Source organism: Saccostrea echinata, unplaced genomic scaffold (assembly GCF_033153115.1).
Source record: "Saccostrea echinata isolate AGI-Se365-2 ecotype Australia unplaced genomic scaffold, CSIRO_AGI_Sech_v1 ptg000046l, whole genome shotgun sequence".
Taxonomy (NCBI): Eukaryota; Metazoa; Mollusca; class Bivalvia; order Ostreida; family Ostreidae; genus Saccostrea; species Saccostrea echinata.
In genome coordinates this window covers 5,377,529-5,449,617 of record NW_026889795.1, presented here as the reverse complement: position 1 = coordinate 5,449,617, position 72,089 = coordinate 5,377,529, and the positions used below count along the sequence as shown (strand labels likewise).

The window sequence follows — 72,089 nt, the reverse complement described above, 5'->3', positions numbered from 1 at the left end:
TACACTCACATACCAAAAATCAGCTCAATATCTGAAAGCGTTTAGAAGAAAATTGCGGAAAACCCCTAAAAATTGAAAAGGCCATAATTCCGTCAAAAATCAATGAAGCAGAACGAAATGCAAACTTGATCTGTAACTCATCAAGATACACTCACATACCAAAAATCAGCTCAATATCTGCAAGCGTTTAGGAAAAAAGTGCGGAAAACCAAGTGGGACAGACTGACAGACAGACAGACAGACAGACAGACAGACGGACAGACAGACAGACAGACAGACAGACAGACGGACGGACAGACTCAGAGGAAACCTATAGTCCCCTCCGGTTTCACCGGTAGGGGACTAATAACCTAGCAGCCTATAATTTATAGCTGGTGTTCAATGCACTGAAAAGCTCTATATCGTCGAGTACAAAAGCATGAACTACATTAAATCCAGTGATATAGAAAGAATGAGATCCAAATATGACTGTGATTGCAAGGTAATTTTCATAGACCTTTTTTTATTTTTGAAAAAAAAAAATTGAATGCCTCGTGTTTAAAATATCCAGCTTTTAACGAACCTATCATTGTCGAAATTGATATACATGAACGTTTAAAAGCCTAACCCGGTGTATCTTGAATAGGTTAAAACAGTATTTTGATATTGGCATCCATTAATTTAAAGAATAGATGCGCTTATTTATTGAGAAAAAAAATTAGTTTCTGCTATTTGAGTTGGGTTAGCTCGAAAATAATTAGATCGGGATCGGAATATCTTACATTACTCCTCTTTGCCCTGGATCCAAAATCGAAAGGTACACAAAATTTATAGCAGACAGAATTTTGAAAAAATATACTTTCAATCACAGTTTTTCTTAGTGAATTTCATAAAATATCGTCGACAAATATCACGTTTGATGATTAAACGCATAGATAGATTATTCTTTTACGGGTAATGCACGATTGGCTTGGATTGAAAAGTTCCCATGTTGGCATGTTGCGTGATCTTTATTGAAACTTTGTTGTTTCACATACAAGCATATTTCAGGAATATTTCTGAATTCGTGTTTTCACATTTCTAGATCGTGCATTATATTTATATATTAAAAAAGTGATAAGGGGGGGGGGGGGGGTAGAGAGGCATCAGAACATTATAATGATCGTTTGTCATTTTTCACAGCATTAATAAAATTGAACATTCTTAGTTTATACAAGAGATTTTAAAATAAATTAATTTTTCACATTAGAGCATCTAGAAATGTTGAAAGGGGGAGGGGGGGGGGGCTTGCAAGCAAAGCTTTAATTTTCCAGCTTCAATGATTAACATGAAAAATTCAATATTGTAGGGATAATGTTTACCATAAATTGGGCTTATGTGTTATTCATGCATTGATGACGTGTGTTCAGGTCTTTAATATTGCCCTCCACATTAAACAACACAATCAACCAACAGGACATAGCCAATGCTTTATTTCTTGCGGGGGTGACCGAAACCTGTGGTTTTCAAAGGTTTCGGCCATGTGGCGTTTGCGCCGAGCCATTCAACTGATGCTACAATTCATTGCTCTGCTGCTGCTTAAAACAAACTTATTTACTTTGAAAATGTGTGCTGTTTTCAACAAATTCATGAACTGGTCTGCTTTGCTTCTCGGTAACTGTGCAAAAAGTGTGCTGCTTTCAACAAATTCATGCATTGGTTTGCTTGCTAAAATGTGCTGAATAACGTTCGCGGTTAACCCGGAACGATAACTCTACATACATGCTAAGTTTATGTAAAATACAAAAAATATAATTGTAAGGTTAATTACTGTTCGCGGTATACCCAGTACGGCCATATTTTACTTATTAATAGTATATGTATAATTATGCTTTCATGTTTGCTGCTGCTGCTGCTTGTTGTAATTGGGGACAGGGTGAAACGTATGGAAGGGAATTACCGCCAAAAGTCTATTTATCTTGCTTTTATTCTTATTCTGCCTACTTCTTTATTCTTTGTTATTATTGTAACCATATGTCACTTTATTGTTTTCATATTCGTCTTTATTACATTTCACTTTGAACTTTTTTCATTCTTCATTTTGTCCTTACTTCTATGTTGCTATATTCTTGTAAATTCGTTCTTCTTTCTTTTAAATTGATACAGTTTCTTTAATAAATAATTATGATCATAAACTAAATAATTATGATCATCTCTATTACAAATGTAAATTCAGTCACGCAAACCATGAAGCGCATTCAACGAAGACGAATACAAGTAGTGTGAATTTAGTGCGGCATTATAACGCTAGGTGGCAGGGTGTTCGCTGCGAGTGTTGGTAAACTTAGGTACGCAAACCTGGGCCGAGGTTATTCGAGATTTTTCAAATTTCTGCCTTAATACTTTATCAATCGAACCCAAATTTTCAAGTTATGTTAGTTATAGGTTTAATTGTATACGCGGTAAAATTGCCCCGAAATGCTCAATATTTTAGATTTTCTCGAAGAAAATTATTTGATTTCCAAGTTTTTGGAAGGCAGTATCAAGCTGACATTTTTAGTGGTTTTTTTTTGACAAAAAGCTAATAAATTTATAAATTATTCTGATGCTAAACATTATATTTTAACTATTTATAAGCATTTCTTCTTTCAAATGTGCTTTTGTTGCTTTAAATAACACGTTTTAAGAAAATCTGCATGGGTCATTAAAACCGAACCAATGATGAAAACTCCAAAATAATTGTGTATTTTCTGTCACCTGAAAAAAAAAGTAACTCTATTCAAGTTATTTGTTGGATGATTGAATTTCAGTTTTATTGATATAAAAAATATTAAATATTTTGATAATTACTAGTATACCCTTATAAATTGAGTTGTTTTTCAGGACCCCTATATATTCTTCCACTGAACTGACATTTCTTTATTTCAGGATAATAACTGTTCTTGCGCAGTCGCTTGATTCTGGGGACCGCGGGGCTAGTCTGGTTTCGGCCAACCCATAATGCTCTGCAAAGTAGTGCGGAACGTCATGGGTAGGCATGGCCGGAACCAGGCTAGACCGGGGCATACTAGAAATTTCCATCGGTTTTTATGAAAATATGTATAAATTTTTTTAATAGAAATAGCACTTTTCAATAAAGAAATAAATATCTTTAGTGAGCACACAGTGTTTGACATCAGAATAACTCAAAAAATTATTTTGTCAATGTCTCGTTTGGCAAAAAATACATATAATGTCGGCTTGATATTGCCTACCCATCTTAGCAAATTGGAAATAAAAAATCGCCAAAAATAATCTAAAATATTGAGATTTTCAAAATATAAATACATGAATATAAATATTGGCAATTTTTACAGCGAATACAAATAAAACTTAGAGACGTAGCATTGTTTTTGAAAGGGGCAGCCAGAGAAAAACAAATAACTTACCTAAAAATCTTGACAAGCAAAAAAAAAAAAAAAACAAAAAAAAAAAAAAAAAGCAAAAAAAAACAAAAAACAAAACAAACAAACAAACCAAAAAACAAAAACAAAACAAAAAAAGAGAAAAATTCTTCAAACTCGAAAATTCGATTTGGGGGGAGGGGGGTCCAACTTCTTTCAGTACCAAATTTTACTCATACGTCACTACGTACATGGCCCTTATTTGACTAAACTAAAACAAACAGTGGGAGGGGGTCAACCAGACTTTCATTGAACATTTTCTGTAGTAAAAAGCTATGGCTAGAAAAATGTTTGCATGGTGGACACCCCCCCCCCCCGCTACCGGTGTCATATAGCGAGACTTACCCCATAGTGAGTCTTCCCCCGGAAGTCTGGCTATATAGTGAGACTTCCCTTCCGGGGAGGGGGGGGGGCAATGACTATATAGTGAGCCTTCCGCCCTAAACGACCATAGTCGGACTTCCCCTTCCGTGTCTGGTCAGTTTCGATTTTATTCACATCGACGGTGTGTATATTGCATATTTAGGTAATGATCTTATATATAAAAAAAATATGAATAGTTTCAAATGAATCAATATAAAAGTGCGCATTAAAAAATTATCTTGCACAGCAGATTATAGTATTGTTCCGAGACGATTCTTATCAAAAGAAAAAAGACATAATTAGTTTAACAGTAAAGAGGTCATTACCCGTAGAAACGTGCAGTTTACCTATGTTTACCTGCATGGTTAAGAAGTTTTAATTATAAAATTCACTATTAAAATGTTTTAATTATTTATTCTTACATTTATTTATTCATTCATATAGGACGGATAACTTTTATCCAAACACTGGAAACGTTAGTATAAAAACATTGTTTTACAATAAAAAAAAAATATTCGGAAACTAAATTAAAGGGGGAAGTTTCGCTATGAAGGGGGAAGACCGACTATATAGTGATACTTTCCCCTGGAGAAGTCTCGCTATATAGCTAGTCTTCCGGGGGAAGTCTTACCATCTAAGCAGCCTTCAGGGGGAACGACACCGGGTACATGTCTGAACCTATACCATACATATTTGAAAATTTGGGCTCGATTAAAAAAGTATTAATTAAGGCAGAAATATGAAAAATCTCGAATAACCTCGGCCCGGGTTTGCGTACCTAATTTTACCAACACTCGCAGCGGACACCCTGCCACCTGGCGTTATAATGCCGCATTAAATTCACACTATTTGTATTCGTCTTCGTTGAATGCGCTTCATGGTTTGCGTTACTGAATTTACATTTGTAATAGAGATGATCATAATTATTTATTAAAGAAACTGTATCAATTTAAAAGAAAGAAGAACGAATTTACAAGAATATAGCAACATAGAAGTAAGGACAAAATGAAGAATGAAAAAAGTTCAAAGTGAAATGTAATAAAGACGAATATGAAAACAATAAAGTGACATATAGTTACAATAATAACAAAGAATAAAGAAGTAGGCAGAATAAGAATAAAAGCAAGATAAATAGACTTTTGGCGGTAATTCCCTTCCATAGAAACGTTTACTGAATTTTATAAACGTTTAAACGGACAGCAGTAAACGAAATGGTACGTTTAAAGCCTTTAATAAAGGGGAGAATATTTTGTGTTGAATCTTTATGGCTACTTACTCATGAAACCCTAATTTATTAAACAATTCTTTTAATTTAATGTAGGTATGAGTTGTTATTACAATTTATTTGCTGGTCCTTATGAGGATAGGCGCATTAAACTCATTCACTTTCTACATCGTCACCCAGTATTGCATTGGTTTGTTTGACTACATACCGGACGTAGAAAAGCCGTTGTAAACTTGAACTGCAAAGATAGATCTTTTAATCCCGAATTAAGTATAACAAGACCTGCTGACTGTTTTCAAAGACTGGTGAAACCGTATTATATTTATTCAATCAAAGATTATCAAGTTTTATATTTCAAAAGTCATAAAACATCGCTAGTATTCCCAACTCGGGAAACAGAATTAAATATGTTAGACCGTTTAGATATTTTTGTTTTAATTAATATGTTTCCAGTATCGATTAAAACAGAAAACAATTGCTTATTAAATGGTCAAAGACGGTGTTTCTTTGATAGATATGAAATAATACAACTTGTTTGTATTAAACTTTATTTCTGATAGATATTGATAATGACCTTCGTGTAAACGTTTACTCAATCACAAAACGTTTAGAACAATCGAAACGTCGCCGTTTACACATGTAATCGCTCGCCCTTATTTGTGTTGCCCTTTACGCTTGGCAGTCCCTTGCTGCTTTTAAAAATGCCACTACCAACAATCGCCAGTGTCATAATAAACGTGTTTAAAATCATGTTTGTATTGTTTTCCTCTATATAAATAAATAATTTAGTAGTGCTGTTACATCTTTTAAACTGCGTTGAAGTGATACCCATGAATAAATAATTGGTTTACAAGAAAGAGTAAAGAGGACAACTGGAACAATTTATGAGAAAAAAGAAATAATTATGAAAATCATTCAATCATTATAAACACAAACTATAAACTTTACAAATTGAATTTTTTTGTTTTGTTTTGTGCGTTGATTTTACAAAATATGATTTTGACAATTTTATGTCAGAGAAGTCAGCTGGACTCCCTCCGCCAAACTAAATACGAGTGTAATGTCCCCGAGAATTACTGCGGGAGTGCTTTCTGTCAGAGAAATCAGGCGGGAGTCTGCACGCGGGGAAACGAGGGAGAATGCCCCTAGATCCAGACTTGTTTATTTGTGATTTTGATTTATTATTTGGAATTAAATGTGTCCAAGCAATCGGATATTTTTTTTTTCTCGAAATTTTGATTTTGGTCTTACTTTTTCTTCTCCTTAAACATGTTTAAATAGATTATAATGGAGGCTACTAAGTAAACTCTGTTAATTACAATAAAAAGAGCTACGTTTTTTCCTCCAACAATAGAAATATGTGTTTTACATGTAATTGCTTAATTGTATACATTGTATATGTATGGTTTTAATTCGCTAATCCCCCCCCCCCCCGGTACCTAATTGATAAAATGAATTCGTTAATACTTGTATAATTGATATGAATACCAATACAGTAGTTAAAATGATAAGTGGGATTTTTTATTTTGAGAAACAGTTTAAGTTCTGCTACGGATACTCTCGATCAAAACTTCAGCCATTGCAAAGAATCCTGAAGAAGCCTTATAAATAATATTACTATATAGCAGAGATTCCGTCTTAAATATATAAATAATATAATACTGCCATATAGAGATTCCGTCTTATATATATAAATAATATAATACTGCCATATAGAGATTCCGGATGACGTATATATATATATATATATATATATATAGATATAGATAAAACTGCATGTTACAAGGCTTTAAATAGTCTCGTTAAGTCAGCATTTTGCAAATTCTTTTTTAAAAAGGAAAACTCAAGATTGTCAGATTTATTCAATACCTTGTTATTAATAGATAAAAGTAAGGTCATTTCTTAAATCAAAAAGTCAAAAAAGTTTTATTGTTCTGCAATTTTGAAGGAACTTGACCTTTTTTTTTTTTTATTTTTCCCCTATAATGCTAAATCTCTGAATTAAACTAAAGGCAATACTCCACGTATGGTGGACAAAATCAGTGTATGATGCATAAATCCGGCAGCATTTGGTCCAAAATTAATAGCTTTGGTCATGAAACAAACCAGTACCTGTCCGATTCTTACAATGACAGATTTAATAGCGTAACAGATGGGAGAGTTTGTTAATCGGATTTATGTAGTGAATGCGTTATAAATCCATTTATCACAGCGCCCCACGTGGAAGGATGCGCGCGCAATATATGCGCAAGCATTTGTACATTCCATTCTCACACCATTTCCAAATGTTGCACGTTTAGGGTTTGCTGTGAATTTTTAAGAAAATTTAGAATATTGCACAATGACATTGTCAAAAGACTGTGGTGTACAAAGACGAGGTTTTACTGATTGTTTGCACTAATTGTACCGTTAGTGTACTTCAACATGCTAGAGTTTTCGACTTCGCGCCGAAGGGCTGTAAAGAGCGTATGGACGTTAGCCGAGGCTCTTACTTCTAGGAGTATTGTTGCTGTAAATATTGACCAAGATGTCCACAACATCTATAGTCGCCAAAGCCAAACAAGGCATTACAAAATGGAGAGAGAGAATAATGTCAATACCAGCGCTAGCAATGAGGAGGACATGCATAATACTACTACACACAGCACAAACGGTATGTCATCTTGTATGCCTGCATCAATTATTAGTATAATGTTTTCACTGTTGTATCAATTACATTTTTAAAAAATGCACAAGAAAATACTAAATGTTCAGTTAATCGATCATTCTGTTAAAATCAGTGGGAAAAGGCAAAGAATAAGCTAGTCATTACAATTGGTTTTATTGTATTTAGTAGACTCTAAATTTAAGCACACCACCTTCAACCACAGAGTTTAGAGCAATATAAATATAATTATGCACACGTTAAGATTGGGTTCCATAAAACTCCCATTGACTTGAATTAAGTTAACCTCATACTCTTAAGATCACGCACTCGGCATCGTCGGTCATTGTTCCGATGTTGTAAGCGCCCGAGTATATATTTCATGGAGCCTTAATGTTATCAATATATGAGGCTATAATAATAAGACTTATTTATCTATTCACCAATCAATGAGCTTTGAAAGGGGGGCATATATATATATATATATAATTTATAAAAACAATACAATTACGTTTATAGCAAGTAATGGCTGCATTACGTGCAATATTAACCTGATCCTCACTTGTAATATTTAACTGTCCTCGCTAGCATCCCTCATACAATTGAAAGACTAGAGTGTTTTGATGCCAAATATCGTTACTTATTGTGTATATATGTGCACATTGTTATAAAATATGTATTTTAAGCTTGTTCTCCCTTCGATTAACATCTTCGTGTCCGTCCTCAATAAATCAGCAACCCCGGCCTGGGGAAACACTTTTTGAAACAGAAAACATTAAATTTCGTTACTCCTAGGCATTCAATTAATAAACATCGGTCATTCTTAAGTAAATATTAAACTACTTCCAATATTTATGCATGTCATGTTCCACCAAAGCAAGAATTAGGCGATGAGTTGAGAAATGATTTTAATTTAATTTAGGGCGCGTGGAGTGAAGAGCAAATTAATTAATTAATTAATTGCAATTTCAGTAGATCTGTATCAAGACAAATTCAGTATATGTTGCTGAGTGAAATAGCTATTGGCGAATGGCTGTTCCTTTTCCTTAACACCTCTATCAAAACTAGGCCCATAAATCATGGAGGGGGATCAATATCCACATAACAATAAACCCAAAAATTTTATAGATTGAGGGCCATAATCGGTATGATAGCACCATTGATAAGATCTTTACCTGGCAAAATGGATTCAAAAAATCGTTTTTAGACTATTGTCTAGAAAACCAGATGATGTTTTGCTTACTTGGCTTCGAATAACTACTATGTCAAACGCCTTCCATTTGTTGTTACACATCGTCACCAATAAATAAATAAATAAAGTGATTAATAAATTAATTAAACACAAATGAAATATTATCTTTTTTCAATGGGTCGTCAGGTCACAACCTGGTTCGAAATATGAAACGCATTTATTTATCTTGATGTCTTTCTGTTTTGCAAGTTCAGCTCACGCCAACATTTGCTCAAAATTGATGACACGTTTGGCGATTTTGGTCAGCATTGGGAATTCTTCAATGCGTTGAACATTTGTTCCCGTCACAAAAATTAATTCATCTGGGTTTGGAAATTGATACATGTCAAGTTTGTATTCTGACGAAAAGCTAATTAAACCTAAGATTTTGCTGATAGGAAGGGCCAATAAATCTTAAAAGTCACTTCAAATGAAATGCAATTCTTTCAGTGCCGTCTTACCGCGCTGTTACCAGCGTTCCCACGATGCAATGACTGGCATAAAAAATGCAGCAACTTTTCATTTGTATAAAGACCATTTGTTTTTATGTCATTTAAATTTTGAATAACTTTATATTTATTTCTTTACGATACGACTGATTAAGCAGTAATATTCTTTAGCTGAGCACGGTAAGCGCAGACGGAAGGCATACTGGCTGCGGGAAAGCCAGCATATGGTTATACACCTATAATTGTAGTAAAGTTATTTTGGTTACGATTAGATCACACAACTTTATAAACAGACGTCAAAATATGTAAGATCTATACAATTTGATTTGATGTTTAGTATATTTAGAAATGACTTATACACGTTTTTAGATTTTACCTTATTAAATTGAGATCTCCATCTTAGAATTACTTGATCACACTTCACATGTTATCATCACGGAAGTACTATTTCATTTATCAACATTTCTTGCATATACAGTGTAAAATTTTACAATATACAAATACATATATAGATTATTTAGTATGTATACACATAAATTGTTTGTACTGTTTGTAATTGTAGAAATCATGCTTGTTGTTTGTGATGCCTGAAAGGGCCCTGATTTGGAAATAAAGAATCTTATCTACCATACTATCATCAATAAATAAATAAATAAATAGTGTATTCCATCTCATGTTCTCAGTAATGTTAATACGTATCCAACAGTAGATAATTAACTTTCTTTAGTAAGAAAACCTTTTTATACTAAGCACTTTAAGTTTAAACTCGGCATTGCATAAGTAGAACCTCGTTATAAACGAGTACTTTCATCACGTAGACGTTAAACTGCAGGGGGGGGGGGGGGGGCAGTAGGGTAAAGAGACACAGTTACTCTCTGTATTGTTAATTATTAGTCATGCACCATTGTTTACGAATCAGAGCAAACATTCCTGGTAATTTATTATTTATATTAACCTTAAACTAGATGTGTTGTGTCTCAATATAAATATATCCACTATACATGTAAATTATATTCTTTTAGAACTTGAAAAGCTACTTACTTTCATGCGAATCAATTCAATTATTTGGAAGAGAACAATTTAAATGTTATCATTCATAGATTATAAACCCTGCACTTCAATAGAATAAGAAAGACATTTGAACTTTTTCTCTAGATACTTGGTTCATCTGTTCATTTTAATCACAGGCTTCTATAGCAGTAAATTTTAGTATGTTGTAACAAAGCAAGAGAGGAATGTGCTAGAATGGGGTTCCTAATCCGATATTCTATTGCGGGGCAAATGACCTTGGCTGTGTAAAGATATGCACTGCCGAATCCTTAAATAGTTCAGTAAAGTTAACTATAGGGTCGTTTCCAGATGTGATGGGAAGTTCGATCAGGAAAAAGATCGCAAAAGTAATTAACTCAGTTACCAAGCATAATTAATCTAGTTACAACAGAGAATATTTTATATATACAATTCGTCTGGCAGTAAGCTAAAATTTTTAAAAGCGGGCTTAAAAATAGTGAACTGCCAACTTGATTTAATATCATTTATAGTAGTAGTAGTATCATTGATATATATTCTGGGGGTCACGGCTGGTTTTGTGAGAAGAGTGTTAAGCTACCCCCACGTTTGTGGCGGCGTGCATATTACATGAGTAACTATGCACGTTTGGCGGATTTAGCTTAACACAATTTATCTCGACTAGCGCCGCTGTGAACAGGGCGCGGCTGCAACATAATTATTTTGACAACTGGTCAATGGAAAACAATTGACAGAACATTGATTAATTGAAATATTGTTTGGCTTAAACATAAACTTACTACAATTCATTGAATTGAGTGAGTATTGATTGATTGAACATTGATTGATTGAACATTGATTGATTGAATATTGAAACATTGATTGATTGAACATTGATTGATTGAATATTGATTGATTGATTTAATATTGATTGATATTATTGAAAATGGATTGATTCATTGGACTGAAACTTTTTGATTGATTCAACTGAATATTCATTAATTGATTGGATATTCATTAATTGAATTGATAAATTTATTGATTGATTGATTGAACTTGATATTGATTGATTCAATTGAATATTGATTGATTGATTGAATATTGTTTTATAAGGCTGGCGCACCGCAAAATTTGGAAAGCAAACGCCAGTCTTATAGTGTAAAAAATGACATGTGTACAGTTAATATTGATTGATTGATTGTTTGCTTTGATTGGAGGTGTGCCAAAAACCAATTGGGTCGGCACCCACTGAACACATGTACCTTAAATATTTGATCTGCAACCAGCCGTGGCCATATGATGCCAAACTTAATAAATAAATAATTAAGAAATGGTGTCACTTGTTTTTTAGTGGTAGTCTGTGATAATCGGATTTATGTAGTGAATGCGTTATAAATCCATTTATCACAGCGCCCCACGTGGAAGGATGCGCGCGCAATATATGCGCAAGCATTTGTACATTCCATTCTCACACCATTTCCAAATGTTGCACGTTTAGGGTTTGCTGTGAATTTTTAAGAAAATTTACCCGCCCTTCCACACCCCATATTACTTTGACTTGTTTTCTGCGCCGAGTTCTTTTCATTTCAGAGAAAGAGGCCTAAGGAGCCAAGCTGTCAATCATTCTAAGACCTTGCCTTAGTCACGACCGGCCAAAGCTGCCATTCCTCGCCATACAGTGATGAATGCTATCGTGATGGACACTTCCAAGTACCAGAAGGAAGGATTTCGCTCACCCAATCGTATTGGCTTATTGACTCTAAACAGGGTGAAGCTGCAACACGATAACTATCGATCAAGGACTAGACAACACCCATCGTCACGGCTGGTCATCTTATTATGCGGACAGTATTGTCTCTGTAATTGACAGAGCGAAGAGCCAGTTGGAGAGATACATCGTATAGCGCTTAACACAAATCATCTTGACACGCGTCGCTGTTAACAGGGCGCAGCTGCAACTTGATTATGTGGATAACTTATCGATGGAAAACAACTAATTGACTTGATAATTAACACAGAACATTGATTAATTTATTGAAATATTGTTTGGCTTAAACATAAACTTACTACAATTCATTGAATTGAGTGAGTATTGATTGATTGAACATTGATTGATTGAACATTGATTGATTGAATATTGAAACATTGATTGATTGAACATTGATTGATTGAATATTGATTGATTGATTTAATATTGATTGATATTATTGAAAATGGATTGATTCATTGGACTGAAACTTTTTGATTGATTCAACTGAATATTCATTAATTGATTGGATATTCATTAATTGAATTGATAAATTTATTGATTGATTGATTGAACTTGATATTGATTGATTCAATTGAATATTGATTGATTGATTGAATATTGTTTTATAAGGCTGGCGCACCGCAAAATTTGGAAAGCAAACGCCAGTCTTATAGTGTAAAAAATGACATGTGTACAGTTAATATTGATTGATTGATTGTTTGCTTTGATTGGAGGTGTGCCAAAAACCAATTGGGTCGGCACCCACTGAACACATGTACCTTAAATATTTGATCTGCAACCAGCCGTGGCCATATGATGCCAAACTTAATAAATAAATAATTAAGAAATGGTGTCACTTGTTTTTTAGTGGTAGTCTGTGATAATGAATGAATTCGCCTCTGGTCAGATTCGTAACAGATGGGAATGGGAGAGTATATCAGTTATGAATTTGCTCCTGGTAAGATTCACATTTCATCATAATTATTCCTTTACAAAGCCTTGACAAACTGCCTGCTGTAAAGACAAAAAAAAACAAAAAAACAAAAACAAAAAAAAACAAACAAACTAGGGATGCATACTTTCTTTAGAAAGTCCTGACGAAGTACCTGCGGTGAAGTTTAAAGAAATTGCTTTGGATCTCCATTTATTGTTTTATTTGTTTATCAATTTCTCTCAGTTGATATAATTAATTCCCATATAGCTCAATAGGTTTTTACTTTTTACATAGAAATTGAAGCGAGTTGGGATTTAATTTGTGAAATTAAAGTACCGGGTATATTGATGCATTTACTTAATTTTTTTCAGAAAAGACAAAAGCTTTCACCTTTGATTAATTAATTGATATCTACGCTGATGAAAAGTCAGTAAAAGTAAAAGTCCATCTAACTTTGTTTTATGAATGAAAAAAAAGTTCAATGATAAGGCAAAAGGTGGAGGCAAAGAACCGTGTTTGATCTCAAAGAAATCTACAAATAATACATATCTGTGAATAGTGCATACATCAAAGTGGGGTCATATGTGTAGGAGGAGTAAGCATCCTGTTGTCAAACCCGCCGTGAGCCCTATTTATTGATCAGGTATACACAGCACTCCGTAGTCGTATTCAATATAAAAACAAAGGTCTAACAATCGGTATGAAACTTGTCAGTGAAAATGCGACCCAAAGACACAAGTAGGTTATTTTTGCTAAGAATGACATTAAGACATCCATAGAATTGACGAAATGCTGACTGTAATCGAGGTTGTTGATATCCCTGTAACATTAACGTTTCTGTCAGTAGCCTACCACAGTTTGAGAATCGATCATTAAATCAAAGTCACAGCCTACTACACCTACAACTCACTTACAGAAGATTGGCTTTGACCTCTATTTAAAGATTACGAAAAAAGACAGTTATATATGTTTCTGACAATGATATTCCATTAGAACGTGCAAATGATCTCTGGTTAAAATTAAGACATTCCCTCTGGCAAAAAGTGATTTTTGTGTCAAGTTAGAGTTTTCTTTGTTTCCGATGTTTCTTAATTCACATGCAAGTTAAGATCAGAGTCCGGATAGACAAACGAGCAGGGTGATTGCTATATATACTCTCTTAACGTAGGAAAAGGAGGGGTATAAAAATTGAATGAGTAGGGTTGGTCAAGTGATTAAATAGAATTGCAATTTTTATAACTTTTTTAGAAAAGCAAAGAAGTGTAATTATCGTTTAAAGGTTATTAAGTATTATCTATTATCTTTTTGGCAAATTGCGTAGAAAAGATGTTAAATTTCGAGGTATTTCTGTATCTATCAGGAATTTATATACACCATCGCTATCATTTGCCATCAAACGAGGATATTGCTTAAGTTTTTGATAATATTCAATAGAAACAAGGTGTGTTTGTGAAACACTGATGCCCCCGTATGACAGCTTTTGGCAAAGGTTGCAGTTTCTCAAATGCAAGTCAAACGAAAAGGTAAAGGTCAAAGGGTCAAATTAAAGGTCCCAAGGGAAAGGCCTTGTCAAAAGAAATTGTCACAATTGCCTTCAATTGTGTTGGGTTCTTTTTTTAAAAAAAAAAAAATCTTTTACCAGTCTAGTAAATGGATGACCTTTGCCAATCAAGAAAAACAATACTTTATAACAATAACAATCTATTTACAAATGTACAAAAAAAATCAAAATATAACTCGGGCTCCGGTGGTATCGAGGCTAAGGAGACATCAGATGAATGGCGCACAGTAGACATCAGATGAAACACACAAGAAGCTAGTGCAATACCATAATGTCACAGAATGATCACTAACACGTCTCCCAAACGAAGAACCATATTCATATAACATGTCGGCCGGAAGTACCAATCATCACCGGAAGTAGACGTCATCGGATTCAGGAAGTTCTCTTATAACGTAGAATTAACATCAGGGAAGGCTATCTACATCTACTAAAAGGTCACCTATTTAAAATATTGAACAACTTCATATAATAAACTAATCTATCTTACATCATAAATTCTCACTAACGCGCGCCTAATCATAACGTATACAAATGTGACAAAAAACTATAGTATAAAAATGGTATTCCGTTACTACGCTTGTATTTAAACATATAAACATTAATTTACGTCTTGTATCAACAAAAATGAATACAACAAATAAATACTTTCGTTTACACAATCTTTCGAAAAAAAAAAAAAAACAGAAAAATAACACTTACTGGATTATAGTCACTCACACTCATAAATGCAAAAACAAAAGGCCCAGGTTTCAAATGGTCCACACAGGTACCAGTAATGCACCCCATTTCCACACAGCATGGGAGCCGCCCAATCCACTAAGTATGGGTCATAATTTTACACCGTCCACACAGTTTGGTGTCCAGAACTAATCTGACAAACCTGGCCAAAACCCTGGATAAGTGTTACTATTAATATCATCAGACTTGACAAACGGGTTTACCAAGCGATGCCGCAGCTCTTTATGCTACAATTCAGTGACCATCGATGCGTGCAAAGTTAAACACTCCCCAATGTATGGAAGAGCATTTGGAGCAATATTTACAATATTGTGACAGAAATATACGTGTGAAATATTAAAGCCCAAGCGTCAACTGTTCAAAAAGTTATGGCCGGGGTTAAAACTTTTCAAAAGTAGGTTAAACTCCAAGGTCAAGGTCACAATTGTAAGTATTCGAAGAAAGGTCTTGACACAAGGAATACACCTGTGAAATATGACGGCCCGAGTACTGAGTGTTCAAAAGTTAAGCCCAAATTAAGGTTTTTTTAAAAGTAGGTCAAACTGAGCGGTCAAGGCCCAAAGGTAAAAAAATATTTGTATCCACAGAAAGGTCTTGCCACAATAAATATAAATGTGAAGTATGAAGGCCCTAGCACCAACCGTTTAAAAGTTTTCGCCAAGGTTAAAGTTGGGTAAATTCTTGCAAAATTAGGTCAAACTCCAAGGTCAAGGTCAAGAGGTCAAATGTATTGGTACCAAAAGAAGGGCCATATCACAAGGAATACACGTGTGAAAAATGAGAGCCATAGCGCCAACCAATCAAAAGTTTTGAGCAAAGTTTAAGTTTTTGCAGACAAACAGGCAAACAGATAGACAGACGGACAGAAGGATGGACATGACGAAAATGTATATCCCCGAATCTTCGATTACGGGGGCATAAAAATAGATTCCCTGAATTACAAAGACAATGCATCGATAAGATATGAAAGTTACAGGAAAACTAAAATTGATATTTGTAATTGAGTCCTCTCTAAAGCATTATTTTAATTTGCGATAAAAGCCTGACACAAAATATTATTTCCTGCTAGAGTAAAACTAGATCTTGTGCAAAATAAAAACAGTTATATGAGAGCATACATTTTGAACAAAATTATACAAATCTTGTACAAAACTATACTAAGGATGAAACTCTGCAATTCAGTTTAACGAAAGGTGACTGAAAGTTTACTGAAAGCTGACTGAATGACAAAGCTCTGTCACTTAGTGACTTTTCCAGATCTTTCAGTCATCAGTCAGTTGACTGAATTGTGTAGGTTCAGCCTGCGATCAACACAGAAATGTCTTCTTTTGGTAATTTATTAAATAATTCTAATTATACAATGGAAAATGGTTTTCACACAATATCGACGCTTTTTAAAAACATTTCAAAACTATCTTCTATAAAGAAACATTGCGAAAGATATATATAGCCTCATTATTCCAATTTTTGCCGAACTTTATGTTTTTTACGTCATATTGGCTGAGGTTTACAGTATTATATAATAAAAGACACAACCAGTTTCTTCTAGTTACAGGATCCTAGTTCTCCCCAGGTACATCGGCCCTCGTCATTTCTCTGACAGAAACCACTTTTATAACACCATTCATCCGGGACATTACATTCGTTTTCATTGGCCTTCGGGAGTTTCGGAGCATTCGGAACTCCTCTAAACTCGGCGTAATTGAATTTTATCTGCAAATAATTATAGAACTGAAATACTGTTACGGTAGTTTACTTAGATTGGGGAACTTTTCTTTGAGCTGTGTTTAGAGCTTCCTAAACTATTTATGTTTACTGCAACAAATATTAATTTTCTTAACGAGAAAAGGCAATTTTAAGGTAATTAGGCAAAGAGGAACAAAAGTTTTCGGACTGCTCTGTGAATAACCAAAAACATTAAAAAAGAACCCGGATACAGTCAAACCTCATTTTCTAGAACACAATAAAACCCAGAAAAATAAAGGGTTTGGACTTCGATTATGTACTTCGACATATCCATTGGTGTTCGAGATATCGGGGTTCAACTGTATTCTAAAAGGTATATTTTTTCTGATTATTTATATGAAGAGGACCAAAACTTACTTTACAACTACAGTCATACTTTGTCGTCATTCGTACGATGTCGTCATCGCTGACGCTATCCATTTCTTTGTAATTTGCAATTTTAACCCTGCCATCTCTTTCTTTGGCTAAAAGATAAACAAGAAAGCAGTTTGTCAAAACATTCACATGTTGCAGCTGTTACACAAAAAATAAAAGCCCGCAGAAGCGGAAGTCTTGTAATTTTTTTAGAACTGCATTTTTTTTTTACACTCGTTTAAATTCAGCATTTTGCAAATTCTTCATTGGAGATTGCGCACAGAATAGGGTTGATTCTGCAACGTCAAAATACCGTCATTCGAACGCTAAAAGCTGGCATCCAATTGTTCGAATAGTCATTATATCATTCATATTGCGAATAATTGGTTAAAAGATATAGATGCATTTAAATTGCCCCGGTTGAGTTTCATTATAGTTTGACAAAAGTTTATAATTTATGGCTGTCCTTTTCATCATCTCTAGCATAATGTTTAAAATTAATATAAGTGTTGACTTCAATTTAACGAGAACCAGTTCTCTTCTACTTGTATCTTTCTTTTTTTATTTTCTTCTTTTTACGATTTTTTTCTGCTGTTGACAGGATTTTATTTCACATAAAAATGAGGCAAGTGTGCAAGAAATCCACTTTTGACGTTTGTGTAAGCGCGAAAACGTTAAAAATTAGACAAGACATCTACATTTTTTTGCTTCCTTTTCTATAAAAAAAATTTACTTTATTTTTTTTTTTAAATTAACTACGTATGTAAATTCATGTCGATAATAAAATGATATTGATAAAGATAAACGTAATAAGAGTAAAGAATTTATTATTATGACGTAGCATTTTTTTTATATATTGAAATAAAAACTTTTATCATTACAACTTTACCGTAAATCAGGTATGTGGTGCCGACATTTAATATCTGGGGTCCACAAGAGAAGAAAGGACCTTCACCGTAGATTGTGTCAGTGGCTAATTTCTCCTTGATATCCCCCTGTTTGTAGGTAACCAAAAAAAGATGAAGTTATATTTTCAATATATCTACTGTAAATCACTTTTTATTCACGAGAACTTTATTTTTCGCGTAATCACACGAGGCAGTGTGCTCGCAAAAATGTTATTCTCGCATATATAACTATTCCTAAAGATTGAATAGAACAGTATCCAGAAATCGTGAAAATTTTGTCTCGTCAATGAAGAGTAAATGTTTATTTCGCGAAAATAAGGTGTCGTGAAAATTTGGTGATCTACTGTAATCCAAAAAAGAGACTAGATGGTGAGAAATGGAACACAAAGTTTCATAATTCAAAATTCACTTTGGACAATCGCATGTCATTGTCACACCACGTGATATTGATTTGGAATACCTTGCATATGCGGATCTGTGGGACAGGACCCCCCTCATCATCAAGGAACTTAGGAGATATTAAATATACATAGCACAGGTTGGACCCCCTTGAAAACACGGACCAAATTCAGTTGGTAGAGAGAGTAATAAAATATAAAATATGAAGCTACACTGTAAAGAGTGAAGGAAAACGGTCCTCCCCCCCCTCCCCCCCCCCCACAACACACACACACACACATGAAATAAGTTTTTTCTTCACTTTTGAGATTTTTTTTCTGTGCTTGTCAACACATGTCTTATTTTTTGAACTAAGGTGGACCCCCCCCCCCCCCCCATCCAAAAATAATATCCTGGATCCCCGCCTGCCTTGTTGCAGCTAAGTACTTTTCTTAGCGTGCGACAATTTTCTTACAAAAAATGCAGGGAATAAAAAGAAACTTTTTTTTTCTTGCTAAGCTAAACTTTTACTAATAAGATATGGTTATTTGTGTGTATGATAGGCAATAAATTAAAATGTCCGTGATAATTGATAAGCAATACACATGATATTGTACATTTAGTATACATGTACAGTTCGCTCGCAGGTTCAAAATTCAAGGTATTAATAATTAAATAAAATATCTGGAAATATGATAGCAGAACTAATTTTCAAATTTTATCTCCAATACATCCACGTGTATATTAAAGGATATAAACTCAAAATGTGGAAAAAAAAACAGCTGTTGTAATCGGATGAAAAGTATCATTAAATCACGGAAAACGAGCAATTTGATATGTTTCAAACGAAAAGCAGCTGTAAAATGTGTTGTTGTAAATCCAGTAAACAATTATCAAAACTAAGTAAGATCAATAAATCCCTACCTTGTACACTGTATGAATGTACATCTCGTACTTATAATATCCCAGAGTGAGCTCTTTTGGGCTTTTGACTTCGGCCTCAAATGCTAAGAATCAAATAAATATAAAAATATACGTGTGTGAATAGATGCAGTTATTCATTATCAATCTCTCGGTACAATGCTTCAATGAAAACCGTTTTTGTATTCAATACAATGAACAAATAGATATTAAATTAATAGGGGAAAGGTTCAATTCTTGTTAAGGACATACGCAACGTAGTTTGAACTTTATTGTCTTTTTTCATGGAGTTGAAGAGTTCCAATACTTAAAGGATCTGTGTATTACATTTTAATGTCTATATATGCTGTTGTACACTTCTCCTAAAAGAAGTTTGGATAAACAAAACATCTATAATACATGTTTAGTAATTTTTATATATTTTTCTTTGAATTATACAAAAATTTTCATCTACTGATATCTTTTCAAAACCCCTGGTAATGCATGCTGATTTTTTGTCTACGAACATCTGATGGCACTATAATCTTACAATAAAAATATCTTGAAAAATTATCAGTAGGTAAGGCACCTTGCGTATGTCCTTAAAGGTATCGGCAAACGTACATATACGTCCTACATAATTTTATATACATGTATACAGCGTTTCACTGAAAATTGGCGTATTAACTCCAATTAATTAGGCTGTCACCGTCTGTCTGAAATTATTTTAAGTTTAATTCACCCCAAAAACTCAAAACTACGAGAGAGAGAGAGAGAGAGAGAGAGAGAGAGAGAGAGAGAGAGAGAGAGAGAGAAGAATTAACAGAAAACATAATTTTTTCATAAATAAAAATTGGAAATTATGCAAGTAACATGCATTGGCTTATTGGTAAATGATTTTTTTTTAAACACACTAAAGAAATTAAATCCAGTCTAAAAGATACAATTAATATTTTTAAATTAGTTATAATTCCATTGTTTTACGTCATCAGGTTGGAATGAAAGTATTTCTAAATCATTTTAACCTGCATTTTGAAACATATTCTTTGTTATGGGTATTGTTTTTGGATACATGTTCACGCTTATTTTGGACAATGATTTACAAATATTCAGTACTGAATTTGAATAATATCAATCTTTTTTGCTTCTTTTGAATAAAAAAAAAAAAAAGGAAAAAAAAAGAATTTCCTGTTCCATTCTATCGGCAGTTAGTTGTATAATTTCAAGCTTTTCAGCATCTTTATTTATACAGCAGCCATCCCAAACAATTCAAGAACAGTTAAGCATAGGTCTGATTAATGTAGCATATAATTTCAATAGATTTTTCTTACCAATTTTGAACAATTTTTTTCCAAAAGACCAAGATTTTTAATAAGCACAGCAAACCATCAAGATATTTAGACGAAGAAAGGTTGTGTGACAATATGACTTTGGTCTGGGACACACTTCAGTCTGTACTCTTTAAAAAAGAAGGCATAACAGAAGTGTCATCTTACAGAAATAAAAAAATCTCTGTCTTGGATTGGTTGAACATAAAAAGCCACTTGACCGTATTTCCCAAATAAGTAAATTATGATTTAACTTGTATCAAATATGTCCATGTAATTAATTGTATAATGATTGTTGAAGTGGATTATTATCAGGAAACAGTTTGCACTTTGAAAGCATATTTTCAGCAATATTATTTACATAGTTGAAAAATAATGTTTGCCTTAAGGTAGTACTTAACACCCATTAAATCTATTTTAACTAATTTCTTATAAGTACATTAGAAAAAAGAGTAAAATCACTATAATGTCAATAATCAATGATCTTTTTAAGGAAATTAATACCCTGTGACACGTTTTTCGCCATATTTTGTTAAAAAAAAAAAATAGAGAATCCTATATATTGGTCATTCGATAGCCTACATTTTAGAATGACTGTGTTTATGCCATCTATATGCGATATGACAGTCTGTTATTAAAACTAAAGTAACTTTTGATCCATTTACAGTAGAAACCTGATATGTGGACATGTTTATGAGAAGTCTCAATTCTTTATACACAATAAAGGTCAAGGCCATATTTTGAGGTTAAAGGTCAAATATTGTGACGTCATCTACTGATTCTTTTCGTTTTTTGCATTAAATATTTTTTTTAAATCGCCAAAATATATGAATCTGCCTGTTCAATGTTCCTCATTTTAACACATTTTAATCTGGGTTCCATTTCAATCATTCAGCTGATTTTTTGTAAAAAAGTTCAGAGAACTTAAAGTGTAGCATAGTTACATGTGATTTTTTAATTCCTGGGCTATGTATGTTCTATTTTTTCATCACATTTTACTCAAATATACCGGTATCAATGTCATTTACCTAAATTTAGTAACAGAAAGGTTGTATTTATAAAAAAAAAAAAAAAGCATCACACAAATTTGCAATAGATCGATCGGTAATATTTAAAAAAAAAATGCATATTCCAAAGTGCAATATCCGATTTCACAATCTTCTTACAGGAGTCTGATAGGGCATGTTTCAAACTATGTGGGCATAAAATGTGCGGTTGAATTTCTTTCAAATTACATATAAAGAGAGATTTTGTATCCTAGCACAAAATTTCGAAGTTTCAAAAAAATTGAATTTGAGGAAAAATTTGGCCTATCTACATGTATTGTATACTACCTTACGGTACACCTGCAAAAATATCTAGTTTTGATGAAAACATATCTTTATACAGTACTTTTAGTGACCTTTTACATAGATAGCTGGAAAACCACTGGAAAAGGTCGCCAAAAGATATTAATACCATACGTTTGTAATTCAAGGAGACCTTTGTTAAATACTCTGTCAAAGCCTTTGAAAGATCAGGGGAAAAAACATACATGATTTACCTCCATGTATCTAGAAATGTTGCTTTATATCGACAGTTTTAAAGAGTGTAGGAATCTTGCTTGATATCGCTAGTTTTAAAGAGTGTAGAAATCTTGCTTGATATCGCTAGTTTTAAAGAGTGTAGAAACCTTGCTTGATATCGCTAGTTTTAAAGAGTGTAGGAATCTTGCTTGATATCGCTAGTTTTAAAGAGTGTAGAAATCTTGCTTGATATCGCTAGTTTTAAAGAATGTAGGAATCTTGCTTGATATCGCTAGTTTTAAAGAGTGTAGAAATCTTGCTTGATATCGCTAGTTTTAAAGAGTGTAGAAACCTTGCTTGATATCGCTAGTTTTAAAGAGTGTAGAAACCTTGCTTGATATCGCTAGTTTTAAAGAGTGTAGAAACCTTGCTTGATATCGGTAGTTTTAAAGAGTGTAGAAACCTTGCTTGATATCGCTAGTTTTAAAGAGTGTAGAAACCTTGCTTGATATCGCTAGTTTTAAAGAGTGTAGGAATCTTGCTTGATATCGCTAGTTTTAAAGAGTGTAGGAATCTTGCTTGATATCGCTAGTTTTAAAGAGTGTAGAAACCTTGCTTGATATCGCTAGTTTTAAAGAGTGTAGGAATCTTGCTTGATATCGCTAGTTTTAAAGAGTGTAGGAATATTGCTTGATATCGCTAGTTTGAATAATTTCATCGACGAGAACGGTCACTAAAAAAGACAATATTTTTAAAGATTTCTTATATATTTTTTTTTATTTAACGTTAACATTATAATGGTGAGAAAAGAAATCATATATAAATGAAAGGAATTATATAAATACCGTAATCTGCATAGCAGTAGTCTTGTTGGTCTACCGTAGGAATGTAGGTACAGCCACAAGCTAGGGTCACCACTAGAGAAATCACGACGAGTCTACCACCCAGCATCACTGTAAATCACAGTACTGTTGTACTATTCGGTTTACTCGTAATCATAAAGTTGCGATCCTTTATAAATGCTCACCACCAGCTGATACATATATTATGTACTGACCAAATGTCATTTGAATAATGAGAGGTCATTTAAACTACTGCATCATAATGGTCATTATGAGTTTAATTAAATGCTGGACTTCATGTACATATCTCCTAAACTCTTTAATTAAATAAGCAGCTCAAATCTTAATTGCCAACATCCCTATATACTAGTATTTCACCGATGTTACCTGTTAGGTAGAGCTTATCAGTGGCGGATCCAGGAATTTCATAACGTGGGGGGGGGGGGGCAGTAGAAGGCGGGGGGATCGGGGGCTGAATTGAAGCCTCAAGCGGGTCCAGGGCAAAGCCCTGGTTGGGGTCCGTGGGCGAAGCCCCCGGAAACTGACGATTTCTAACAAAAAGGGGTGTTTTTCCCTTGATTTTAGGATAATACAAACAAAATTTTAAAAAAAAATTCAAACTGGGGGGGGGCGCTGGATCCGCCTTTGCTAATAATAAATTATATTAATTTTATGATACAGTTTACTTTTTAGCTCGACAAGTGTAAAATATAGACAGGTGCACACCTGTTGAAGTTAAAAAAATTATTTTACTTCACGTATCAGATCTTTCATTAACACGATACTCGTAAAAGTCCTTGCTCTCCAATCGGATCACGGCCGTCCTGTTATAAAACTGAAATGGCCTAGGAGTTACGATTGCTCACTCTCGTGTATTAATATACACATGTATGTATGCAAATGAATATTAATATTCATATTTACAAAACATATACATGTATATAGGGACGGCTCATTCCATCAAACGACAAACTTAACAAGCAGTCTGAGAATATTGCATAAACCTACTCCAGCATGCTAGAGGTTCACGGCGAGATACTTTTGACTTGGCAGCGCGTAACCTCTAGCATCCATTGTAAAAATTCTCGCCGCTGAAACCTCAAGTGGAAATAAATTGTTTAATTAAAAATTCAGGCTTTAAACATTAACGAATGACACAAAACAATAAAATATTCACTATCTGCGATAAAACTTACATATAAAACAATGTTTATCTCTTGTATTACCGATAAATCCATTATTTTTAAAATCGAAGCAGAAATAAAACAAGTCGTCTGTTTATAATTAAGGAATCGAATGCAGAAAATCTGACGAAACGAAACTAGTTTTCCACTATCATGATATGACTGAAATTTTCGTTTTCATCCTATCCTATAGGGTTTGGAATTTTATACTACTCATAAATGTATAAACTGTCAGAAAATTTATAGTTCTGTAACTAAATTATTTTGATTATATCATTAGAATTAATAATTATTTAAATGGCCCATAAAATACATAACACATCTTCTCAGGGGTTACGACTTTCTAGCTATTCTAGCTATAACGGTAGTTTCCATGACGTTACTAACTCTTTTAATTTGACCAGATTTTTTACTATAATGCAGACCGTCCTTCGTCCAATTCAAAGTCTCTCCCACACGCATAAAATCTTTGTCACATACATACAAATGCACAGCTCAGTTTAGATATATATCCTGATTCCAGCATTTTCAGACTTGGTTTTAGAGGGTTTTCTGAGTGCAAAACAGAATCATATTGCTACGCACTGCTCTGTGAATTTTTTTTCTTCTTCTTTTTTCTTTTTTTTTTTTTTTTTGCTTCTTTTCAACTATCGAGAACTACCTGTCTTCTGAATTTGACAATTTTTATCGAAGCAAGGTATTCCATTACAATTTTTTTCATTTGAAATTACATGTATATAACAGTTAAAATTTTATTTCGTTTAAACCCCATTTATAAACGAGATATACATATAATCAATATTAATGCGTATTGTTACTGAACTACACCATTTTGTAATTCTCGTGTTCTGTGATCCAGTTTTCGCAATTTTTGTTTTGAACATATTTTATTGAATAACTCAAAAGGATTGGAAATAAGTTTTTACATTTTACTGGTTTCTCTCCTTAAATATAACAATATGTCATGCATGCAAATTATACATTTAAATATAATATTTTCAAGTGATATAAGTGAATAAGACTTTAATGTAAAATCTTAATGTTTCATCAATAAATTTAAGGACAGCAGCAAAAATATTGTTATTAGTAAGTACAGGCAATTCTTTATCACCCCATAATAACAGGTTTGTGTCAGTTGTAACCAATTCATCAAGCAAAACAGGTGGTTGAAAATATTGTTCCTAGCATTTGCATAGTTTCTACGAGCAAAAAAATAATGATAAACATCTTCATACTTTCCACATGAACAAAGGGGACTGTTCATGATATTGCGTTTATATAGATCATAATTAAGTATACAGTTGTGTCTTAGTTTAGTATGAATTATCTTTGTGTGTCTTTGAAATGGCTTCTTTTGTTTCTAATTTTAATAAGTTCCATCATTGTTTCACAGCGTCTGGTACAAATGACCTTTTGTATAGTTGTAATCTACATCTTGGAATAATAAACGGCTCTTTATTGCGGGTATTGTATTTTGATACATTTTCATGCTTGTTTGGTATAATATCACTTAAATATTCAGGAACAGTCCCTTTATGAATTTTGAACATGGTAGTCATTTTTGCTATATAGCGCCTAAATTTTAATGTTTCCCAACCAGTTTCTAAATAAAGCGTTTCTGTAGATGCAAAAATAGGAAGTCCTGTGACAATTCTAGCCACAGCTAGTTGTACTTTTTCAAGCTTTTCAGAATCATGTTCAGAGCAACCATCCCAAACAATAGAAGCGTATTCAAGCATTGGTCTTACAAATGTAGTGTACAATTTTGAAAAGTTATTTCTACTCAATTTAAACTTTAGTTTTTTCAAAAGCCCAAATTTTTATAAGCATTGTCTACAATACCATTAATATATGCAGACCAGCTAAAATTCTGTGACAATAATAAGCCCAAGTGTCTATGGACTGGAACGCACTCCAGCCTATCTCCTTTTAAGAATAATTTCGGCAGGACAGAAATAGACTTCGTGTTAAATAAAACAACCTTTGTTTTAGATGGGTTAAATTTTAGAAGCCATTTTTCTGACCATAATTCTAAAATACGTAAATCGTGCGTTAGCTTGAATTCGATATCTAAAGTATTGTATGAACTTTGTTGAAGCGAATTATCGATATCATCAGCAAACAATCTACACATGGACATCATATTTTCAGCAACATCATTTATATATATCAGAAATAAAAGTGGTCCCAAGACAAAGCCCTGTGGTACACCTGCAAATAAATCAAGTTTTGATGACAACAAAATCCTTATACATTACTTTTGTGACCTATGATTTAGAAAACTAGAAAACCACTGAAGGAGATCTCTAAATAAACCATAAGTTTTTAATTTTAAAATGAGACCTTTGTGCCATATGCTTTTGACAAAAAAAAAAAAAAAAAAAAAACAAACAAACAAAAAAAAAAACAAAAAAAAACCAAAACATACAACATAATTTACCATCATCAATGTTTTGTACAATACTATGATATGTTTCTAATAATTGATATACAGTAGAATGACCGGGTAAAAATCCGGCTTGATATTGATAAAACAGGTTATTAATATGAAAATAATTGTACACATGTTTAAAAATAATTCTTTCAATTTTCGCAGTCTTAAATTATCTATACTTTCTATATCTAGCAAGATATATTTGAAGTTTTTATTCAAGTTAAAATGGCTTACTGTTAAAATACTGTTAAGATCTGGTTATTTTATGACGTTAAATGAAAACAGTAGTTCCGACAAAAATCTACATATATTTTGAATGATCCTTGTAAAAATTTAAACATTTTGCCTGCAAGCTTGATATTCTCTTGAAATTTGATCAATGAATTATAAATTAATTACAGTGGTTGGTCCATTTCAGGTTGCCCAGGGTAATAGATGTGTCCGGTACATTGACAAACCTATCACTGGATATCTGTAACATATGTATATAATGTAAGGATGGAGAGTTATAGTAATCTTTCCTTTTTAATTTTCAGTAAAGACTAATGAGTGTTATTCTTAGCATTCTGTTCAAAAGACCTAAAATTTACGAGTGCTTCAGCATAAATGCTTCAAAGCTACTGTCAGTTACTTTTACTATAACATGGAATAAATATCACAACATATTTTTACTCTGAATATTTCAGAACATGCTTGAACATATAAAAGAAATTAAAATAGCATGCTACAATAGAAAATATAACATTTTAATTTTTAGATTGTTAAACAATTTACCTTTACAGTTCAATTTGATTTTTTTAAGTTGGAGATATAGAAATATGTTAAAAACGTTTTTAAACATTGGTAGTTTTGTATATAGTCACACAACGTAATAAATAACGTAAAATGAGTTGTGGATGTTAAAATTTAAGGTATAGTTTGCTTATCAAAATAACATTAGAATACAAGCTAACCTACCTTCTATATTAACAAATTTTATGCATCGATATCAGATACATTTGAAGCCTTAAAATACGAGATAAGCTTACTTGTATGTTTTCTGTTCAGAGCAAGAGGTACCAAAATTTGAAACAAAAATTGAAATTTAGTAGAAGTTCTGGCTACCCTTTTATGACTTCTGTGTATGTAGTAAATCGAATCAAAATCCCATACAATCTTGTTTAAAAAAACAGCTACTTAGATTTTATGTTAATTATACAGAGTTGAGGTATTTTACAGTCTTCGGACTGTGCTCTTCTTTCCTTCTGTTATGGGTAGAAAATTCATGGTGTGAAAACTTTCAATTTTTTCATTGGTTGAAATGCGAACAAAGAAGAATTGCAATAAATGCAACTGACGCTTTAACTTTTATAGCAACTATTACTTAGTTTTTATATATTTTCATGGTTAAAAGAATGTTCTTTTTTCACGCAAACTTTGAAATTTGTGTTTAGTCCTTTTTTATCTTCGTTAATATGGTAGGGCTAATATGTCTGGAAAAAACTGTTGAAGATGTACAAAGCCAAGAACTCAAGAATACTTCGGCCTGATAAGTGTATGTCACTTGACTGTTATTTCTGTTGCCTTACAAATCATTGTTTACAGTAGCATTTTGTTTCCTCAAAACAAACAGAAAATTTCCCGAACAGAAATACTTTCAATAAGTAAATATAGCTCTCTGATAGGTCGAACGCTATCAATTTAGTCATATCTCTTAAGAAATCATGAATTTCGATATCGCGAAAGACAAAGGATTTGTGAAGACTGAAGCAGATTAAGAACCATTTGCCTAGCAAAGATGACTTTTTAGTAGGTAAATAATTTAAGTGAATTCAATAGCTGACTTAGTCTTACATTTCCTGCATGGTTCTATGAGTTCTTTACTCTGTTTCTTGATGCATACCAAAAAAAAAATGAAAAAAAAAAAATCAAGTTTTAGTTAAAGTACATTCATAAATACTTTAATAGAAATTAACATGATATAGCCTTTATATAAGGAATAAAATTACCAATTCCCACAGTTCTACACTGTATTTTCTTAATACAAATAATCCTGCAAATAGCAAAAATGATATATAGTACTGTATTTACACAATTAATACTTTTTATAATGTATTAACAATTTAAATGAAGAAACACCTTTTAAAAGTACCCCAGTTTATCTTTTCTCAATTTCGACCCATATCTCGTCTTTTGGATGAGTGACAAACCCGTATACTGGTGTGACGACCTGACCTTCAACCATTCTGATTTTGAACTTTCTAAGCAAGGTCACAAGTCCTATGATGGCCTCAGCATAAACAAATTTGTATGCAGGACACATTCTCTTGCCGGCAAATCCGAACGGCTGGAAGGCAAGAGTTGATCTGGACTTCTTATTTTCAGGACTAAATCGATCTGGATCAAACCTTGGACAAGAAAGTACAAATTATACTGTTTTGACTTATTTTTTTATTTTCTTTTTCAACAACTGCAATACTTTTAGCTCACCTGAGCCGAAGGCTAAAGTGAGTTTTTCTGAGCAAAGAGTGTCCGGCGTCCGTCTGTGATCTGTAAACTTTTCACATTTTTGACTTCTTCTCAAGAACCACTGAACCAATTTCAGCCAAACTTGCCAAAAAGCATCCTTGGGAAAAAGGGAGATAAAGTTTGTTCACAGGAAGTGCCACGCCCTTTTCCAAGGAAGATAAGTAAGAATTCGTAAAAATTTGGTGGCATCCTTTAAAAATCTTCTTCTCAAGAACCACTGGGCCAGAAAAAAATGAAACTTATGTGAAAGCTTCATTACATTCTCTAGATTCATATTTGTTCATATCATAACCCCCGGGAGTAAGGCGGGGCCACTAGAGGGGATCGAAGTTTTACATAGGATTATATAGGAAATGTCTATAAATATTTTCTTCTAGAGAACAGCAAAGCCATAATGAGTCATATTTTTATAGAAGTATCCTCAGGTAGTGTAGATTTAAGTTTGTTTTCAATCAATACCCCTGGGGGTAGGATAGTGCCACAACAGGGGTCAAAGTTGACCATACGAGTATATAGGAAATGTCTTAAATTCTTCTTAACAAGAACAGCTAAGCCTTTATCAGTCATATTAATATTTGACCCGAATACTTCAGATTATTGAACAGGTTTTGTTTCTTTTTAACTAGTCCATTTCCAAGCCCTGTTCATATCATGGATGATGCATTCTACTGATGTACACTCTTAAATGTGCTTCAGATGCTGCATGTGCCGTACATTTTCCAGAAAAAAGTTTTAGGAACATGTTTATTCATAAGTAATTATTAGCCCTATTTTACGTGCTGTATATGTACTTGCATAGACATTGCATCTGAGATGCAAACTAACAAGACATTCTCTTGGTGGTTTGGCCTAATTTATAAAAAATGAATGATAACATATAGAACAATCAAGGTGATCTTTTGAGTTTTGGTCATCGCTGATCATCCTTGTCATATTGTATTTTTGAAACACAGATTAATCTTACTTCTTGGGAAGGTGGTATTACTTACTTGTTGGGAACAGGGTAGTACTTCTCATTCTGTAGACTTACACCAAGAGCATGAATTACAGGAGTCTGAAAGTGATGCAAGATCCTTTTGTGAAACAGATGCATCTGATTGAAACATGTACTTAAGGTCTGACGACACATTGCTCGAATATCTATTTTTTTTGTATCTCTTCGTAATACACAAGAAATTCATCATAATTATCATTGTCTTGTGATATTTAAACTGTTTTCAAAATGTCTTAAGGAGAGGACACGATGCTCGAATATCTGTTTTGTATCTCGTCATTAATATACAACAAATTAATCATAACTATAATTTTCTTGTGATTTTTAAAATCTTTCAAAATGTGTAAGTAGATAAAGACACAAAAATTGTAATATTTTCAATACTGTTGATTCCCAATAGGATTATATAGTTAATAACATCTTCTGTAATCTTGAACAAATGCCTGGTTAGGTTCCTTAATTTTTTGTGAGGAAACTTGTTAAAGTAGCAATACTTCTATGACAAATTCTTGGAAAAAATTATATATCATTGAGGAACATGACCTTAAATGTAACTAGAGCTTCATCAGTTCATATCAACAGTTAACCTAATTTGAATTTTCTACACCCTATAATAACAACATTTCTTAAGCAATTTTTCATGAACATACCTCCTTAGATCATGAAAGTCAGGTGTCTTACATTTTTTGGAATTTTATGTCCTCCGAGTTCCGAGTCGATATCCTGATACCTGCCAGCCCAAGGAGCCACTACAGCACACCTTAAAGTTTCGTCAATAACTTGGTGTAGGTACCTAGCAAAAATAAAACTACATGGATTAAGAACCTAATGTCAAATTGCCCTTCTCAACTGATGAAATGTCGGTGAGTAGAGATTGTGTGGTTCTTGCCTACAATACAGTATTAATGCCAAAGATATTTCAGCCCAATTCAAATAATGAAAATGAGACATCTAATGTGTCAGATGAAATGTAAAAATAACGAACAGTTATTATTCTCAAAAGTTCATTCAAACAATTCTATTTATGAGCAGAGCCAACACGGACCTCTGAAAACAGAAATGGGATAAGGTGCCATGGAGGAGGTAGACATAAAGAATAATAGCGATAGAAAAATAACAAACAAAACCTTAAAAATATCTTTTAATCTGAATCGATTTCTTAAAAAGAAATAAATAATTTTCGCCACACCTACAGTAGATCTTACATTGGTATTCACATCTCACTTACACTAAAAACTTTTGCATGTTCTGGAGTTACACTTACACAAAAATCTTTGTCTGTACTAATGTTTACATCTTATTTACACTCAATAGTTGTCCGTCTTTGGGTTTACATCCTACTTAAACTAAATCTTTGTCTGTACTAATGTTTACATCTTATTTACACTCAATAGTTGTCTGTATTTGGGTTTACATCCTACTTAAACTAAATCTTTGTCTGTACTAATGTTTACATCTTATTTACACTCAATAGTTGTCTGTATTTGAGTTTACATCTTACACTAAATCTTTGTCTGTACTAATGTTTACATCTTATTTACACTCAATATTTGTCTGTATTTGAGTTTACATCTTACACTAAATCTTTGTCTGTACTAATGTTTACATCTTATTTACACTCAATAGTTGTCTGTATTTGGGTTTACATCCTACTTAAACTAAATCTTGGTATTGGGGTCTACATTCTACATAACACACTAGATCTTTGTCTGTATTAATGTTTACATCATACGTTCACTAAAGCTTTCTCTGTTTGGGGGTCTGCATCATACTTATATAATGCAATTATTTGTACCAGGGTCTACATGCTACTTAGTACATAAATCTCCGACTGTACTTGGGTTAAATCCGACTTTGTGGTAAAGCGGTACTGCGGTCTATGTCCTACGTACTCTAAACCTTGGGGTCTACATCCTACTTACACTAAAGCTTTGTCTATACTGGGGTCTATATTCTACTTACATTAAATCTTTGTCTGTATACTGGGGTCTATATTCTACTTACATTAAATCTTTGTCTGTATACTGGGGTCTATATTCTACTTACATTAAATCTTGGTCTGTATACTGGGGTCTATATTCTACTTACATTAAATCTTGGTCTGTATACTGGGGTCTATATTCTACTTACATTAAATCTTGGTCTGTATACTGGGGTCTATATTCTACTTACATTAAATCTTGGTCTGTATACTGGGGTCTATATTCTACTTACATTAAATCTTTGTCTGTATACTGGGGTCTACATCCTACTTACACTAAATCTTTGTCTGTACAGGGATCTATATTCTATTACACTAAATCTTGGTCTGTACTAGCTATAACCTATAGGTTCTACATCCTAATTACACTAATTTTTTATAAAGGAATATATATATATATATATATATATATATTATACATATATTACATGGTTTCGAGGGCAACATACCAGAATATTTGCCCCCGAGGTGACAGGAAAGCCCTGGAGTGTTATGTCGCCCGATGCCGAAGGCAGAGGGCGACATAACACTCCTGGGCTTTCCTGTTACCGAGGGGCAAATATTCTGGTATTGTTGCCCGAGAAGTCATGTAATATATGGTGTATAACATTTTTAAAAAACCAAAATCGGACATATTTATTGAAGACTACCGGTATGGACCTGTGTAAATATCTGGAAAAAATCATGCAAATTTTTTTTTTTAAAATAGCTGATTGGTTGGTTCTAATAGTTTCTATAATAATGCTAAGGATCATTAACAATGTTGTTAAAATGATAACGGGGGACGGCTGAAAGTTATGAAGGTAGATTTCTCTTCCTTTATAAATAATTCCGAAATATTCCGTCTTGTTTCATTGCAGAATGTTTTCAGCACGCTGACACTTGTGTTTATAACTTTTGTTGTATTTACGGAATTTTTCTCCTCAGTCAAACTATCTAGTTCCTCTGAATTTAAATGAACATAAAAAAACGCAGACGTTGTCCGGACATTTTCATTTTCGCGTAACTGTTTACGTTTGCTTAGCAACTGCCTTTGTGAATTTCGAACCCGACTTAATTAAGATGCAGAATGTTTGCACGCGAGGGAATATAACTGTGTTCGGGAGGGCAATATAACTGTTTCCGGTGTAATATAACTATATCCAGCGTGATTCAGCAGTTTTTCAGGGCATATGGATAAAAATATTATATTTGTGATATAATGGGAAAACTTCTTCAAAAATGTTATATATATATATATATATATATATATATATATATATATATATATATATATATATATATATATATATATATATATATATATATATATATCCATGCTAAATCTTTGGCTGATTTATGTTGAGTGTAAATCTACTTACACCAAATCCTTGGCTGATTTGGGGTTAACATCCTCTTTACCAAGAACTTTTCTGATCTCTTTGTAGACTTTATCCTGTATGTCTTGATTAGTTGCCAAAAAGTATACTGCCCATGTTAGAACTGTGTAAAATAAAGTGGAACGTGAAACAGGGATCGACAATAGTTGTCCAATTGCCCGGGCCAAGTTAATTCTCAGTTCGGGCAAGTGAAATTATCATTTTTTTTATTATATCCCGTTTATTTCTGTCTTTAATAGGATAGGCAGCTAATATCTTTCATAGGAAGACCCTTATTTAGGCTAGTATAAACAAGAAGCCCAAGGGCCTCACTGGTCACTTGAGTTATTTATTACTATACAGGAATAATAAGAGCCAACCTTAATCATCATAACTATACACTTAATTTGTCGTTAAATACTAGTACTCACGCAGCAATGTTAAGGCTTCCCGAAGCTTTAAATGCGTTCAAAACATAACACTGCATTGCAAAGGTCGATTTTGATTTTATTTGTAAGTTATATACTTAAGTACAGCCATTTTGTGTAAAGAGTTCTCTTAGCTATATAAAAGCATACTTGTTGTTATTACATGGCTTCGTTGATCACGTGACGGCCATTTATAATTTTTGAAGTGTTTCACATTAATCGCTTCGGCGCAACTGATTAACACAATTATTATTAACATTTTGTCACATGAATAAACTCGTCGCATCCTTGTGAACCCGAAATGTGCTTGGGAAAAGTTATACTATTACTCTGATACAAAATAATTCACAATAAATTCAACTTACCGACAAATTTGAGGGTATTTTCCACTCAATATCGTCATCTGTATTAAAACAAAGCCATCACACATTTTTCCCAAGCAAGATCCAGTTAGGTGGGAAAACTCCTCTTACAGATCTCCACAAAAGATCTCAAATAAATCCTCATTAATCACCTGCGCCAGGCTCTTTTATACACATATCATAAATTCTACCTCTATCCACGGGTATAAAAAGGGGTAAATTGTCAAACGTATATTATTGTATAAATTTTGAACACGCTGACTTTTAAGCAAGAGTAATAAATCAGAGTTATCTAGAATATTCGGATATATAAGATTTTAAAAAAAGATGAAAACACGTTTATTTAACACTAGCTTCCGACAGATTGAAATAAGGTGTAAAGTTTATGACACTCTCCCCATCATAACAGCCCAATTTGCAGTAATTTGACGTCATTTTCAATTATGAAGTCATACATTTGGAGTTCAGAGAAGTGAAGGCACAAAGTTCACTGCGATATTCTCCGGGAAGCTTTAACGTACCTGCGCAGGAACAGAGAAGACGATTTTCAAAAAAAAAAAAAAATATGGCATATTCAATGTATTATGAATAGAGCCCCGCCCTCACACCAGAATCTCTGACCCTGGGGTCATGAATTTCATAATTCTGGAAGAGACACTATATGCGCTACAGTTGTCTGCTTAACCGACAGAGGGAGAAAGGAAGATTTTTAAAGAATTATATATAATCAATGAAGTTCCACCCTAACAACAGAATCCCAGATCTTGAGGCCATACATTTCACAATTTTGGAAGAGGCACCATAGCTCATTATAACCATGCACCTAGTTTTTCTGCTAAATGTTCCGAGATTTTGAAGTTTTTTAAAAGCATTAATGCATTTTCAATATATGATCTATTAAGCCCAGCCGTAACAACGGATCCCCTGATCCTGAGGCCATGAATTTCAAAATTTTGAAAGAGATACTCTTGCTGATCATAACTCTGCTTTTAATTTGTTAGCTAAATCTTTATGGGTAGATAAGAAGATTTTTATATAATTGCTGCCTTTTTACTATACAATAAATAGAGCCCCACCCTATCACCAGGACCCCTAACCCTGGAGCCATAAATTTCCCAATTTTGGTAGAGGGCTCAATGCTCAATGTAATCATATAGACAGTTTGATTGCTTGATGTCCTGGAGAAAAAAAGAAATCTTTTGAAGATTGCATTAATTTGGATTGATTTAGCTCCATCCCTCAGGTGACCATGAAAATCATAATTTTTTCCCCTTTACCCACAGATGCTACATGTATATGCCAAAATTGGTTGAAACTGGTTCAGCAGTTCCAAAGAAGAAGGTGAAAATGTTTAAAAGTTTACTTCCGACGGACGACACACGATACACCACGACTGACAAAAACATACTAGTATACAATAGGTCACTACTTTACTTTAGTGACTGGGGTGACCAAAAAAGATCCATAAAATAATTCTTACGATTTCCTATTGTGTGGTAACCTCCAACCACGAATGTAATGACATCTGAGAAGATCTGGTCTTCATCCGTGGTGCTATCAAGTAGTGCATCTATGAACAAATATTCATCTGCGTCTTTCAGTTTCTTGCGATTCTGTATTATTTTCTTAATTTGCTCTGACATCCTGTTTTTTGCTGAAAAGGAAAAGACACACCTCTATTAGGCCTCTCCCCTTCAATTTTTAGCATTTTAAGCCGATTGCTTCATTAATATCGAGCAGAAAAGCAATTTTTTCTGTTCATTGCATTGTCTGCAAATCTCTTTTTTTCTTTCTTTTTTTTTATAGATTTTAAATTTCAAAGGAAAAAACCCCCCAACTTTTTAATGAGATAAAAGCAACCTAGAAATGCAATCAGCTTTTTTCATATGCAGAAGAGATTGAATGCCCTCCCCTCAAAAAGGGGATATTGGCTTGCAGAAAAAATACAATTTTTTTTTACGTACAAGAGATTGATAATTCCCCCTTCTTAAAGTGGACTTTCTGGAGGGGAAGGTATAAGAACTTTGATATACAAAGGATTCATAGTCTTCCTGTGATCCCTACGTCTCCCATAAAATGAGGAAGGGGTTGGGGTGACCTTCATCGAAAAAGAAAGTGTGAATTTTTGACATACAACTGTACGAGTTTAGCAGGATTCAGATTTTGGCGCCTATGGCGATAAATCATGAGCACCATTTATGCAATTAATTTATGTCATTACTAAATGTTAAATTTTATGACGTCACGAAAACTTCCATCAACTGTGCTAAATTTGGTATTTGTTAAAAAAAAGTACACATACGGTATAGTATTTTTGGGGAATGAAAGTGTACACAAAGATTCGTTTTATAAGTTTTAATAAGAAAAATGCTCAAAAGTTTGCTCTGTAAAATATATTTCAAAAGAACATTTTCTACCTGAAGTCCCGGACTTTGAGTAAAGATGTATTTATATCAAAGATTGATACAGTTGTACGATATGCAAAACCATTCATATTAGATAAAATGACTGTATCTGAATGTGAAACCTTGATCATACAAAATTAGATTCTATTTTCTATACATGTAAGCTGACCATTCACATTGTGATAAAAATAAGAATTGTTTCTATTTATTATGTTAGTTAGCAACAGAATTAAAAAAAAAGGTCAGTTAGCTATTATGAATTTGTATTGATTATAAGAAATTTTAGTCTTTAAGGACAGACGATACGTTTCTCAATAATATATAATTTTTTCTAAGATTTTGTCATTGAGGTATTGCTACTTTAACATGTTTACTCGCAAAAAATTAAGGTACCTTACCAGGCATTTGTGCAAGATACCAGAGGATGTTTTTCCTATAAAATCCTTTTGGAAAAAACTTAATTAGCCAATAACACATTTTTTTGGTATTTCATTTTTTTAAAAACAATTAAAAATCAGTTTAGAAATCAGAAGGTTATTAAAATTTTGAATATTTTCCACATAATTTGAAGGTATACAAAACAGATATTTGAGAAACGTATCATCTGACCTTAAATTGAAATGTATGAAAACAGAATGAAGCCAAAAAAACTTCTCTTTAGTAGATAGATTTAACTCATTCTCTGAGCCATGAGATGCATAGGTTCGGAACTTATACCCACTCTCTGTGATGCTAAATAGATGAAATTTATTGACTTCCCCTATATATGACATCAGTCCATTGTAGGTTTACTCCTTGTTTAAGCTTATACTTATTTCAGCTAGGTGGGTTGAGTCAACGCAGATAAATTGCACCATCGAGTGCCCACAGGGAGATTTGAACCAAGAACCTCTAAGTTAATGGACCAAATACCTATGACCACTGAGACATGTACTTCAAGATATACTTAACCTTCCTCAAAAGTTTTTATTCTTGAACTTCCTTCCTCTGGTAAATCTGTTAGTCTTCTCTCCATTTCCCCCCATACCTACAAAAAGTATATTACTCCTGAAATACTATATATGAATATCCCCATTACAGTAAATCTCGTTTATAGCAAACATTAGCATTTCAAATTAATGTATATTAATAACCTGTGAACAGGTCATAAAACTCGGAACTCTGGAAATTCCAGACGTGGTATCAGGTGCTTAGGAGGAGGAAATGCCATGAGTCCTATGTATTAATCAGGTAAACGGAATAATCCAAAGTCAAATTTAGAATTAAAATAAAGGCCTAATTATTGGCATGAAATATGTCAGTCAAAATACGACCCCATGATAGGTTTATTTGCTAATAAAGTCATTTTAACGAAAATATATACTGCTTTAAAGGAATATAAAAACAGATTCGTTAATAAAGGAGCACAAATTAGTGCCTCTCTAAATTCCAACAGATTGTTGGAAGACTTTGTCTCCGAAGACTACATAGATGTAAATGAGAATCTCCAGCATCCTTTGATATCAACCTCAGAGTTCTTATATACAGTAAGAGAGTGATTTTTATTCCAAAGTAATTTTGTAGATGATCAATCACAAGCTATGAAACTTTTTTCTGAACTTTCATTTGATTGAGGAATGATTACTCTGGAATGATCTTTGTTTGGGGGGGGGGGGGGGCATGTGGGTCACCATAACCCACAAATTTACATCCATACAAACTATAATTGTCTGTGCATCACTGTATAAACTACTTATCCACAAAATTACTCCCGGAAAACCAGTTAAGGTTTGCCTGCTCTAAAATATTCAGACGTACGAGTTACAATGATTCAAAATGACCTTCACAAATTGCAATCATTAAGAATCATCAGTATTCGTACAATGTCATGCTGATGGATGAACTCCAGAATCTGTTCATCACTCCAGGCTTTACTTCCAAACAAGCTGACCAGCACAGCCTTCAAAGAAAACCCATTCATGTACTGAGCCAAAGGGATGTGTTCGTCTTTGGCTATACTTGACCACTTCCTCACCAAGTTATCCGAAATCTGTGGATAATGAAAGACTAATGTAATTACTTGTTTAAAAGCGAAAAACAAAACCCACCAAAATCAAGTAACACTGGATGTTTTTTTTTCCGTATATGTTCACTCTACCGCTTTACATAGAAGTCTTTTTTACTGAATAAGTCAACAAAATGTAACTTATTAACATTGTAAAATGCTAATTTTATATAGCTAAGCCTTGTGTTCCTGAGCAAATCGCCAGGATTAATGAAACGCTTAGATTACTGTAAATCCACCTTTTACAATTGGCAGATATAAATGTAAATTCTCTTCCCTACAGTTTTTTTTTCTGGCAGATGAAGTGTCCAGCTTTTTGGTACCACGATTACAGAGGCCAGTATGTCTGACAACAGACACTGCCGATTTAGACACTGGTATTTAATGTACTAACTTCTTAATATTTCAGCTTTTTGCAATCTCTTACAGTGATTTTAAAAATCTTATCAAGCAAAATGATAGATATAACTTATATTATAAATCATCATGATAGTCAAACAAGCATTTTACATAAAAGTATAATGAAGTAATGATATGATTACAATTTTGAAAAAAATGCTTCCTTTTTTAAAAAATTGCTTATAAATTTCTAATACGTTAAACACAAACACAAAAAAGGCTTTTCAACTGAGACCATTGTATAATTCAATTTCTCACAGACCATGTTCGCAAACTTTAAACTTACTTATATACATGTACAGGGTGTTTCATTATATATGTTAAATTTTGAATCTTCAAAATATCAAACACAAGAAAAAGATACAGACAAGTGTTAACATCAATTTAATGCAGGTATCCATTAGATTCATTATGTAAAATTACCAACCAAAATATTAGACACTGGACAAAATCTCAACCATTAATAAAAGTAAGCAAAATTTCTAAATTGCGTCATTTTTGTTCCGTTGAATTTCACAACGTCAAAACCTCATATTACATGTTCTTAATCATCTCCGCCTATTTCAACTACAAAAGAAAGTTGGTCATGAAACTTTTTATAACTGTTGTCACAGATTTTTGGTAAGACACATATTTTATGTGATGTTCTTTATGAGCTCATTTAGTATTTAGGATCTAGAATTGAAGACCCTGTTCTTGAGAAACCTTTACAGAAGAAGGCTTAAAGATTGCAAACGCAGGGGTCAAACTCTTTCTTTGGGGCGTTGCATTATTGAGAATTTGTATGTTGATAACTTCATATCATATTTCAAAGCTCAATACACACACAAAATGTTGATATTTCCGGTTTCAATTTCTGAAAACATCTATCTGATACTTTTCTATGGAGTTTGCTGCATTATTTAAAGTCCCCAATTCAACAAGAAAATCTTCCCTTCTTGATCACATGAAGTCCTTAGTCTTCCTTGGTTATTGTGTCATTTCTAGCATATTGCCATCCCTGTCCTAAACTTTGTCACAAGCATTCTGATTAGCATCTTAGAAAGCTTCTTTTCTTTTGGAATATTTTCCTTCATCAACTTCTGAATAAATTCTGGCTATTTGTATTGATAAAACATCTTTATAATTCAGCAATATGTAGATAAGTTATGTCCATTTAAAAAAAATGAAATATTCAAATAATGACAGCGGCATTTCTCTCACAACTAAACAATATAATTCAGATTTCCTTACCTTTTTCATGTGGAATTAAAATGAAGGATTTGATGTTTAAAATGATATATGGTTGGTATTAGAAATATGAAAGGTAAGAAAAATATCTAGGTCTAAAAATGTGACATATATTATGAAACACCCTGTACTTACGTCCGTATAGCTTGGTAGAAGTGATGTAGATAATTATATAATTACTTCCTGTATTGCTTAATTGTAGTGAGATAGGTAATTATATAATTACTACCTGTATGCTGGGTTGTAGTGATGTAGGTAATTATATTATTACTTCCTGTATTGTTGGGTTGTAGTGATGTAAGTTATTATATTATTACTTCCTGTATTGTTGGGTTGTAGTGATATAGGTAATTATATAATTACTTCCTGTATTGCTGGGTTGTAGTGATGTAGGTAACTATATACTTACTTCCTGTATTGCTGGATTGAAGTGATATAGGTAATTACATAATTACTTCCTGTATTGCTGGGTTGTAGTGATGTAGGTAATCATATACTTACTTCCTGTATTGCTGGGTTGTAGTGATGTAGGTAATTATATACTTACTTCCTGTATTGCTGGGTAGTAGTGATGTAGGTGATTATATACTTACTTCCTGTATTGCTGGGTAGTAGTGATGTAGGTAATTATATACTTACTTCCTGTATTGCTGGGTTGTAGTGATGTAGGTAATTACGCAGGTATGTTAAGGCAGTACCCAGATCATATTTCGCCGAATTTTGACTTTTTTCGTAAAATGTAACATTGATAAATCGGAATAACCATAGATAAAACATTTACTATTATTATCCATTGTATAGACGTCATTGAGTCTTAGGCTAAAAGAAGCACTCCACTACGACGTCATCACGTGACGTCTATAAATAGAAAAAATGCCTTAATGAAAAAGTGAAAAGTTCAACACTACCCCGGTGATAATTCATTTCTTTTAGTGAAAATAATTATGTAAAAACATCACTGGGCCATGAAAAGTGCTGCTAGAATCCTACGCTCCTGACACAGAAAAAAATATTCCAAAGTTTTGCATGAAACCATACCAAAATTTTTACATTTTATACATACGATCAAGGAATTTTTATCAATTCATGTTAACCACACGATTCTAGCAGCACTTTCCAAGTACTATAAATTACAAGCTTTCGATACAAACAAAAATTATATTTTAAAGAATGCGGCGTAGTGTTGAACTTTTGTATCTTTGTTGTTATAGAACGACAGAGGAACGGCTGATAGGGATTTCAAAGCACTGACTGTGTTCATTATAAGAAAACATAAGAATATATCAGCGTACCTGATTCTTAATATTTAATTCCTTATGAATCACATATAACATTCACGGTATATGCCTTAAAACTCCCATTTCATATATTTGTTTACATGAATTCTCATCACCTTTAATTTCACTCGGCAAATATTTGATCGATAGTTATGACGTCATGGGTTTGGTATTTAACCCCCGTGCTAAATAACTAGCTATCTATACCACCCAAAAACGACAAGATTTAGTTTATATTATGTTTTGAATGATTCCATTCTTTTCTTGGACCTGAAATTAAACTTTAAAGATAGATATTAAGAAATCATTATTTCTAAAGTTCACGTCATACAGCTTACTATGACGTCATATTGTAAAGGCAAGTAGGATTCTCTGGGTGTAGCCTTAACATACCCGCGTATATACTTACTTCCTGTATTGCTGGGTTGTAGTGATGTAGGTAATTATATACTTACTTCCTGTATTGCTGGGTAGTAGTGATGTAGGTAATTATATACTTACTTCCTGTATTGCTGGGTTGGAGTGATGTGGGTAATTATATACTTACTTCCTGTATAGCTGGGTAGTAGTGATGTAGATAATCATGGGCCAGGACTGGATCATAACACTTTCTCCGTTTTCTACCTTCTGCCTTGTTGGCATACTGGATCGACTTCTCTCCAAGGAATGGCTTAAAAAGCTCAAAAAAGGACGCTGTTTTTGAAAAAAAAATACGGCAAACATGTATCCCTGGGATGTGGTCAGGATGTAGAGATTAAGATTCATTGACATTTTGATAAGAGACATACATCTTCCAAAGATAGATAAGTTTTATTTCTTTATATAACTGGACATTACATAGACTACAGCAGGTACTTAAATTACGAATTGAAGCGTTAAAATCGGGTTCTTTTTCAGTGGAAGGGCCTCAAAGGAGGAAATTTCAAATGCAATATTTAATTTTTTTGCGATTAAATTTTGTGCCTTTTAGATTTTACCGGAGCACGTACATGTTATTTTTCTCTGTTGTCAATATTTCTTTCACAGGATGAAAAGCCAGGTTTCCCAAATTTGGAAACCCGATGGAAACATATGGGAATCGTGACATCAGTAGTTTCCATATAGTTTCCATTTTATGGAAACCACATAGTGGTTTCCACTCAGATTCCCGATATGGAAACAATCAACCTGTGGTTTCCTGTAGGTTTCCCAATATGGGAAACCGCGGAAACCTGCAGTAGTGGTTTCCACGTAGATTTCCGATATGGAAGCAATCAACCTGTAGTTTTCCGCATTTTTTTTTCAGATATTGAAAACACGTATGCTGTGGTTTACACCTATTTTCCCGATAATTGACGTTTTGGAAACGTGTATCAAAAGAATAATAAAAAAAAAAACTGTTTGTGTAATTCTGTGTAATAAAATTGAACATTCTGTGACCACCGTAAACCCAAATTAAATAATTTTTCAACATTTTAGTCTCGGTAAAACTCATAAAGACACGTGAATTGGAATTAGTAGAGAAGATTTAATACAACTTTTAATTTTAGAAAAATCAGTGTAAACTGTTCAGATAAAATTCAACCATGGCGCTAACTCTTGTAATCGCGGGCACTTGTTCTCACGTGCCACAGGTGGAGACACGTGTCGCGAAGACACCTGCGACTGTGTATTTTTTGTATATTCTATGTCATTTGAGAGGGTTTTCTACCTAAGGGGAACAATGGGCTGTGGTCAAGCATGTACATACACATAGTCTCCGCAAACTCAGTTTAAATTTAAGTGATAATTGCTGGTCATTGATTCGATTTAAAAACAAATAATTCAAATATCAATAAGACCACAAAATATTGATAAAATAAGCTACATTAATTTTAAGGTGTTCAATGAGAGAGAAAAAAAGAACTGTATTTCAATTTTTCATTACTGATTTAAAAACAAATTTTCCTAACCGTTTAAAAATTATATATATTTTTCTATCGGTCTAGAATAAATCTAAATTCTCGTTATGTGTGAAATCATAATTCTTTTTCAAATAAATTTGTAAGTGCATAGATAAGTGAAATAAAATTTCTTAATCGGTAATTAACGAATCGCCCTTGTTTGACATCAATATAAACTTCAAATATTGAAAACATAGAGAGAATTATTAATTATCAACTTTGTTGCCTGCTTAATTCGCAAATTGTTTATGAGAAAGAATGCAGGTGGATCTATTATACAACTTAATTACTAATGTTTGTACGAATTATTTAATTTTTGTTATGTAGAGAATATTTCCATTAATTAAAATGTGTTAATAAATTTTAAGCCGACAAATCATACATGAATAAAAGTTGCTGCATATAAAAGTAGTTTTATGGTTAACGTACGTGGTCGATCAAACACAGATGCGTGCTGTTTGAAGAGTTCCGGAGAACAGATGCTGACCACCATATCCTGTCCCATCCAAAAGGCTGTGATGTCCCCGTACTGTTTGTGAAGCTCCAGGAGGTACTCATGTAGACTCCCAGCCCGTGCAATGTCAGACAGGTTCCCATCTCTATAGTCATAATGTTAAAATATTTAATCAAACATGGCTTTTATGAACCTCACCCCCCCCCCCCCCCAAAAAAAAATCCAACATTTTTTCACATCCATGATTCCTGTCTTTCAGGTAATAATTTTATTCATTTTATAGTTCTTCAAATAAAAAAAGAAAAAAAAGAAAGAAACCTAGACATATTCATTACAAGACTAATACAATGATACCGTCCAAGGGGGGGGGGGGGGGGCTAAATAGGGCATTCTTTAAAATGAGCGCTGTCATATTCTGCAGAGTCCATTTACCTTTTGACAAGTACCAAGTACTAGGCCGAAGGTTGTAACCCCTTGTTATAAACAACCTTGTATTACAACTGAGAATCTGACCATCTTACGTCTTAATTCTAAATGGTCATCATCCAAGGTCCATCTGTCTCCTGGGTAAACTGACCATGACCATATACAAAGAATCATTGCTAAGAGCTGTCACAGATCTCTTGGTTACAAGCAATCTTTGTGTCAAGTATGATAAACTAAAACTCCTGTAGAGTTTAATCTTTTAGAATTTTATACTTTCCCAATCTTTATTAGTTGACACTTTTGACTTATATGACCCTGACCTTATCAAATAAACTGAGTTCAGGGTCACGGCATATTATACAGCATATCTAAGAAGTGGTGTAAATCAAATGTGGATTCTCAAAAACACCACAGAACTTAAAGAAAATTTAAAATCTCAAAACTTTTGAAAGATAAATGGCATCAACACATATGACTTTCTACGCTAAATACTAAATTTGGCAACAGAGTACTCCGTCTGCCTTATCAATACATAGGGCTCACGGTAGGTGGGGATGTTTTCTCCTCCTTGGAACCTGATCCCATCTCTAGTGTTCCCAAGGATCCATGTTTTTGTTATGTTCTCGATTCATTTTGTTTATTGCATTTATGAGATTGATCACTGTTCGATATCATCACCTTTTACATCCTATAGTCATTATCAACCCAGACGGCAAGCAAGATCTTCTAAAGTCATTCAATTAAACCATGAGAAGAACAAGAATTTAAAACTTCAACTCATGATCAGTAAGCTTGACCTTGTCCAAATGACTATGGTACAGTGTTGTTGTAAACTCTCTGGTCACAAGCAACTTTTGTGTCTAGTATGGATTTTTAATTTTTTTTTTCCAGATTTACATTAAATAAAATCTTGTTACACAATGTGAACTGACAGTAGCCCAGGAGAGCATGAGTTTAACAAACTTGAACCTCAGACTCAGCGTAGCTTATGAAACAAATATAAAATAAGTTAAAATTTATTAAATTCAATTACTCTTTTGTGGTAGGCTCTGGACCTGGTATTCTTGTAACTCTTCTAGATCCCTGAAGAAAAAATACATAACTTATTTAAAAATTGATATTAAAAATTACATTTGCACTAGAGTATTTAAAAAATTGTAATTTTGCTTATCGTGATAAAGATGTTCGGAAAAAAAGACGAATTTCTGAAGAAATTTATTGTACAAGCATGTTGGGAAATAAAGATTTCCAATGGTGTCAGTTTCGTGAAACCTGTGTTAAATTCTATTGATTACCACAAAATCAAACACTTCCTTCAAGCTTGACTTAAAGTCGGCTTGCAGGTGCATAAAAAATCTTCACCAGTAATGAAGAATATATAATCCTTAAAGTTGTTGTCCCCGTCTTTCAGTACTGTATTAATACTTTGATGTTTTTGCAGGTATATGCATGAGCTATAATACTTATAGGAATAAAAGGCCTAGCTGATGACTCTTACATTTAGAATTTCCTAGATCTCTAATGATACACTCGTTCTTTGGAACATTTTTGTTATGAAAAAGAATAAGAATTGCACAATTGTGTCAGTTTTTTTTTTAAATGACTGTTTAGTTTATTGCTAGTTCCTGTCAAAGCCCTACGCCGTGGTTTGTAAATGCAACCGTACTGAAAATTACGGAAGCTTTTTTAGGACCTTTCAAAAAATATTTTTGAATTCGATATAACGAATTTATCAGATATAAAAATTTCTTTGAATTCGCTATGACGAATTTAATCTGTTATAACAAATTTGTTGAAGTCGTTATAACGAATTCAAAAATTAGTTTTAACGAATTGAATTCGTTAAAACGAACTCTTTAATTTGTTATTAACAAATCAAATTCGTTAAAACGAATTCGACAGATCGTTATATCGAATTCATATATTTTTTTTATAGGCCCTGATTGTTGAATTTGAATAAACGGTTTAATTCGTTATAAAACAGTTTACAAATTGTTCAAACGAATTAAGAATTCATTGAAACGAATTAATTCGTTTTAACAAATTACAACGAATTTGAAGAAATTGTTATGACGAATTAAATTTTTTAAAACAAATTTGAAAATTCGTTATATCGAATTCAAAAATATTTTTGATAGGTCCTAAATGGGCTTCCGTAGTAAATCTGTTTTTCAACGCAATGTTTTTACGCAAGAATTTCATTAATATAATAGCATTACCAAAGATTGTATAAAATAATAAAATAATATCCACAATAAAAATATAGAATAATAACCAATTCGAGAAAATTTTATCTAGCTCATAAATACAATATCATTGTCTAGCTTAAATAATATGTTGCAAAAATTTTGTGATTTGCGGTACGTTTTACAAAATAGCGGGAGTTTCATTTTGATTATTAATTTATATATTCATTTTCTTGATCAAGAATTATATTTTTGGGGAGCTTGTATTTTACTATGGCGGAGCTATGACGCTGATTTTTTTAACTGTGGTGCCAAACAATTTATATGTAACTGGCGGGGCCGCTACGCTAAACGTTAACGGCCCATGGAGAATCCTGCTAATTAATGTAAGTTAATACAGATTGCAAGTTTTTCACTCGCTCTTAGGTAGACTTTTTTATGTTAAGGCATGATAAAATAACAAACACAAGGTTTCTTTTTCTCTTCGAACCTAAAACAGATTTTCTGAATTTTATTCTTGTCTTTAAAAAAAAATACAAACGCATACAAAGCCTCGCAGGCAAAATGAGAAACATCAATTTTTCAAACAAATATGACTAAAATGCAAACAGGTCTTGATACTTTATTTAGTGGCATGTGATATCCTCAGGCAGATATGTTTCCTTATCCACCCATTACTGGATTTTCAAATCAGTGGAGAATGATGCCACCATATGGGTATCCTTTGATGCTATATGGTAGTGTGCAGCTGGGGACCTTAGTATCCCCAGTGCATGCCACCATGTTCTCTTTATGACTTTAATTGTTAAGTTAGTCTAAATAATCTACCTTATTTTCATGTGCCATCTATAGATATAAGGATTGAATCTGACCTACATTGCCAAGGACAATTTGCTTTAGTGGAAGGAATGCATACTCAAACACTTGGCAGTTCAGGGCCGTTATTTGTTCAGGGTATGTATGTGTCCCTGAATCCTGAACAAGGTTTATGTCTCATACACCTGAGAGTCAAAGACATAGGATGAGAATATCCCAGTCAGAGGGCGTTTTGTAATCGTCAAGTAAATTGGATATGACCCATTCATCTGATGTCAAATACAAAGCACAGGAATATTCCATTCTCTAGGCGGTTTGTTACTGTCAGGTGAATAAAGTATTCCCATTTTACACAACCTAATAGTCAAATGCAAAACACCAACATTGTGAAATTCTTTCGTGTGTTTCTCTAGTTTACTAGTCAGACACCAATACGATAAGCCAGTTGAAACATCAACACCCAACTCAGATTCCATTACGAAAGTTTCCATATGTTCTGCTGGCAATTCTATTATGGCATTTTACAGCTTTTCCCCAGATATCCTTAGGGTGAGATAATTCCAAGCTGGAGTAATGATAATGGTATTCCAGAAGTGAGTCTATTAGTAGAAGACAGAATTCCTCCTGCACTGATTACCGAACTCCTCTCGTCCTCGCCCAGAGACACCAAAAGTAGTTGTCAATTCAGCAGATCTAGCAGAATCAAGGGACATTGCTTCAGTCAAACAGAAGGAGTCATCTTGTACTAGCAAGCAAAGACCAAGTCAGACTTTAGAGATAGTTCCAGTGGAGAGACTGAAAACGGCAATTCACCAGAGAGGATGAAAATCAATTGATTGGGATAGTTCGGAGTTCCATCGAAAAGGATGATGGTGAATAATATCATTGGAGAGAAGGATAAAATTCCATGTGAATGCTAGATATGCCAACTTCTATTCAGCATCATACCAAATCTGGAGAAGTTGGGACAACTTTCTGGTAACGATCAAAAACCAAGTATGACACAACGATTGACTCCTTACTCAATCACAACGCATTTGGAGCAAACCCAAATACAGCAGAGGGAGAAAAATCTTATGGTCATGTCTCAGAGTATTCCGGAGAATCTTAATAAACCTGATAGGACTATTGCTTTATCAAATCTTTACCATGAACATGTGCTATGTCACAAAGATTATGCCGTCAGTAGTGACGAAGACTCTGAATTGCAAGGGGAACCGGATTAGTCTCCACTATCAGTCTACTTCTACAGAGATTTTACTTTTTCCGATTATCAAGCTAGAGCCAGAAACCGAGACACTCTGTTACAATATAGTCATTCACTAAGGAGGAATTTGAGGTCTCAGCTTGTGATATTTTGGGAGTGGAAAGTTGCCCAACATAGACTGGTAGGGTGTTTACTGATACTAATAACCGGGATGGCTTTTCCCTGTAACCAATGGCGAGAAGAAGTCAGATCTCGGTGTTACACATAAAATCATCTGGCAAGACTGAACCAAACACAAGAACTACAGTCATCAACAGACGAAACTAGAGAGGATATCGTCATTGAATTTATGAGTGTAGAAAGGGAGTACATCAACTTCCTAAGGTAGGTAATGTAAAAGAGGATTATATGGTGTCTGTAATATCTGAATCAAAGATGGAAGCCCTTGGTAGGGAAGAAGCATTTAGCTGTAGCTCATAAAAATTCCAGAATTCCAAATCGGACTAAGTTGATTCGTCGATGGTATGGTTCACGAACGTATAGCAATGAATTCCTGTTCTGAGGTGATCGCAGTACAGCATGAGTGGATTAAGTCGAATATAAATTGTCAAAACTAAGTTGTTAATTCAATGTGTTACTAGAATCAGTTTACTGCTTATGATTTACTGCTTATGGCATCAACGATTACTAATGTTCCTCTGATGTCGTGGTTAAATTACCATGCAGTTTCAGAAAATGTATGGCTCTAATCTACGCAGTAAAATGTTAAATGCTTGTCATTTGCAATGCTGGTAGAACAATCTTACTTATATTAATTTTATTATTGTTGATGTAGAAGTTGACTTCAGAAGATCAGACTCATGTCAATTTAATTAATAAACATGCATATCTAAATAGATGTCCTTTTAGATCACCCTGTCAGTAGGTCGTTTTGTAATACCCACCCTAAGATTCATGTATTATTAGAATCGTATACTAGGTACTTGTAAAATATATCTTCCTAGAAAAGATCATGGAGATCAGAAAAATCATCATTTCGCCAGGACAAAGAGGAACATTACGTTGGCTGTATAAAAAAGAAAACAGCGAACAGAAGTCTCGTTGATCTAAAGAGGTTAAGTTTAGGACTTTGTCCTTCTCATCGAATAAACTCCTTTCATACCCTCTGCGACGTACCTGTGCAACAGTTTCGCTTAAGATGCGGGGGACAATGGACCGTGGCCAGAAGAAGTGAAGCTCCCACAATACTTTGTTCAGAGAGATGGGTTGATGAAAAACTTCTATCAATGTTCCGCAGACCCAGACCAAGAAGCGGACGCATCCATCAGCAACTGTTTCATCGACCACTTCATCATCTATTTTTCTTGGCGTAAGAATTCTGTCCAACCCAGATCTTTAAGTTCTGCGAGAAAATGCAATGAAGTGTGGGCATTCGACCCTAGAGAAGCTGACAGTGTTTTAAGACATATGTGAACAATAACCTTCCGAAGTGCATAAAACAGCGGAATTATTTGTAGTACATATGACACGGCGGATCAGGATTGTTACATATTTACCACAATTCCCGTCAAGTCAAGTTTACTCCCCTTAGACGGAACCTGTTAAGCCCTCCAGAAGCTACCTCACTTGTAAACAAAAGTCAAAGGAACAGATAAGTCAGTCAATGGAGCAAAACTTGACAATTCCTTTATTCAAAAAATGTCCTTTTCCAAACTATGGAGGTTTAGTGCCCTGATCAACATAGTCATCTACCCAGAATCTTCAACGATATTATACCATTACGTTATTCAAATGATTCTATACTGTCTCAGCTACAGATTTCAGCATTGAATTCTTTGATGAAAGGCACTTTATACGTACATATACATCCAAGGGTGGATGGAGCCACCTGAGGGTTTTACATTGTCACCATTTATGTCACCAACAAGCCTTTTCAACTGGAGGTGGTCGATGGTACTGTTTCACCTTTGCAGCCCATGGAAAATGAAGGCTTTCTTGTAGATGGACGTGTTAAAGAGGACATAACTAGTACTTCAGATACTGATGAGATACAAATTCAGACGGTTGATTCTTCAACAAAAACGAACTTACAGCAGAAGATGTCAATTATGGGTCTACTACGCACTTTCCCAAAGAATCACATTAGTAATATACAGCCATGTGTTGTTCATGATTTGTAATACTCGGAAATCTACCGTGTACCAACCCTTTGACAGTCATCTTCATCTTGACAGGACTTGAATCCATAAATGGAAATGTTCATCGGGAAATTTTTGTCCGCATATGGAAATGTTCATTAAGATGATTTGTGAAGGATTTGTCGTCCTTCTCCTACACAAGGTCCTTATGACCTTCTTCCCAATGTGGACGTCAAGGTTTCAGGAGGAATAATTGTCTATAGTGAACCATCTGCACACCCACAAATTATAAACTGGACGAGTCCTTTGAAAGTGGTTTTAAGAGTTTATCTCAAGCATGTTGATGAATTGACACCAGAAAGATTCTTCCAAATGAAAAAAAAAATCTTGGATAGCCCGTATATGGTGGCATTAAGTGAGATAAGGCTGGATGGAACTGGTACTGTGAAACCTGTGTCAAAGTGTTCCATCAAGTGTTCAAGTTACCTCGTAAGGATAACGTCCGCGTCCTTCACTTGCGCGGGATTGCTGACGACAGGATTGGGATGGATATATATGCTCGCTCAGATACTTAGGAAATTGTGTGATCCAGACCAACTGCTTCATTGGCGATTCCGAGTAAGTCAAGGAATGGTTGGAAAGCTGACCAAATGTATACAGGTGTATCTTATATTCACAGTTACTGAAGCAAACTTCAATGCTGATTGTGTTGCAGGTGTCCAGTTCGTTACAATGAGTTAGCTACTTCTGGAAACAGATTCCCCATCAACGAAACCAGGAAGTTAATAACAAAAACAAGTTGCTGTCCTTTAAAAAAGGACTGCAATACGTGGATCATATGCATGTGTTTTTAAACGAAATTCAAAGAAAATTTCTAAATTTTACAAAGATGTGATTAAATTTTATTTTTGTACATGTATCTTGTAATTTTCATCGATCGTTATTTAAGTCTGTTTAATTAGTCTGTAATGATAAAAAAAAATCATGAATATGAAATGTTGATCTAGGTATTTATCACAATTGTAATGTAGCCTTTAAAATTAACGACATAATTAAAAGAGGCTTAAGCGTGCAGGTATCGTAATGATTGAATTTTAACTCCATTTGGCGGATCCAGGGAGTGAGGGTTGTTCCGGGTTTTTGGAACTCCCTTTATTTTTGCAGAAAGAGGAAGTGTGTGTTTTTTCTGTAATATTGATATTTTTACGTCTAGTATTTTCAATAAAATAAGTACTTCAATCTCTGCCCTTTCTGCTCTCTATATAGCATTTTGCTTATTGCTTTACTCCGTGTACCTTCACTACCCCGGCCCCGGGCCTTAATCACCCACACGTAACATGAAAGATTTCACTTTGATATCATCGGAAGATTCAGGCGAACGTACGGCTTTGCCATTTTGGACCATCTTCTAAAGTAGCATACTTAAAGAAGTATGCTTAAAAAGTCACGAAGTATACATAACAGAATATTTATCTCCTTATATTATGGGGATATTTTAATCGGTTCAGAATGTCCCCGTAGTATGTGGGGAGGGGGGCTCACTTTTTCTTTAAAAAAAATTAATCTTTTCTTATAATTTTAATATACAAGGTTTGGTTTGCATTGGAAGTTCCCCCGCACTTTTTGTTGCGGGAAGGTTCAAAATACGGAAAACAAACATTTGAAAGAAATCAAAATGTACCGAAAAGTTAGACGAAGTCCCCCCCCCCTCCCGAAATAGGATTTTGCAGTGTGGTGCACAGGTTGTTATTTTTATTTTATTTCTTTATCTATTAATTTTTGCTTGTCAACTCTTTTTTGATGTTGCCACCTTTGAAAACCGGGCTTGAATTTAAGTGCCTGCGGTGTGACCTAGAAACCCCCTCCCCCCACCCTGGATCCGACCCTGTATTGAAGCACTAGAGAGTCTCGGCACTAGATGGTCTCGAGTTATCTAAAGCGATGCTAGGTTATCGATTAACTTGATGAATTTAAAAAAACAAAAAAAAATTAATTTTTTTGTGTTTTTTTTTCTCTGTCTCTTTTTAAATAACGGAATGGTTAATATCGTAACTTCTCGGCAAAACAACGTGTTTTTCCGAGCTCACCACAGAGGCCTGAGAAGATCTCATCGCACGAGTGTAGACCTAGCTAGGCTATTTGGTCTTGCAAGCACAGGTGTGTGCACTCTTTTCTAGTGACGCTTTGACTGGTGACAGTATTTGCTACGGACATGAAGAACTATACACCAAGTTTCATAACATGTGCATTTTTTTTCTATTGAAAATTGGAGTAAATTAAAAGTCGAATATCTTGGATAATATGGGGTAACCCATATCTATTCTTATTACAACGACTGTCAATGCATCCATGGACGAGTTCTTTGGTTACTCTGAAAGGTGGCAAAGGTTAACCTTTCATTAAGATCTGCCTACTTTGAGTGATTGTACTTTCATAGGAAACTTGTTAAATTTTATCCCCGATTGGCCTATAGTTTTGTCATTAAAAAATCGGGCTATTTCGATACGATACATGTAACCCATAACTGCTTGGACTTGACATCTGTACTAGATTTATACGGAAGATATTTTATCATTGGAAAGATAGATGGTACGCGTGTAGCACAGATTTGTAGAACGCAGATTTTTTTTGTTTTGATGTTTCTCCCTCTCCTCCACATGCAAAAACGGTGCTACAGGTCTTTATCAAGCTATGTTTGGATTGCTGTCTGTCAAATGAATTTGCGAACCTTGATGCACAAAACTAATAGCGGTAAATATTGTATTTAAAGACTATCTTTTAAAAACTAGTAGTTGAATTAAGTTTTTAATTCAAAATGTTCAAGCTGTTAATCTATCTATATAAGTTCTTCCTACTTATTATTTAAAATGCTTGTATCATAGAATTAAGTTTGTATATATGGATATATGTATGAAAGAGAAATTCGGATCTTGGTTACGTCAAAGAATACATAAATACGATGTGCATATTTTAAAGCGAGATTTGCCAATGATTGGCATATTCTAAATCGAAAAGGGCGAATTGTTCTCAGGGCAAGATGGCAAAGTCTCTAGTATTCTCGCGCATGCGTAGCCTGACGTAAGCCCATGGCATCCGGTTTAATCCCGTTTATATATTTTCTGCGTGGACCTCAGGGTCAACGCAATGAACAATATTTGTGACGTAACTACCAAAATTGCAGCACGGCTATAAGGTAATAAGCAGTATGTGTTAAAAGCGACAAAAACAGTCGTCGCCTTTACAAGTTTTAGTTGTAATATATGTTAGGTGACAATTCCTGTAAAATTAGAGTCTGAATCATCTTCCGACCAAGTTCATGTGGAATGTCGTATATTGTTTATTTTTTTCTGCAGAATCACAGGTCTGGATTGATTTCCGACAAAGGTCCTGTAGAATGTTATACTACAGTACCCGCAACGTTATTCCTGACATGATACATAGGATAGGATACACGCACGATACGATAGGATACACGCACCATACGATACGATAGGATACACGCACCATACGATAGGATAGGATACACGCACCATACGATAGGATACACGCACGATACGATAGTATAAACGATTTCACGATAAACGCAAAACCTGATAAACGCAAAACCTGATAGGATACACGATTGGTAATTCAAATTACAGACAATTGTGTGCAAAACGAAATAAAACATATAGCTACATAGATTGACTAATAGTATTTAAATTCTTTGATAAATCTCATTTATGTATTTATTATTTATCAATTCCTGAATATATTTTACCCTTTAATAGTAAGTAAACTTCCAAAAGACTTAGATAACGTTTTATTTTACATATTGCTATTTTATTTATTTTTACGTGTTTCCTTAATACATAAAAATAAAATGCGTACATTTTGATAACAATAGAAAAACACATAAATTCAAAATATTGACATTTGTTAATATTTTCTTTTTTTTAAACATGGCTTTATTATCAGCACGTTTTTCAACCTCATTAGCGGGACTAAAGAATCGTGTGTTACATGTATTTATACATGTTTGTTTATTCCAAATAAAGGACAATGTTTGGTGTGCATAATCATTTTGCCCGTGCACTTACTGGACTTAAGTGTGTATATGTTTTACTGCCGCAGTGCTGTCCTTAGCGTGTCAAATACAAGTACACGCTGTTCTAATTTTTAATAAAAACAAATCAGGTGTCCTTGTGTTATTTTTCCCGTTTTAATAGGTCTGAGATACGTATGTAAATAAATTCTAACATTATTTTATTTTGAAGTACGTTATCTCTTTTAATCTGTGCGACCTAGACGGCCATGTAATCTTAAAAATATTCAACAGATAAAAATTATTAAGTTTTCATGACTTTATTACTTTTCTTTTTTTTTCAATCAGTACATCACTCGGTCGCTTGCACTTCATTTGAGACAGAGTGGAAATTAAAATGTCGAATATTTGCCGATTGAAAAGCATATACGTATAGTGAAATTAATATAAGTATGGGTAAATTTAGTGAAAATAAAGTTGCTTAGGTTCTGGTCGAATTAAGTGACAGATGATTTTAATATTTATTCACATCTAAATTTAAAAAAAAAAAAAAAAAAAAAAAAAAAAAAAAACGTAAAAAAAATAAAATAAATTCATCCAGTTTATATGTAAATTCACCAAAACAAACAGCACTGTAAATAAATTGTTATTCGATAGTTTATGAAAGTTTGACAGTGTATTCTTCATAAGATCGATATAAACAGGAATTAATAGTCAGTGTTTAGCAAAAAGAATGATTTTCTTTCAAATATGGAATTTAAGAACAATTAATAATTCACTTTTACGACTCAAGTTTTAAAGTCGTTAAACACGCAGGAGTCAGCTTATCGCAGTTGTTATTTTTTCATACGAATAATACGTAATTTTTAAATATATTTAAAAGTTTGGAAGATGGGCTAATTTGATTTACATGTAAACTATCTGTTGTTGATGTTGTTGTAAGCCCACTAGCTTTTATAAGCAGAAGCTAACAAAATCATGCTTTCTCACCGAAAAGTAAAAAATTAAGGACCCCACCCCTTTACATATACTGTACTTTATTTTTAATTTGCCTTTTGAGATTCTACGTTATCGGATTTTGCGTGTTTTGCTTTCTATAGAATTTGTTTCGCGACTTTCACTGCTTGTTCAGCTTTCCCCTTCTTTGTGGGTAGTTTGGTGAAGATGTTACGAGGTCATATTCCCACAGTTGGGCATAGTTAGCAAATTCTTCAGAGATAAATGGAGGACCGTTGTCAGACACACGTCTGGTATTCCATGTTTCGTAATTGAACTCGTAATCCTTTGATGATCTCACGGGATGTCATATTGTCCAAGATTTTAATTTCAAAGAAGTTTCAGAAATAATCAGTTACTTATCAAGTAGTTAGGTTAATTGAAAATGAAAATGTCATGACCAAGCTTCGCCCAAGGACGTGGTGGTACAGTATCTCCTGATGTTGTAGAGGTTCTTTTTCTTGGATGATTTCAAAAGTGTGGCATGTTTTACACTTTTGTATGAAGTCCTTGATTTCAGCATTCATTTGCGGTCAGTACACAGACACTTTGGCTCGTCGTAGGCATCTCTCAAATCCAAGGTGTGATGAATGTATCTTCTTAAGCATGTCCTTGCGTAGTGCTTGGGAATGACTGGTCTGTCTCCATTGAAAATGACTCCAGTTTGGATAGACAGTTCATCTCTGACCTCAAAGTAGGGAACTATGAGATCTGAATCGAGTTTCTGCTGTCGGGAATATGTTGCATGTATCCCCACTGATGACTTCACATATTGTCAATTTACTGACAAAGGGGCTAATACCTTGTTTGCAGTAGCTTGGTTAATGGCATTAACTGACTCACTGTTCTTTTTTAGATCTATGCTACATGTATAAATAGTAAAGTAATCAACAGAGTCTTGGATTTGGTGTACAGTTGACTTGGCGGAGTTACGTACCTTTTCAAAGTGATATAGTTTGCGACACTTCCCGCTCTGGTGGCCATAAGTTTTGCAATTTCGAATTACTTTGGCGTAGCGACCTCCGCAGTACCTGCATTGACTGAGATCTTGTCCTGCTTGTACCTATTGTTGTTGATTCTGGGGCTTTTGTGGCTGATTCTTGAAGCTCTTCTTATGCTAGTGCACTGCTTGCACAGATTTTTTTGCGGCCTGTTGTTCAATTTCTTTGTTCTACACCTTCGAAACCGGTTGCTCTGCAAACCTTAAAGCATTTTTCCAAGTCTAAGTCAACTACACGCAGAAGCCTCTCTTGCAGCCCAGAATCACTAACACCACTGATTATTCTGTCCTTGATCCTTAATTTTCTTTAAGAGTTCCTTAGTTGCAGGTGTCTGCCAAAATTCTAACTTCTGCTAAGAATTTATCCAATGTGTCACCTGGTTGCTGCTGATTTCTGCTGTACAATTTATACAGCTTTATTATCTCATTCTTCTTAGGGTCAACATTTTTGTCAAATTCGCTGAGAATAAACTTCACTGCAATGTTTTTCTCTTCAATATTTACTTTATTTCCTTGCTCCTCTGTCGTTTGGAACTGCATGGTCTGTGTATTTCCCTCCCCCAACGTCCAAGGAGATACATCAAGAGTTTAACCTTTTGTGCGTCAGATTTTATGTCCATGCTAATATCAATGTAAAGAAGCACTTCCTTCCATTTTTTTCAGGTCTGGGAAAGATTTTTAGCGTTGAAGCGGTGGAGTCCACTGTCGTGGAATTTGGGGGGCACTTGACAATAACAAAGAAAAATGTCAATTTGTCTCTAATTGTGGCTGGATACACAATATGCAATCTCCGTACTCAATGACTATGGTTCGGGACTTCTGACAACATGTTTAAATATGCTAGGGCATCGTAGAATAGATTGATTGATTGTATGTCGTTTAACGTCCCATTGGAGAATTTTAAACTCATATAGAGACGTCACCATATACCGGTGAAGGGCTTCAAATTTTGACCTTTACTCGGCACTCAGGGCCATTGAGCAGTGAGGGATCTTATCGTGCTATGTTACAACGCGAAAAGTAATAACAACGCAAAATGTAATAAACTGGGATTATTACATTTTACGTTCTTACATTTTGCGACGAGATCAACACAAAATGTAATAACGCAAAATGTAATAACGCGATTTTTGGATTATTACATTTTGCGTTATTACTTTTTGCGTTGGGATTAACGCAAAATGTAATAATGCACTTTTTGGTTGTTAGATTTTGCGTTATTTATTTTTTGCGTCGAAGACAACGCAAAATGTAATAAAACAAATATAATTATTTTTTTTTTGGTATTGTTTTCAATGCGAAACATCACAAAATTGATTTAAACATATAACAATGGGGAAACTCGATTTAGTAAACAGACAGACCTATAAGAATATTAGACAAACATTACGGCCTTAACGGACATTATTAAATCTAATCGTATATATTTTTAAACTCTATTTCTAACATGACATGTCTGTTTATAAATCAGTCTGTATTATATATCCATCACTGACATTCTTGATTACCAAGGATTGACCATGGGTCCTTTAAAAGCTCTTGATATGCATGTACAACATGCATGTGTACATTGGTTAGCAAATTAGAAGTGCATGCGTGTGTGTGTGTGTGTGTGTGTGTGTGTGTGTGTGGTGAGGAGAAGGGGGGTAGGGTTCACTTCGTATGTTGATCTTTGTATTTTTATGCGCATGCAGAAACAATCCATTTAATTATTAGAGAGAGAGAGAGGGAATTTTAGTTTTGCTGGTCTGCCTGGTCTGCAATGCACAAGATTTGTAAAACAGTGTGATATCTTAATTGTCAAGAAACCCCCTTCCCGCTATAGTTACACTTGCTAGTAAAAATAGATTTCTTTTCTAAATTTCGTGCATGTGCCTATGCAAAAAGAAAAAGCAAACCGATACACTGATAAACGAAATAACCCCCCCCCCTCACACACACACATGTGCACGCACGTTTCTAATTTGCAACACCTATGATTTGAATATCATCTGATTTTAAATGGCTAATGATATCAATATATGATGAAATCAGATCTATTGTAAGAATAAGCATATTGTTTTATTTTCCTTCCGTTTATTTTCTTCATCCACTACTCAATTGAAAATTATTCTCAATCTGACTGACCCAAATGTGTTATTACATTTTGCGTTTTTGTATTTTGCTTAATCTCGACGCAAAATGTAACAACGCAAAATGTTATAATAAAAAAAATCGTGTTATTACATTTTGCCTTGATCTCGATGCAAAATGTAATAATCCTAAAAAGTGTGTTGTTACATTTTACGTTATTACATTCTGCGTTGATATCGATGCAAAATGTTATCACGCAAAATGCAATAATCCCGGTTTATTACATTTCGCGTTGTTATTACATATCGCGTTGTAACAGTGCCAACGCCGGCCGTGACACGGGGCCTCGGTTTATAAGGTCTTGTCCGAAGGACCCGTAACTTTCACCAAGTGCCGAGCGCATGGCGAAGGAAAAGTTGCTACCCATTTTTTATCGACTCAGGTCAGTCGCAGCCGAGATTCAGACTTACGACCTCCCGATCACGGAGCGAGCGCTCCATCGACTGAGCTCCTAGAATAGATAAGTCAGGTGAAGCTAGACTATTCTAATAGAAGTAAACAGTAAGCATGGCGGATTACAAAAGCAAAACTGTAAGCATTGATTGAACATCGAGCCTGATTAAATTGACCTAACAATATATCATATTGTTACAAACTCACCTATTCGCATGTATCTGTCGCCTTCAACATATAGAAGGTTAGGCGCTAGTTTATTATTGATGATATATCTTTTACATTACAGAAATTCATTGAAAGATGGCTAAATTCATAGCTCCTAAACATGGGAAACTTGCTCCCAGCAAATTTTGTGTAAAGAAATCTGTCTGAAGAAAACAGAATCAATATCAGAGCCAAAAAGCATACGTAAATCGATGAACTTTCACGATCTTTGTAGTTGAACATATATTTTCTAATTTTAACCCGACAGGTTACAAACAGCTGATGCAAATGTGGTCGCTTTGAACAAATTCTGCAGAGACCCAATATACAAAAAAATATACAGCAGAATACTTAAACGCTTTAAAATTGTTTAGATATATTGAATATATTTTCACAGATTATTTTACAGCGTATTTCTTATGGGCGCTTCTTAACCTAGCTGCTTCCCCTTTTTTGTCCCATTTTACATGACCTATGAGATTGATCACAATACGCTATCTTCACCTATTTCATACTTGTTTCTGTACTCTCTCAGAATATTGATTGACGTAAGACGACATGTTGAGGAACGACAACCTACATTGCATCTGATCTGACATCCTTTTAGATTCAAACTTCCAAATTTCATGATAAATGCTACATAATGTGCCTGTGTACACCTGTTCATTCCATGATTCATAAAACTAAGTGGCAAAAATAAGTTGAATGTCATTTATGTAAAATTTCTTACCGGATACAAGTAAATCGTGGCTATCAGTAAGGCTATAAGAAAAGTTGCCGCAAAAATCACAAAGTCTAGCATCTTGTTCAAGCTGTTGATCAAACGATCGCTTCAAACCCTAGAGAAGTTCCGAGTAGCACTGTTTTTACTAGACTGGTATTGCCTGTCTCTATCGTACGAAAGATCGTGCATATCAGAGAAGCAAGGCCAGCCTACTTTTTTTTGAACTGCGGCAGCGTATAAAACGAAAACATTTTGAATCAAAGTACTGAAAGTATTCAGAAGCGCTTAAAGAAATGCAATAGCTCAGCACGTCAAGGAAAGGATTGTTATTTTTACTTTAGTAAAGTTTAATTTATAGTATCTTAAAATCTTTTTATACAAATTATATATAAATGCAGTCTATAGATACATGTGACTGCACATTTCTCAAAACAATTTCTAAACATCTAAAAATATTGTCTTAAAGTGACTAGTCCTCTCGCTTATGGGGCAACATTAAATGCCAAAAAATTTCAACGATCGATTTGTAAAATGAATGTGATTTTTCTCTTTAAAAAACTTGAACCAGGACACATAAATTCACAATTTCAAGATTGCACTTGGAAGTTGGTAAACTTGATTTCGGTATTTAGCAAATTCGACTCTTTCGTACGCAATATACCTTACGACATGATACACTACCAGAGGTTTGTATATATACCAGAGGATGATCAAAGAAAAATATATATATAAAAAAAATATAGTTTTAGCTCCCATTTTAGATGAGAGGTGTACAGCATCATTAGGCATTGTAAAAGTCGCACAAAGGTTCTAAACATCCTACCCGAACTCTTCAATTAGACAGGGGCTAAATTGCATATAATGGTGTAAAATGATCTATACATAGGGAATTAAAGATCATAATTATGCCAGAATATTTAGTTTGTTGGAGTTCATTTTCTACCACACATGATCAACGTCACTTTTCGACGTGACTGACTTTTGACACCCTGACTACAAATCGACATTAACTGTGCATCTTTTATCTCTCTGAATCTTTTTGGGTACTTAAAACAAATACTCTGGATGTGTTTTATTTTTCTGTAGCCCGTTTAAACATTCCCCATGTCTATACCAGTATTTCCAGGTTCAAAACTTTATAGAATATAATGTTGGAAAAAGAAACCCCTCCCCCTTTTCGACGTCATTTTCAAGCCCATAATTGTTTGGACACTCCATATAAAATTTACGATAAAATTTCATAGAGCTTACATATCAAAATAGTTTTTCTAAGTTATATTTAGGTATAGAAAAAACCCCGCATATTTGAGGTTGCGCCGCCTTGACATACCCTTGCTTACAAATACATTAACAGTTTATTAAAAAAATAAAACTTATGATTTATGGTTTATTCTTTAGATAGTAAAGATGATGCAAACTAAATATGTTAAAATTCATTAATGTACCTAAAGCGGTTTTAATTTCATGGCGCTAGTCCACAAACTTTTTGATAACCCCTCTTACATGTAAACGTTGACCTGTGTTTATGTTTAAAATGCACTTAGCTTGGACTTCTAGCATGCCTTTTTATTTGCAGACTGTGCACATGCATGGTGCATGTACATTCTGAATTTGATACTTCGTACAGAAAAGGCACCTTTGAATCAAGGAGAAGATGTTTTGATAACACAAGATAATATTTATTTGTTTCTTCCACCGACAGTTATCTATTACTGACTTGCATTGTTTAATATAAGTAAAGTGTTTCATTATTGTGTGTTATCCCTGTAAAACCGAAAGCGTCACTTGGAAAATTCCGCTTCGATAAATTGTGCACAGATAATCGCAAATTGATCTATGCACTGATGGGATGTCTTTACCTTACTTGGTTTTGTGAGCAGTATACAATTTACTTAAACCAACGAGGTTAGTTGATATATTAGCTGCACAGTTTGTAATCTGCATGTATCACGTAATCCTAGCCCAGTTGTTTACACAAACACTTCATAATGTCAACACTGTGCATATACGATTCGCATGTGATGTGAAGAGATTTAATTCTGACCTCGACCTACAACGTTCGAGTGCTTTAGAAGTGGAAGATCAGTTTGTTGTGATCGCCCTTTAGGTATTTGTTGCTCACAGTGAGACAACATAGGTCACATGATCCCATCATCTTATAGGTTGTCTGAAGTTACGATTTAAGTTACCATCCTAAGTAATTTTCGTACACAAAGGATTATGTCTATTTAACCGGAAAGAATGACCTTGTAATAACAAAAAAAGTAGGGTCAGGATTGGTGTTAGTCTTTACAAAAAGCTTTTCAATTTTGGTTCCGGTCGATGAGTAGCCTCGTTCGACCAGCTGTCTCCTGAAACTCCGACGAGCCGAGAGTCTGTTAATGTGTCGTGATTCTTTTGTAACGAATAAACGAGGCTAACCAAAATTCTGGTTTATGATTGACTGCAAAGAACACACCTCCACAATTGAAACAAATGCATCATAAATTGGCTGAAAAACAACCTAAAGATTTATAAGTTGAATATCTATAGCAGTTGGAAAGGAATTGTCTGCGGTATTGCCTACCAGTTATAGGTAAGTGTACGCTATCTTGCCAAAATAATTGTCGTAAGAAAAAGTGAAAAGAATACCCTACCGGCGTAGAACTCATCGTTGATTAGTATTGTTATTTCCGCTCGGTATCTCTAATGAATGATCAGTTTATTAATATAAAAACGCAATACAACATATATAAATAACATTCGTTTTTGTTTTCAATGGGGTCATCAAAATGAAAAGAAGGTAACGCCTGCTGTCGGTTAAAAACGCTATCGTGACTCTTTTCCAGTCTCTCTGCTCGACGGAATTTACGCCAAGCGTCTGTTTTAACGAGACTAGTCAATGAGCTTAGTCTACAGGCATATAGTCATGAGTTTCTCATACATAATATTTATTCTAGTTAATGAACTTAGTATTTAGAGATTAAAGGAGCTGTTTCATAGACATTAACTAATATGTGTATGTAGCATGATATTGTTCACGTGTTTTTAGATCGTAATTAACTCCAAATGTTTTTGATATTTTCGTTGTAATGGTAATGTCTTGTCTTAATATTCCCTTCTTGATACGCATTTTCCGTGGAAATGTTAAAACATGCCATTGATCAGTCTGTTGATTGATTAATTGAATTCCAAGGAAGTGACCTTCCGGATTATAGCTCTACTTTTTACAAACCTGGCCCATTGATTTCAAAAGTATATATTAAATGTAATATGTGAATAATAAATTTATTTGGCCCACGTGCTACGTAAAAGTCTCAGCTAAATAATCCAGACAAGCATTAATAGCATAGACTGATAAAAACATATACATTTAATTGAATAAATTCTTAAATGGAGTTCTTAAACGAACAGTATTCCAGGTCAAAGTATCGGGAACAGCTCGGGAACAGCGCAAAAACGGACCTCCAAAAACATCAGAGGTGGGATCGGGTGCCATGTAGGAGTGAGCATCCCCTGCGGACAGGTGCCACTCACTCCTTGTCATAATCGGCAAATAACGGAAAAATCCGTCGACGATTCAGTGTGTAAATGATGGCCTACCGATTAGTATGAAAAACGTCAGTCAGCATATGACTTATTGATAGATTATATTTGCTGACAAAGTCATTGTATTGACCATAGAACTTAATTATTTAGCACACGTGCAACGTATACGTTTCAGTTTGTATTTCTCCTCCACTGCTGTTAATATGCAACTGAGGAGTAAAGAAAGAGGCTTGGTAGAACATTTACTGGAACCATCTATGTATCTTTGTAAGGATTTCTATAATGTTTCGGAATCCAATATAAATGTGGTAATTCAAATTCATTTAGGCTGTTGGAAATATCACAAATATTCAAATCTGACGTGATTTTGAAGAAATTCCTCCTTAGAAAGGGAGCTATAGGTATAAGTTGGATTGCCACTTGTAGAATTAAATCCCAGTTGTTCTAAAATACAATTATGATAATGAACCTTACAAAGAAAGACAATGTTGTTACCTGCTTTGTCAGCTGGGACCAGTACATACTGATAGTGTAGTCTATCTAATTCTCTTTTTTTCACTTCTAAAGAAGAATATATGGTTTTCATATTGCCCCCAATCGCTTAATGCGAGATTTTAACATACATCTGATACATTTAAATATTCTGACAAAGAGTCAAGGTCTTTTTCATGTCTGGTCCATATAGCCTGGCTTGATCTTCCACAGAATTCATAATATTGATGAAATTATGAAATATCAAAACTGATCAGCTGTAAATACCATAGAAAACCATCGCAACTCATTGCAGACAAGAATAGGAAGTAATTCTTGTTCTCGAAAAAAGTGTGCTACACTGAGGAATAGTTCCCCTTGATTGCTATTTGATTAAATAAATACATATGTACTTTTTATATGAAGAAAGAACAGCCTTCAAAGATATATAATTAAAGGAAAATACACAAGTTCTTATCAAAAAATAAAGTATTTAAAAGGGGAAAATTTAAAAATGCAAAAAGTTTGGCACCAGGTGGATTTGAACCACAACTACAAAAAAAAAAAAAATGACAGCGGTAATGAAAGCCAGCAGGTCAAATATCTGAGCCACGCAGATTTTAATGTTTGGCGATATAAATATAAACTAGGTTGTCAAGATCAGCTTTTCCTATTTTTAAGTGTTTTGTGAATTTTGTCCTCCGTTCAAGTATGCCCTTAAACACATTTTTAAATTATTTTTTAGATTACATCCTATCAAAATATCATAATTTTATTCAGAGGCAGTCCTGCCTCGAAAAAAAAAACTTGTGGAGAAATCTTATTAAGGTATTCAATGTATAACGACCATTTTTTGTACATAATAAATGAATGGTCCGATTTTTAAATCATGGTAGCATATTGAAGGTGTTATCAAACAAAAATACTCCACCAAAGGAATTTACCAGATTTTGATTATTGTACTATTAATTGAACCTTGACGTTAACATTGAAGTCTATGGGCAGCGCATGTGTTATTAAGATATGTAAAAAGTAACTTGAATTTCAAACAAATCTCTTGGTGAATATATGCATAAACTCTCTCTTTATTATAATATAAAAATAAAATGAATCATTCACCATAGATATTTTGAAAAAAATTAATTTTTTCTTCTTTTCATCAAGGGCAGATAACTCTTCAAAAACTTTTAAGGTGCAAAATGACTGGCTTCTTACACGTTATCTGTCATGTGAATTTGGTTCATTTCAATTTCATTGTTATCTAACAATGCATTTTTAAGTAGTTTAAGATGATTCAAAATTGTTCAAAATCCCCTTGTTATATATTATATATACCTTAAGATAGACCACAATGTCTTCTACAGACACAAGGTTTCCAGCCGTAGCCACAGTTACCGCCACGCACAGAGTCTGACACATCTGTTTCATATTTGGCTATATTACTAGAAAAAGACGTTAATGGTAATCTATCGACAAAGTTTTATGATAAACTTGATGACTTTAACTTTTCAATCGTCAACTTCCCTTACATATGTAGCAATATACCCTTATCACCTGCATATGTGGTGTATATCTCTCAGTTTGCAGGACTGTTAAGGCTTACTACAAAGAAATCAACGTAATATAAACGTGCATAAATACATACCTTTTTAAACTGAATTTATTTTTGTAAAGCTACTATATTATCACATGACTTTAATTTTAATTGAAATAACATTGTATACCCTGCTCTGTACGGAATTTGGTTTGGTCACGTTATTTGACAGTCACGTGATAAATGCATATAATGTGTACTGTATGTAGGTCATAAACAAATGTCAATATCGCAAGGACATACCCTAGTTAGAATTAAAATTTTCAGTAATAAATTGTATCTATATAACTTGTACTTTGTGGAAAGTGCTGCTGCTTTAAACAGAATTCGCATTTTATTAGTTTAAATTTCAAGTTATTTGGCTCTAGTCGAAATATGTGTGACCTTTACCATGTATTTTATTTATTAATTAAGTAATGCTCTCGATTTCAGGAAAGCAGGAGCACTTTTCAAATTAAGGATTGTTTCCGTTATGCATATTCAAAAAATGGTCAAGATCTATTAAGTGTATGCTCTTGCGAAAAGGCGATTTAATGAGGCGCGTAGGCGTGAAACATGCACACCCTGTAGGCAAAAACACGGTAGAATTTATATAATACATTCTCTCGATAGTTTTTAAATAATGGCACTAAACAAAGGTTTCAGATTTGTATTAATGGTCTACCTCAGATTTGCGAATAATATTCTGTTTAATAAAAAAATCCGTTTTTCACTGTGGAAAAATTACTTGATCCGCCTCTCACTACACATAAAATGCGTCAAAGTTTACCATGATGACGTCATGTCGACAAGTGCATTGCGATCAGTGACTTGTTTATATTTTGCTGTGTGGGATTTAACTAGGGACAAAAATTAATGCAGTGGTAAGTTTTGATGTAGTTCATCACTCTTATGCAGTTTAAAACCGCAAATTATTTCATTTTCTGTTGTTGTGAAGAACTGCTATATTTGTGTGATGTCACAGTAGACATTTCCCGTGTAAATTAGGCCACGCCCCCTTTATAAAGCCTTAACGAGGTTCGCTCCTGAGCTTTTGAGCAGATTTTTATTTTAACCTATATTTAAAAAAAATCTGCGTAATGTTTTAATTCTTACAATAAATTTGGATTCTACAATGCCAAATGAACTATATTCAGTCAAAACTCCATGATTAAAGTCCATTCCAAAAGCATTCAGTGAGGAACTATATTTTGTGGCGGAAGGTTTTTTAGAAGAAAATTATCATTTTTTCTCTTTCGAAGTATTTAAAGTATGTTAAGTTTGGATTCCTATTTTTACATGCAGTCTGCACACAGAGTTATTTTGTGCAGTGAACTGTTTTATACTGGTCCTAAATTATATATTTAATGAACTGTCATGAATTCAATCATCATATTAGATAAATAAATCAAATATATTGTGAAAATCAAGAAAAAAAATAGCCCTAATTTAAGCTCAAAATTAGCACTATTTTAGTAATATCTAAAAATTAACATCACAGACCCCCACTTTTAACTTTCTTTTCTGAATATACAAGATACTTTTAACCATTCTTCTTAAATTCAGTAAAATGTCATTACTTTTAAATGATTTTTTTGCTTGTTAAATTTGTAATGCTAGCAAAATGAAATTTTTTGAGTGCAAAAAGGTCAAATAATTGAACGTGCGGAGTAATTTAAAAAAAAATTCATTGTCAAAAATTTTAATGGGTCTATTCAAGATGACATAAAACTGTGTTTGTTCCCATAACTTATTTGAATAAAAAATATCGGAGGAAAAACTTTAAAAATAGATTTATGTGTAAGACGTTTTTACAGTGCAAAAAGGTCAAACTAAATGCTCTGTAGCGCCAAAAGAAGCGCATTGACCCCAATTTTTTGTTTTGATTTTTAATTAAGCTATGTGTATAAATTCTAAAAATATACTTGATAAAAAATTCTCATTACTTTTGATGTCAGGATCCAACCTCCTTAACAGAGCTGCGTTTATACTTAATTGAGAAGTTTTTTTTCCCCAAAAGGAGATGTCTCCACTAATCTGGTTTTGCATTTCCCAGGGACAGAAATGAATAGAATGAAACACTACATCAACTTGCTAAATAACCTGGATGTTCTAACACTGGTGCCTATTTATTGACATTGTTTCATGGGTGGCCCAGAACAAGTGTGTCTCTGGTTTCGGACCAGACGGTCTGTATACTTTGGAGCTTACGGAAAAGTATATAACATGTCCTCTATTCAACAGGAAGGATAAAATCTAATCCTGACCACACGATCCTTGTGGAGACAGACAGTCCGTACATGACCTGCGGAGTGAGGTTCCCAGTGAACCCCAAAACACACTGGAAAAGTCTATCAAAGTGTCGCTGCCATTCATCATCGACCTGTGGATCGTCTTGCTCAGGATGTGTATGATAACTTTAAGGCATTCTTCGGACAGCAACTATCGGAACAGTGTTAAATGTCCTGTCTAGAATAAGAATTTCCCTAGGTTCCAAACCATGAACATTTTCATCGTGCAGCACTATGTGCAGTAATTTGGGAAGGAATCGCTACTGACCTTAATATATGACAAGCCGTGTTGTGGAAACGCGTGAGGTAGATAAACTGTTGATTTTGTGTTGTATATTGTTATATTGTTTGTATTCTGATATGTATTTAAGTGTGGATGTAGGTCTAGGCATATTTTCTATGATGTAGTGTGGGGACTGGTGCTAGTTGGAAGATTTCATAATCAAATTGGGAGGAGTGTGGTGGTATTCGATACCTGGCATTTTTTTTTTGTCTATGGGTCGAATTCTACTGGTACCTGAAAGGAAAAATCTAGACTACACGTTTTCCGACGTGCAAAACGAGATGGTAGATTTGTATGTGTTGCAGGTTGGCTCTGTCTTTTGTAACTGTCCTGTCATTTACTTATCGATAAGTGTTAAGTTTTGCTCACCTTATCGTTTTCCCTCGAACTCGGCTATTAAAGAGGAGGGAAATACGATAACAATATAAGAAGTCTAATTTATATGTAGGTCATATTCGAATTCAAAATTGATAAGACTGCATGTAATCATTTCACAAGTTTCAAGAAAACTGTTAACTCAGAAAAGTAATTACTCTTTCACTGTATTTTATTGAATAGATCTAATAATTCATTGGAGAATGCTTTTCATGTTGTAAGTAGAGAAATGCTGATGGTTTTACATGCATATCATATTTTCTGAAGGAAACTTGCCAAAAATTGCCTCTTTATTCAAATTTTTGTTGAACTCTACAATTTTATTACGTCGAATTCTCCGAGGTTAATCTTTTTGAAAATAAATGCTTAATTCGTTTAGTTACAGGATCCATGTACATCGACCTTCGTCATTTCTCTGACAGAAAGCACTTCTAGAACACAATTCATCCGGGACATTACATTCGTTTTCTGTGGCCTCTGGGAGTTCAGGAGCATTCGGAACTCCTCTTAACTTGTCGAAATTGAATTTAATCTGCAAAATATGAAAGCGATAAATTACATATACGTAACTTTCTGAATACAAATTCTTTGCATGGGCGGATACAGGATTTGTGATTGGGGGGGGGGGGCGTGGATAACTTCGTTCAGGCAGGGGGTCTGGGGGCCGCTTTAAGGCCCCCAGTGGGTCCAGGGCGAAGCCCTGGTGGGGGCCCAGTGGGCGTAGCCCCCGAAAGCTCCTGGGTTTTCATGAATTTTAAGAGTAAAACCAGGCACAAAAATAGTGGAATTGATTAGTTATGTACACTATGACATTTCACTTTTTAAAAGAAACACACACACACACGCTCAAAACAAACCAAAAACAACGAACAAACAAGATCAGATTTTAAAAATAGCATTTTACCTAGATATACAAGAAGTCACAAAAATCAGAATGTTTTTCAAAGTACATTGTCACTTAAGAGGGTTGGGTGATTGTGGCCATTTTCAGATACTTTGTAGGGTATGGTGGTGTAATTTCGACCGATTATTTTTTTTTTATATTTAGATTTGTTCAAGTTTATCACTGCCTATTACATATATTACGCTCAACTTTTACTGGATCCTTTTTCCTTCGGAATACCTTTTATTGTTCAGATTACATTGTATTATACGTATTATTCGTCATAATATAAAATAAATGTGTTCGATTTATAAGATATGTGTGTTGGGTAACTCCGACCGCACACGGGGTATTTTCGATCGATGTGCAAATATAAACGAAATTATTCGTGTCATCTCTAATTTAAATATATATCATGATATATATATATATATATATATATATATATATATATATATATATATATATATATATATATATATATATATATATATATTTTAAATTATTCTGTTGTAAAACATAAAAGATTGTGAAAAAATGCTGACCAAAAAAATTAATTTTTTTAAAATGTACCTAATTAGAAGACATTAAGTGCACCAGGTGCCTAGAGACTGATTTACCGATTTGTCAAGGCATGTTACAAATGTATATGTATATGCTCAGGCATCTAAACCGCATGTAAACAGAACAGATGATTTTTCCACTGTTATAGAACTAGTTTCTGTGGAGTATTCTTGTACATAATACTTATTCTAATATTTTTTTTTTTATACGGACGATGGTCATGATTTTTTTCTGGTAACAAATGGCATTGCGTCATTTTCATTGGTCGAACTGAGTTACCCGCTGACGCCGTATTCATGCATGGATAACTTCGGCCGATTTCTGTTCAGATGATTTGCATTTTATTTGTAAAAACTAAATACTATAAATTAAAAAGGTATGAAGTTGCAAAATTAAAAATAGTTGATAAATTTCACGCCAGGAATAACTGTGTCTTTCTATATATACAAGATATTTTCAAAGGTGATAAACTGATAATTCCCCGCAATGGTTTAAAAATACTCGTCCGTAATTTTTCGGGTGATAGTTTCTTCTTGGATGTAATTTTCCAGTGAAGAAATAAATTTCGTCTATTATTATCGACATTGATTTGTATATGAAAAATGCATTTTCTTTCTGCATAAAACAGATGTGTGTACACTATAATGGGTTATAAACAAATTATTTTAAGGTATTTACGAACGGTCGAAATTAACCAGGTGGTCGAGTTACACCATCCTAACCTATATCCTGACGCTAAATTCCATTTATATGGAAAGATTATGAGATGTGTATAATGAAAAAAGTCTTGCATCTATGTAAGTAAATTACTACAAAGTTACACCATTGGATAAATAAATACATCAATCAGTGGACGGGTTTGGAACGTACATCGTCTGATTTTAAATTCATTTATTTACCTTCGACCAGCCTTTAAATATTGTAGTATTTTTCCTTGCATCCTGATAGGAAATTGACAAGTGCAGTCTACCCTTCAAACGAAATCGGGAGACGTTTTCCGGTTTGAATAATTATGAAATAATATTCATAGCCTAGGGAATGCAATGTTTTCAGACTTGATTTTTAAGAAAACCGATACTTGGTCATTAAATAAAATTACCATTCTTTAATTGACCATTAATTATAAAACCAAACTATGGCATTATTAATATTAGTCATGTCATACTTTGATAATTTTAAGGGGGGGGGCGTGCGCCCCCACGCCCCCCTCCTTAAATCCTCCAATGCTTTGTGTGTAAGGAAGATCGTGATATTGATCTCAATTGGATAAAAAAATGGAAATGTGTGATTTTTTGGATTACCAAACACTCAGTAATAGAAAAAATGTCTAAGGACTTTTGGATGAGAAACAGGAAGTCAATTACGACTCTGGGGCCCGTTTCATCAAAGATCGTACGCCCAGTCGTAGCCTTACGCTGGCGTAAAGTCTGGACTAGCACAAAGATTTGCGTTTCATTAAATAGCGTATCTTTACACCGGACTAAAGTTATACTGTAGGCCAAAATTTTACGTCTTTTCATGAGTAGGCGTAAGTTCGAGCGTACACATAAAATAAAGCGACTTTACTGATTTGAAAACGATTTAGACATTCCTTAAGAAGAATCATGGTTCCAAGAAGTCTTT

At 33.8% G+C, this 72,089-nt stretch overlaps 2 protein-coding genes across 2 annotated transcripts; both read right to left on the bottom strand.

The window, feature by feature from the left end:
• Positions 1-16,699: 16,699 nt before the first annotated feature.
• Positions 16,700-23,377, bottom strand: LOC133201965 (uncharacterized). Its single transcript, XM_061337751.1, has 5 exons — positions 23,272-23,377; positions 19,618-19,700; positions 18,297-18,402; positions 17,411-17,517; positions 16,700-17,020 (listed from the first exon to the last, which is right to left on the bottom strand). The coding sequence occupies exons 1-5, from the start codon at positions 23,375-23,377 to the stop codon at positions 16,853-16,855; spliced, it is 570 nt and encodes a 189-aa protein (XP_061193735.1). The 3' UTR covers positions 16,700-16,852.
• A 2,209-nt stretch (positions 23,378-25,586) lies between these two features.
• LOC133202185 (cytochrome P450 20A1-like) lies at positions 25,587-60,638 on the bottom strand. Its single transcript, XM_061337961.1, has 12 exons — positions 60,505-60,638; positions 45,708-45,757; positions 44,224-44,393; positions 42,420-42,565; positions 38,784-38,951; positions 37,874-37,949; positions 35,998-36,171; positions 33,731-33,851; positions 31,070-31,181; positions 30,384-30,448; positions 29,005-29,273; positions 25,587-25,651 (listed from the first exon to the last, which is right to left on the bottom strand). The coding sequence occupies exons 1-11, from the start codon at positions 60,574-60,576 to the stop codon at positions 29,024-29,026; spliced, it is 1,404 nt and encodes a 467-aa protein (XP_061193945.1). The 5' UTR covers positions 60,577-60,638; the 3' UTR covers positions 25,587-25,651; positions 29,005-29,023.
• Between the last annotated feature and the right edge of the window lie 11,451 nt (positions 60,639-72,089).

Bases quoted from the DNA above. Each gene is read 5' to 3' on its own strand.
- LOC133201965 (XM_061337751.1), bottom strand. From the start codon at position 23,377: ATGCTGGGTGGTAGACTCGTCGTGATTTCTCTAGTGGTGACCCTAGCT. The intron at 19,701-23,271 runs GTATTTATATAA...TTTGATTCTTAG, and splicing joins CTACTGCTATGCAGATTACG to CATTTGAGGCCGAAGTCAAA. The intron at 18,403-19,617 runs GTAGGGATTTAT...ACCTACAAACAG, and splicing joins ACATTCATACAGTGTACAAG to GGGGATATCAAGGAGAAATT.
- LOC133202185 (XM_061337961.1), bottom strand. From the start codon at position 60,576: ATGCTAGACTTTGTGATTTTTGCGGCAACTTTTCTTATAGCCTTACTG. The intron at 42,566-44,223 runs GTACGTTAACCA...TTTCAAAAACAG, and splicing joins ATCTGTGTTTGATCGACCAC to CGTCCTTTTTTGAGCTTTTT. The intron at 33,852-35,997 runs GTAAGAATTATT...TATTTTACACAG, and splicing joins TTACCACACAATAGGAAATC to TTCTAACATGGGCAGTATAC.